This window comes from Chenopodium album, chromosome 25, assembly GCF_948465745.1.
Source record: "Chenopodium album chromosome 25, dcCheAlbu1.1, whole genome shotgun sequence".
Taxonomy (NCBI): Eukaryota; Viridiplantae; Streptophyta; class Magnoliopsida; order Caryophyllales; family Amaranthaceae; genus Chenopodium; species Chenopodium album.
Genome location: NC_137858.1, coordinates 35,039,963 through 35,112,051, shown reverse-complemented (window position 1 = coordinate 35,112,051; position 72,089 = coordinate 35,039,963). Strand labels below are relative to the sequence as shown.

Genomic DNA, 72,089 nt, shown 5'->3' with positions numbered 1-72,089 from the left:
GTAAGTACTCTGACTCATTCCAATGATCCTTTTTTATCTATCCCTATAGATCTTGATGCCTAATATGTACTGAGCCTCTCCCAAGTCTTTCATTGAAAAACATTTCCCTAGCCAAGCCTTTACAGACTCTAGCAGTGGAACACTATTTCCAATGAGCAAAATGTCATCGACATATAAGACTAGGAAGGCGATGTCACTCCTACTGACCTTCTTGTAGACACAAGACTCATCTGGATTCTTGATAAAACCAAACTTACTGATGGCTTCATCAAATCGCAGATTCCAACTTCTTCTTGCTTGCTTTAATCCATAAATGGACTTCTTAAGCTTGCATGCCTTCTTAGGATTATTCTGGTCGACAAAACCTTCAGGTTGTGTCATATACACAGTTTCTTCCAAAATCCCATTATTGAGGAAGGCGGTTTTGACGTCCATCTGCCATATTTCATAATTGTAATATGCAGCAATCGCTAGAAGAATCCGAACAGACTTAAGCATAGCAACTGGAGAAAAGGTTTCATCATAATCAACACCGTGAATTTGCCTGTAACCTTTTGCTACCAGCCTTGCTTTGTAAATAAATACATTTCTATCTTTGTCGGTTTTCATCTTGAAAATCCATTTACATCCGATAGGTGTGTAACCTGCGAGTAAATCAACCAAGTCCCATACTTGATTTTCAAACATGGAGTCCATTTCGGATTTCATGGCCTCTTGCCATTTTGCAGAGTCGGGGCTCGTCATAGCTTGCTTGTAGGTTACCGGCTCATCTCCATCCACTACTAGGATGTCCTGATCTTCGGTTAATACAACACCGAGATATCTGTCAAGTTGAGATCTTGGCCGAGTTGACCTACGTAGGGTAATGGACTAAGCATTTGCATTGTCGGTTTGATTTGCATATTTTGACTTTGACCAACGTCAACAGCTGCTTGGTAAGCACTTTGATTGTCAACTTGTCCTTGTTGCTCGTCCTCTCGAACTTCGTCGAGTTCGATTTTCCTCCCACTTGTCATTTTGGAGAGATGCTCCTTCTCCAAAAAGACACCATCACGAGCAACAAACACTTTGTTCTCGGATTTGTTGTAGAAGTAATACCCTTTGGTTTCTTTTGGATAACCCACAAAGTAAATCTTGTCAGATTTCGGATGAAGTTTGTCAGAAATGAGTTTCTTGACATATGCTTCGCATCCCCAAATTTTGAGAAAAGACAACCTTGGCGGTTTATTAGTCCATAATTCAAATGGAGTCTTTTCCACTGCTTTTGACGGAGCACGATTCAGTGTGAGTGCCGCAGTTAAAAGTGCATGTCCCCAGAAAGAGATTGGAAGTTCACTAAGACCCATAGTCGATCGGAGCATGTCTAACAGGGTTTGATTCCTCCTTTCAGATACTCCATTCCACCACTACTAAAATTCGGTCAAATTGCGACCGTTTTTTTACGACCGTCATTTAAACGGTCGCAAAATATAATATTTGCGACTGTTTTTAAGGCGGTCGCAGATTTGCGACCATTTTTAAGGCGGTCGCAAATTTGCGACCGTTTTTAGGCTATTTAACAGTCGCAAAGGTATTTAAAAATTTCTTAAAAATAATATACATGTTAAAAATAATTCTAAATTAAAAACAATTCTGTTGCGACTGCCAAAAACGGTCGCAAATTGCGACAATTACGACCGTTATAGAAACGGTCGCAACAGGGTTAATATTTTTTTCTTAAAAAATGGTATAAAAGGAGTACTAAACCAACCCTAGGCTCCCAAACCCCAACCCACACGCCGCTCATCATCCCTCTTCTTTCATTTCTCTCGCTCTCCTCTCTCTTTCTACTATACTTCATCAAATTCTTCCATGGCTTCATCTCCTTCTCTTTCCTACTCCTCTTTCCTTCCTCCTTCTCTTTCGTTTCTCATAATTCTCACTTCTCTGTTTGCATCTCACGCCTCTCCATTTTAGTTATCTTTTTTTCTTCATTATTTCCAGATCTAACGTTTTGGTGTTCGTATTTTTATCAATAAACAAGGTATGGTGTTCGGATCTTCTTCAACAAAAGACTTATAGTTTTCATGGTCAAATTCGACCTTCAAAATTCTAGATCTTGAATTTTTATGGTCGATATCGACCATATAAACCCAAAGAGGAAGAAATTTTGGGAAAGGTATGTTGATTATTTTCTGAAATATTTGTTTATCGTTGTTTATTTTCTATTTTTGTGGTTTAGTTTCGTTGTTTTTAATTCGTTTTTTGTGATTTTTGTTTGAGTTATTGTTGAATTTCGTTGATTTTAATTTTTTTGTTGAATTCGTTCGAATTTTCATTAATATTGTTCATATTTTGTTTGTATTTCGTTGATTTTGGGTTTGATTTTCAGTTTTCGTTGACGTTTGAATTTTGTTGATGTTGTTCGAATGTTGTTGATTTTGGTTTTTGTTGATTTTGTTTGAAATTTGTATAATTTATTCTTGTTTGATTTTTTTCTTAAATTTTCGTTAGTTTACTTTGATTTAATAAATTTTTTGGTGTTTGATAAATCTGTGGGATATTTTGTGGTTAAGGGTTTTTTTGGGTAGGTGGTGGACGGCGGCGGTGGTGTTGGTGGGTGGAGGTCGCTTGATTGGGAACTGGCGGTGGTGGTGGTAGGTGGAGTTTGCTTGGGTGGGAATGGTGGTGAGGCTGCTGCCTGAGAGTACATGCAGTGCTCGATTTTTTTTTTGTTTTTTTTAATTCTTTTAGCGACCGCCCTTAGCCGTCGCAAATACCCGTTTTTGCGACTGCTGCTTTACCGGTCGCAATTTTTTATATTTACGACCGTCTTAGTACTTGTCGTTGAAATTTTAAAAAACGGTCGCAATTATTATGCGACCGTCTACTGGTCGCAATTTTGTTTTTTTGCGACCATGGAAATAACGACCAGCTCTTTACGACCGTTGACGGTCGCAATTGCTTTTTGCGACCGTTTTTGCTATTTTTGCGACCGTTTTTGGCGGTCGCAAAAACCTGAATTTTTAGTAGTGCACTGAGGAGTTCCCGGAGGTGTCAATACTGAAAGTATTCCATGTTCTTTCAGATGGTCATCAAACTCTTGGCTCAAATATTCGCCACCTCGATCCGATCCAAGTGCTTTGATTTTCTTGCCGAGTTGGTTTTCAACTTCTTTATGAAATTCTTTGAATTTATCAAACGATTCAGATTTGTGCGACATTAGATAGACATAACCATATCTACTAAAGTCGTCGCGTGAAGGTTATGAAATACCGATAACCACTTCTTGCGGGTGTACTCATTGGTCCACATACATCGGTGTGTATAAGTCCCAACAAGTCACCGGCCCTTTCTCCTAACTTGGAGAATGGTTGCTTTATCATCTTGCCTAATAAACATCCTTCGCAATTCTCAAAGGATTCTAAATCAAATGAGTCAAGAATACCTTCTTGTACAAGTTTCTTGATGCGTTTGATGTTAATGTGGCCAAGGCGACAATGCCACAAGTAAGTTTGACTAGACTGTGTAGTCTTAGCTTTCTTTGCAGGATTATTAACGTTATAAATTTCTTTGTCTAGAGATAACACATAAAGACCATTTTCAGAATGTGCCCTACCATATAAAACATTATCGAGATAAAATGAACATGTTTGGTCTTTAACTCGAAATTCAAAACCTTTGGCGTCCAACGCCGAAATTGAAATGATGTTTTTGGTAATGTTGGGAACACAACAAACATTGTCAAGTTCCAAAACTAGCCCCGTGGGCAAAGACAAACTAAGATATCCTACAGAAATAGCACCAATCCTTGCTCCATTTCCTACCCGGAGCTCGATCTCTCCCTTCGCTAGCCTCCTAGTGTTCCTTAGTGCTTGTGAATTGGAACAAAGGTGTGAGCCACATCCGATATCTAATATCCATGAAGCCGAGCTAGTGAAGTTAAAGTCTATAACGTAAATACCTGATGTAGAAGCAACGGTTCCGTTCTTCTTATCTTCCTTGAATTTGAGGCAGTCTCTCTTCCAATGTCCCTTCTTCTTGCAATAGAAGCATTCGGAATCAGACTTAGAAGATGCTACCTTTTTCTCCTTGTTGTCTTTGGTAGCTTTCGGCTTAGGCGGAAGGTTCTTCTTCCCTTTCCCCTTGAAGCCCTTCTTCTTTTTGCCCGCCCTTTTGAACGGCTTACCCTTCTTAATCATTAGCATATCATGCTTTCCCTCATCCTTGAGCGTCTACTCAGCTTGCTTCAACATCCCATGAAGCTCGGTGAGGGTTTTCTCCATGCTATGCATGTTGTAGTTCATCTTGAACTGGTCATAGCCTTTGTGAAGGGAATGGAGAATGATGTCAATAGCCATTTCGGTTGAATACCCCGCATCAAGCCTTCCCATGTTCTCAAATAATCCGATCATTTTGAGCACATGTGGGCTGACTGGCTCTCCTTTCTTGAGCTTAGTCTCAAGGATCTGCCTGTGGGTTTCAAACCTTTCAGTTCGAGCCTGTTCTTGAAACATATTCTGTAACTCAGAAATGATCTCATAGGCCGATTCCTTCTTGAAGAAGGTTTTCTGAAGTTCAGGAGACATAGTGGCTAGCATTACGCACTTGACATCCCGATCGGCCACTTGCCATCGGTTAAGGGCCGCTTAAGTTACCTCCTCATTGGGAGCCTCGGGCATTTCCTCATCAAGGACATACTCTTTCTGTTCTTGCATAAGAACGATGCGCAAATTCCTTTGCCAATCAAGGAAATTGGTACCACTTAACTTCTCCTTGTCGAGAATTGAGCGTAATGAAAACTGGTTGTTTGAGGTTGAAGACATGATTCTACAATTGAAAGAATTTTAATGAAAAACCATTCATAAAAAATATTTAAATAAGATCGAATTTTATTCATGCAAATTTTCAATACTTATTTAACGTCTTATTTACACGTAAAAATTGTCCCTACTATGTGAAAATAAGGCGATTCCAAGATCCGAAGAAACAAAGAGTGGTTAAGCATGCTTTGGCTTGTCTTAAACACTCAATATTCTAGGGTAAGCATTGCCTTGATTATGGCTCTAAGCCACTCTTGGTTAGACAATCGTCGCATCTAATGCATCTTTGACGATGTATCTCTTTTGCCACGGTATGTGAGGACTCCTCACTCATACCGATGAGTTTAACCAAAACCAACGTGCACACCCGGTGTGCCTTATGCCCCTTAGATAAGTGATGGCACCTCGCCTTGGTGTAGCCTACCATCACCATCGTCCGGTTAGTAAGTGTTGTTTTGAAAAGACAAGTTTGACTCAATATTATTAGGGACCTAGGATTTCTATGTTGGTTGATTTAAGTGAACTTAACTAATCATCGCAACATCAAGAAAACCTAAACATGCATCTAACGAATAATTTACACACATATATATAAGCATAAAATATAAAGCGAAATTATAAATGCATATTGGCAACTAGCATGACCCCTTGAAATCTTCATATCTTCAAAAGGTCTTCATTTGCAATTCAAGGCTTTGTCTTCCAAGATACGCCGTCTTCAAGACTTAACCAAACTATGCAAAAACTAGTGTCTACAACTAGGAATAATCTAAATATTAAAGTACAAAAATACTTAACGGTGCGTAGACCGTATGTAGATTTACAAAAATACATAACGGCACGTAGTCCGTATTTTTTATCCTAGTCGGGTCCCACTAGTTTCCATTTCATAAAACTTGTGAGAGAGAGAATATATATATTCCATTCATCCATTCACTATTTGTGAATGGCCCATGCAATTTACAAAATTAAAACAAGTAAAATGCATTTAAACAACGCGCGCACTAGTAACTAATCTAGGTGGATAATCCGATTAACACGCCTAATTAAAACTAGTCAAAGTTGTTTAACTGATTATATAATTTACGTCATTAATAATTGAAGCTCCCACTAAATTCCGCATTTCCTTAATTAATCTAATTAATTAAGTCGGTAGCACCCAAACTTGTCAAAATGAAATTTTGCCAATGCCGCTCAAAACCGAGGTCTAGCCTCCCAAAATTTTAATTAAAATAAACAAAATTAATTAAAATAAATAAAACGGCAAAATAACATTAAGCCTACTACGGCTAGTCACCTCACCGCACCAAGCATACGCACACGCCAAAACCACGAACACACGGCCTACGGCACATGGCCGCAAGCTGCTGCCACGGCACAGCCGCGCGTGGCTGCTGCAGCCCGTGTGCTGCTGCCGTGCGTGTGCTGTTGCTGTGCGTGGCTGCAAGCGAGGCGGCGCAACCACCTTGGCAGCCACATACGGGCTGCTGTGCAGCCCGGCTCGCCATGGTGGTGCATTGCCTCGTTTTGCGTGCCACAACCTTGGGATTTGATACCTTTTTCGCGAGACAAAAATATTTAATTCTAAATTAATTTTAGAACTAATTTAGTGAGCAAAATAAAATTTTAAACAAGTCTAACTTAATAAAATTTTCAAAGTGCAATAACCAAAATAATTCCAAGAACCATCTCTAATTAAATTGGTTTAGCTTGGTGCAAAATAAAATTGAGGCAATTTCTCACTTTCAATTTAATCAATTTAAATTAAACTTGTGAATTTGACAAAGTAAAGGGAAGTTGAAAAATATGAACTTTAATGTTCAAATAGAAATTCCAACATCTAAATTTTGTGAATCCTTGAAAATTATATCTTCCAACATGAAGATAACCAAATTTCTATCACAAAAATCGAAACTTTATGTTTCCAATCAACTCAAAATGATTAAAACAACAAAGTTCAACTCAAAATAACATGGAATTTAGTGGTTTTTAAAGTTTCAATCACTTATCACAAATAAAGATCGAATCTTTAACACTTAGGAAGCCTCAAAAATAAAATTTTCACACTAAAAAGCAATTATTTTGCAATTATGTGAAAATAAATCAACCTTTAAGCATCAAATACTACCAAGTAAGTGTGCTTTAAGGGGACATAAAAATGCAGAAAATAATGCAAATAATCAACCATATAATCAACAATTTATGCCATTAATTTCAAGGTTAGAAAAGACTTAAAAATTTTCGTCAAAAACGAAAAACCCCTCGAAAAAGGCATTTTTGGTCAGAATTTGACTAAAATCACAGTCCCTATAGGATAAAATCCTTTCCAGAACACGTTTTCCACCCAAAATTCACTAGTCTTGGGCGAAAATCTGGGTTCTGGGCCAAACTCGACATTAAAAACGGGATTAAATAATAAAACCGAGCTACTAATCTAATTAGCAATATAAACCAGAAAAATAAGCCAAAATAAACCTTGAAAAAACATGATTATAAAAATAAACGAGCGGGGCTCCGATACCGCTGTTGGGGGTTGGTGAGTCCGACTCACCACGGAAACAACCCCACCCGAGGAACCACTCGCAATAATTAAAATCATAAAGCATAAATAAATAATCACAAAGAAAAGATAACGAATCTTACCCTTGAAGCGAGCTTCGCCCAAAACCCGGGGCTCTTACTTGAAAGCTACGAGCACGTCAAGCGTCGCGCCTCCGACGGTAACCACCCACAAAAAGGCGAACACAACTTTAAGGTCTACTATCTTGGGGTTAGCAAGGTCCGACCAAAATCCGAGTGTTATGTGAGTTTAAGAGTTTTCCCAAAAATTATGGAATGCTCTTTTTAACTCCCACTCAAGCACTTTACTCCAAATCCCAAGGTTGGTATTTATAGAGGAAAGTATGAGTGGGAATTTCTATCCCATCAATGTGGGATCATGAAATTCCTCAAATTAATTTAAAGCTAAATTAAATTAAAATTGCAAACTAATAATAAATCTACAAGTGGCATTACCATGTGAGATGGGTTGGTGAGGACCACTTGGAGAGTAGGGGACCATACTTGCTCCCCACTCAATACTCTCCTTGTGCCACATGTCCTCACTCACTTACTCCCATTTTCCATACTTCCCCTTAACCCACGGCCCTATGGCCTGAGCCAAGCCCGAGCCCAGCCCGTACCCAGCCCGCACCTACCCCGCACCCAGCTGCTGCTGTGGCACGGTGCGGCTACGGCTGTGGCGCGGTGCGGCTGCTGTTGTGCCTAGCCGCGGCTGGCCGTGGCTGCTAGCACGGTGCGCTAGCTCGCACCAGCCAGCCATGGCTCGGCTCGGTGCTTGCTAGCCACCTTTGCTAGGACATTTTGCCCCTAGCATTCGGATGCTCGGGGCACTCCGATGCTAGGGGTATTTTTGGGAATATGGTCGATTTATTATTATTTTGCGCGTCTCGTCTTTTATTATTTTGACTCGACTTCCGACGATCGGTTTCGACGCTCTAAGCTCGAATTACCGACGTTTAAATATTTAACACTCGGGCGACGAATTAATTTCTACCGAATTAATTCGTCGAGTTGGTTCGCATATATTTGCTTGGGTGTGACCCGAAAGGTTCAGTCAAGATTCAGCTGTAATATTAATTATATTAATATTACTGATCGGAAGCGGCCTCCACCCAGGCATTCCGATCACTTGACCTTACTGAATATATTAGCTTTCTAATAATTCTGAACCCGCTATCAGAATAATACACTTGTTCGAAGGACACCATTCCTTTCAATATGTATATATATATGTATATACTTGTATATATAAATGTCAAATAAATCATTATTTCTTCATTTTATAATATTTTTAATAATAATTTTTTTTTTAAAACGAGTGGAATCAATTGACCGCATTAGTTTCAACTTTATTAAACATTTTTACCATAGAACATTTTTTATCAAATATTTCTAATATAGATCATATAAGAAATTTTACATAAATAAAGAATCAAGTAAGATAGGGTTGTCTTGTTTGTTATTTTTTTTTATATCAACGTAAGTTGCTGCCACTATCGAGATGTTGGACCGTGTCTTACCAGATACCCCGAGAGGACGTTGGCCTTAGCTACTCGGAATCAAATCAGGTCCAACTTGGAGAAGACTAAGAAGATCAACCGTACTTGCCGCTCCTTTGATGACCGTCCTGCCACCCAGCGCTATTCTGCTACCTCTGTCACCTAACGCAACGGCAACTTCGGCAACAACAGCTTTGACGGCTTCGACTTTTGGGGATGTGAGCTTGGTGACCATAAAATGATAATGTTAATAGTGTGATAAAAATTGTTGTTAAATATCTAACGACAAATCAAATGGCCTAATCAGAGAGACAAATATCACAATTGGATTATCTTCTCATCAAAAATGTATTGTAGCATATTTTAACTAGATTTGTTTGATGAAGTTTTTTTCCCTTTGATTTTCAAATTAATTTAGTATTTGAATCTTGCGAAATTTATATTATGGAAAATGAGGTTTGTTCTTTTAAACTTATTTTGTACTTACCTGAACTTATTTTAGTTTATTTTGAGAGGAAAAAAATAAGCTTATTTTTTTCAATTTATTTAAACTGATACATTATTTGTTCAATCAATGTTAAAATTAAGTTGAAGATAATAGGGCCTTTATTAACATTGATTGACTTAAGTTTGTATGATGGGACAATTGACACCAGACCTCATTTAATTATGACGATTGCTACATATTATATAGGCTTTAATTAGGAGTTATTGTTGTAACCCGAATGGGCTGATATGATATCTAAAGGCCATGTAGCCCAAATGCAAACTAAGGAGTAATAAGATGTACCGTGAGCGTTCTAGCCCTCTATTTCAAAATTATTTTGCCTTACCTACCTATAACTTTTGACAAAGCACAATAATTAACATAAATCTATATCTATACTATATACTAAAGTAGTCACCAAAAATATCCCAGAATTACACATGTCAACTTCTTATAAAATATTTTCCCGCCCAAAAACTTAGGAATTTTTTGTTTTTTGTTTTTTTTTTTGATAATTTTATTTTATTTAAAAAAAAACTTGAATTTATTCTTATCTCATTATTTATCCCATATTCAATTTTGAATTTTTGACTGAATAAAAAAACAAAAGGTGTGTCGATTCTGATACTTATTAAATGATGCATCATACATCATACATCTTTAAAAAAAAATCATCAAACAAAATTAATTTTCTATATTATGCATAAAGATAATTCTGCCATATATCAAATGAAAAATCCGAGCATGGCTCGGGCATTAACTAGTTTCTATACTAAAGTAGTTCTCAACATTATTCCCGAGGTACACATGTCATTACGTCATAAAAAAATTTCCCTCTATTTTTTTTTATTTTTTAATTTTTTTTTATAAAATGAAGTTTGTTAACCTTTACCCTTATATTTAGGAAGGAAATGATACACAACCATAATAATCTAAATAGAATTAAAAAGTATAGTACAATACTATAATAAAAAAATATATATATTATTACTCCGTATGCCATTTTCACATTACTTGTACTATAAAATATCACAATATAATGTTTATTACACATTTCTTTTTATGTTTTTTTACTAAAATGGTTTCATTTTACGCATTTTTTGATAAACGAATAATGAATGTATTATTATACTTTAAAACTGTGTATAGCACGGGTTCTAAACTAGTATGTTATATGTTAATGAAAATGATGGAGTGAATGATTAAGAATTTAAGATTATCAATTTTCATATTATCACTAAGATCAACCATATACTATTGTTAAAACTATACTTGGGTTTAACCTTATTTACCTTTAACTGTCATTTTTCTATAGGAATAATCTTTGAAATTTGACATTAATTTTCTTTTTAGGGCATTCATTTGATTTTTGAAATTCATTTTGGGTCCGACTAACTTATATTTAAACCCGGTTCGACTTCAATTCACTAAGTAGCGTTTTAACTTATTTACACCTCTAAACACTACCTTAAAATGCTACGACGAACACGCCGGACACGTATCATTCAGTTTTAACGTTAGTGAGTGCAAATTTTATGTCATTCGTGTCATAACTTATATTTGGCAAATGGTTTGAAAATTGAGTGATCAATGGCTGTGTGTATGCATGCCTTACAAGTTACAACATTAATTAACATTGCTCATTTAATCTTGTCAGCCTTTTATATTTTTTATTTTACAATGTTTGCAATTTTTTTTAATTATTATTAGTATTTTCGTAGCCTATCCCATGCCGAAAATGTGACAGTACCAATAAATTTTATTTTATATATTTAAATTATTTATTGCCCTATTTTTTAAAAAAAAAATCTAATTGAACGAATTTCACTAATAAATCACTTTAGCGGTTATGCAGTTGACGAATGCAAGCATAATGGAACTATGGAAGTCCTACATGTGACAGATACTGTTCATCGCACCTGAACGCATTATGCCTTGCACTATTTTTTTAGTACTGCCGGCTAGTGCTGTCAAATTTCAAACCGAAACCGTTTAACTGCCCGAAATGAACCAACTCAAATGAGAACCGAACCGATTAAAAACAGTTTTTTTAAAACCGAAAACCGACCCGAACCATATGTGAATGAATCCGAAACCGAACCGATCCGAATAACGTTACACCGTATAAGAACCGAACCCATTAATGAACCGAACCAATTCTAAACCGAACTGAAATCAAATCGAACCGAAAAAGAACCGAACTGTTTCTAACCCGAAACCGTTTGAACCGAAATAAAAACCGTTTACACCGAACCGTTAACAATCCGTAACCCGTTTGCACCGAACTATATATAAACCGAACCGCTTGCAAACCAAATCGTTTATGAACCGGATTGCTTATAAACGAATCGGCTACAAACTGCTTACTATAAAGAGAATATTAAAATCAAGTAAAAAGGTGGGTTTAAAATGAAATTTAATTATGCACACATGTTTACTACCGATCGAGCATTAAAGAACTAACCAAACTAGTTATAAAGTGAACCGAAAAAGAACCGAACTAGTTATAAACTGAACCGAAAAAGAACCGAACTGTTTCTAACCCGAAACCGTTTGAACCGGGATAAAAACCGTTTACACTAAACAGATAATAAACCGCAACCCGTCTGCACCGAACCATTTACAACCCAAACTGTTTACAACCCGAATCGAATTAAAACCGTTCAAGAATAAACCAAAACCGAATCGAACCGATAACTATTTAAACCGAACTGAAACCGATTTCAAACCGACCCGATTTAGTACCGAACCGATTTCAAACCGAACCGAACCCGAACTGTCAAACCGTTTTGACAGTGCTACTGCCGGCCTATTAGGTTCTAGAATTTAGCTCCAACTAAATTCAGATTATTCGATTAGAGTTTTAAAATTAGGTTATAGTAAGCGAGTCTTCCAATAAGAGTTTTTACATGCGATCAAACTGAACCTCGAGACATCCTTTAAGTAACATCAATTAAATGCTTACCACTTGAGTCAAGTCCCCAACTCACAAACTCTTCTTGTTGCCTTTGCACTCGTCTTTGGCGCATATCCTAACTGAAAGACAGATGTTAACACATAAAAAGGGGGAAATTAATTAGGTACATACTACAAAACAGCAAAACTATGTTCTCTTTTTCAGAAACATACAACAAAACTATATTCCCCTCTTAAATGAAACAACTATATTACTACTAAGACAAATCAGAAACAGATCCTCTCTCTAGAATTCTCTCCTGAGTTTTACTCTTGCAAAACTCCCTAAGAATCCTTACTACTGCCTTTTGGTCATCGGAGATCAACCTTCACGCCTGGGCGTGTGGGGCTCCAGGAATTAACTAGTAGTGTAGGACTCTTCTCCCTCCATCATGGAGGAAGGCTCCCCTAATAGTGAGCCTGCCTTAGTTGTGTCCTTGGTAACTCAGCAACTAAAAGATACCGAGATGCATGATTCTATGGTTGTTAATGATAACAATCATGTCACACCTAAACCTACTCCATCCTTTCGGGAGGTGGTAGCAAACTCTTCACATGGTTTGATAACGCAAGGAAAATCATGATGAATTCTATGGAATGGGATGATCCGGAAATCAACCCACCAAGCGGCCAACTTGTGGTGCAATTCCCTAAGGAAACCTTAGAGAAACTTCATAACCCTTGGAAACTAACCCTAATGGGTAAATGCATGGGACTAAATGTTTGACCATCATTTGTGACTCAACATGGTAAAGCTATGTGGAAACCTAAGGGTACTCTTGAGGTCATTGATATTGGAAAAGGCGTCTATCTTTTTCGATTATCCCTCCAAGATGACTATGACAAGGCCCTGTATGAGGGTCCTTGGTTCATTCAAGATCATTACCTAATGATAACTAAGTGGATACCTAACTTTAAGCCATCCATGAATCCCTTTGATTTGATTACGATGTGGATTTGTTTTCCTGAGCTACCAGTGGAATACTATGATAAGGATGCTCTTTTCCAAATTGCTAAAGCGGTAGGGGAACCGATTCGTCTTGATTTTGCTACTAATCAAATTACAAGGGCTAAATATGCATGAGTTTGTGTAGAACTGAATGCTAAATCACCCCTAATCTCTAAGGTTTGGGTTGGTAATCAATGGAAAATTATTGAATATGAAAATATTCACACCATTTGCTTCGCTTGTGGGAGTATTGGCCATGCAAAAGCAAATTGCAGACCATGTGTCGAACTCTTCTCCTATGGACTCCAACAAGCCCATAAGTTAACCCACCACACCTAATATTCAGAAAGTAGTGGGTATGGTAGAAGGAAGCAGCAATGTGGATAAGCAAAATGAAGTTCAAGACCAGACGAAAGTTGGGCCATGGTCCATTGTTGTGAATAAAAAAAGCCCAGCTAAGAAAGTCCAACACACCACAAAAAATGGGAATCAAGGAGCTACCCAACAAAATATGGAAAACGCTTATAATAAGCAAAAACAAAATAAATACTCCGCTGTCAATTCCCAAGGTAATAAGTGGATGGTCTTATTACAAGAAAACAAAGAAATTGAAATATTAGAGAAACGAAGCGTCACTACAAAATTTGAAAGTGGGGAAGCAATCATGAAACTACCCCTGCAAGCGCGCAACCTCTCCCGGCCCATAACCATTGACACTCAATAGCCATGCAACCAATGGTGAGCGACACTTAAACACTACTCTAAATCCGCAAGCAAGAAAACCCATGACAGTACTTATATCCAGGAAACCCCTTCAACTTCTTGTCATTCTTTAACAGAGAAAAATTTATCTGTCATCAATGGAAGATAAAAGAACACAAGAACCGTCAACCACCCTTTCAATGTCGATAACACCGGTGTCACCACCATCACCAGCCTAGATGGAGCTGGTGAAGGAATTATGTCTTCGATAAGTGCAATTACTAGATATATCAAGGATCACTATTATGGAGATAATAAGTTCATTCTATTGGGGCGTCATCCTCTGTTGCTAGACTATGAGAGATGATCTTTGGGCTAGTCAAATGGTCCAAAGCCCTTTAGAATGGATCCTATATTGGTCACACACAAGGGTATTGGGTTAAGCAAGTAAGAGGCCCATTAATGGGCCTCATGAGCAATTAACTAATCATGAATTGGATTGGGCTAGCATGGTTAGATTGGAATTAGGTTTTGGGCTTTTGACATGGGCTCTTATTTAGAGATGAGATCTATAAATAAGATCCATGCCTAGGGTTTGTATTAAGCAGTCATAATTCACACACTGTGAATTTTGACATAATGCAACCAATCCCAAAACCCTAATCCTCTCTCCAACTCACGGCCCTCATCCTCCCCTCACGTCCGTACGGCCGGCCACCCCTTAGTGGCGCGTGTGGTGGTTATCGTGGTGGTTCTTGGTTAGTATGTCTCTCCTCTCCGTTGAAGGTTGATTGAAGCGTTCAATCACGACTAACTAGCATTAAGGTTCTTGGTTAGTATGTCTCTCCTCTCCGTTGAAGGTTGATTGAAGCGTTCAATCACGACTAACTAGCATTAGTGGAGGTCTTAATCTGTGCCCGTGGACCAAGTAGAGGAATCACGCTTGGGGTTCTTTATCTCCCTTTGTTCTTGCTCGATCGCACGTGGAATCACGCTTCAAAGGTACAATTATATGTTCTTTATGTGTTATGCAATGATCCTTGGATTAGGTACTGTATGAATATGATTCATGTTTATTTCCGCTGCGTAGTACCTATAAACTCCTACAGTGGTATCAGTTAGCCTATTGCATTTACGCATATTGCCAATAATTCTTTGATAATCCACAATTTTAATTCAATTAGGAGGGAGAATAATTAATTATGGTTCAATCTTTATATTAAATGGAGATTTAATTTTTGGAATATGATTAAATATGATTTAATTGCTCAATTGTTCTAGCAAAATCCGAATTAAGCCCTAGTATTTTCGAAAATTTTAATTGAAATAAAGCCCTAAAAATTTTGATTTTTGTGCTTAATTTTGATGAATTTCGAAAATTTTATGCTTCATAAATTTAATTGAATTGATTTTATACATAAAATATGATTTTTGTATAATCAGTATTTTAATTTAAAAGTTAAATTAAATTTTAATTAATTTTGTGAAGAACCCTAGAATTGAAATTAGATTGTGAATTTAATTTCAAAATTGAATTGGGCATAAATGTTGTGTTTTAATTCAATAGACCCAATCTAATTTAATTGTACAAATGTTGTATAATTTAATTAAAACTCTCAAATAAAAAAAAAAATTAAATCTTGGGAGGGGGCAGCCGTGGCTGGGTGGTCGAACCACCGTTAGGTGGGCCACGGCGGCTGCCCAGGAGGTCGGAAAGGGTGCCGGAAGTGAGGGCGGCAGCAGGCGGTGCAACTGTTGCACTGCCGCAAGCTGCAACCCGTGTTCAGCTGGTGGCTGGGCTTCGGCCTGGCTGCCATAGCAGCCCTCGGATGACGACGAAAGTTCAGGCAAGGAACAAGGTGGCTCCAGCGATTGGAGCCCACTGAGAATCGACGGCAACTTCCGGTCAGGCTACTTATGCGGTTGTGCCGTGGCTGGGATTTGCTCCTGGCTGCGGTTGCGGTTTTGCGGGAAGCAGCTGCTTCGTTGGTTGGGGATTACTCCCTGGCTGATGTGGCAGCAGCAATAATAAAAAAAATGTTTTATTTAAATTATTTTGTTTTAAATATATTTCAAGATAAAATCTGATTTTATTTTGGATAAAATCAAATTTCAAAAGTTGTTTTTTGATAATTATCCTTAATTAAGGTTGTTAATTTTGGATAGGATTTGTTAGAATATTCCGAGCATATTCCAAAAAGATAAAGATTGATTTAAATAATGTGATTATCCCATAATTATTTTTGGATATAATTGATTTAAAATATTGTGATTGGCTAGTAATTAGGATAGAATTTCCTAACTTTGTTAGGATAATCTTTGAGGATAAATATGATTTATCTTTTAGGATTAAAATAAGATTTGATTCTATCTCATGACTAATTTAGAATATATGATATTTTATTGATGATCATGAATAATATATGATATTATCTAATTACATTACTTAAAATATGAGATATATTAGATGCCATGTTTCCTTAATTGTGAACATTCGATGTTGTAGTTTAGGAAAGCATGATGAGTGATTTATTATGTGGCAATTTTATAATATATGATGTTGTTTATTGCTATATAATGACTCGTATGGCCCAGTAGATTGCTAAATACGATCTGCACATCGTGATGTATTTTTGTAATCTTAGTACGGTCTACGTACCGATAAAGTATTTTGTAATTTTATTTTGTTTTATTTAAATAGTAGATAGAATAGAGTAGAATTACAGGTTGCAGTTAATCCAAGAAGCCCATGAAGTGAAGGCCCAAAGGAGCAAGGTGGATGCGATCCATGATGATTCAAGTGGGAGCATTTACTTTATTAGTTTTCTTAGGATTAGGGGCCATGCTATGTCTTATTTATGCATTCAATATTTTATGCATGTTAGATTTTATTGATGTTTTGTGATGATGCGCTAGAGTTCACTATTTAGTCACAACATAATAAATCTAGATCCCAGTAATATTGATGCAGCTTTTCCAATTAAAAACCCGATGAAAACCTTGATCGTTTGTGATGGGTCAGCTCTCAGCAGAGCATCATAATATATCTTGGGGAAGTGGGGGTAGGACCGCATATCTACACTTTTAATTGGTTATATTCAACAAGGTTACCTAAAGCGTTTAGAACCTTGAAGCTAAGAGTAATAATTAAACATGCGATGGTTAATTATTCAACCAAGAATTACAAGAGTTGTAATCAGTAAAGAGTTTACTCACCTTGAAAATGTAATGGTTGATTGCAGAGCCTCACTCTGGTTAATTATTGCACAAATAAAGGATCTTGGAATCACTTAATTCAAGTTGGGATCACTTAAATTGAATAGAGTGTTTTAAAGTTACCAATTTAATTCGCTTATGGTACTTTAAATTTTAATAAACATAATTGAATTTTGCGTTTACTTGTAAGTAACATATCGTTCTAATTTTATTTTTATATATAATCTCCTCGATTGAAAATAAAGTTGAGAAACGTTCTCAAAAAGTTTAAAAGATAATCCATAAACCTATATTCTAATTTTGCTAAGATTGTTCTAAAAGGTAAGTTTTAGAAATCCATGTTACATGTCTAAGGTTGGTTTTATTCAAAATGTTTGAGTAAAATGCCAGCACATCTTCATTTTGAAAAGTATTTCAAGGGATATAATGAGATGAGAGGTACAAACCCTCCAAAAGACAAGTATAAAAGTCCAATAAAATCTCTTATCTTCAATATGATTGAATATAAGAAAGTGATTGGAAATCTCAATGATCAAAAGTTGATCAAATGACAGTATTCTTCATCTACTTTATATAGAGTTTAATGCTTGATTAAACTCAAATATAAATAATGATAGAATAGACTTAGCAGAATCATGAAAAGTGCTTAAAGTAGTTGAGTAAGGTATCATTTTGAACCTAAGAGAAATGTTCTAGGTGGCTCAAACGGGAAAGGTTTAGGAATATATGAGGATTGCATTAAGAAGTTATAGGCCAAGAAATGCAAACAAGTTGCTACTTCTCAAACCTAGAGCTACTTACATGCTAAAAGTTGTTATGAACAACAAATGTTTCAAATTAAATGGATCAATTCCAATTGATTAGAAACTACCTCATATAGTTGGAAGGTAAAAGAATGGAAATGTTCCAATTTAAGAATTATATTATAGAAATTGATTTAGCATATTGCTACTTCTTGGACATATGATGTCTTGTTTAGATCACTCATTGCACAATTTGGTCGAACTAAAGGAAGAAATTAGCTAAAGGAGGAATAAATCTACAAGTTTAGAAGCAAATGTTGCAACTTCACAAGTAGAATCTACAAGTTTGGAAGCAAAAGTTGCAACTTTATAAGTAGAACCTATATTTCACCTTACCTTGGTATTGACTAGAATTTAATAAATGTTATTCATTCTTGCCATTATCAAAACACCATTCAATGATAGTAATGACTAAACATCGAAGATTCAAAAACGTGGAATAAATGTTATTCTATGCTTCTTTGAGTCATAATGTGTTTTGAATTGCTAAATAGGTTTAAAGTTTTATATGATAGAAATAGTTAAACCATTTCTATATATATATATATATATATATATATATAAGTTGTCTTTAAAATGTCAATTAATTCGAATAAAAATGAAAATTGCATGCGGAAGATCCAAAGGGATGGACTTTCAATATCATTGAATTATGAATCCATTGATATATGTAATTATCATTCTAATTTGAAACTTTGACAAAGTCACCATTTAGAAAAATGATGATGCGAACTCAAGGTCGAATACATATCGATGTAAGAAAACCAAAGGTTCAAAGGCTAGAGACAGACAATGAAACTTCATTTGTGATACGATCACTATTTATGCTTAGTTGAAGCATGGAAGTGAAAATTTTGAAAAGTTCAAAATGTTCAGTATGAAGTTCAGTATCAACTTGACAAGATAATGATTACACTACAATATGATTGTAATTGTGAAAATTTAAGTCGAGACATGTACTTGGCAACACATTCAAAGTATTGCGATATGATCGTAATAATGATAATTTAAGCCAAGACCTTGATAAACATCCAAGAGTTGTGAAAACGTTTTACAACAAACTCCAAAAGCAAACCTTGTGAAGTGTTTATGGAGGAAGCTATCAATCTATATGAGATATATTTTGATAATGGATGTAAATTACCTATCTTCCAACCATTGTTCAAGGGATATACTTTTAAGATAAGCTACAAAACTAAACAAAAATTACATAAGTCAAATCAGAATGTAGCAAAGGCTTCATATGTGATATGGATAAGAAAAGTTCTTATATAGTCTTTCTACAAAGTAAGGAATAAAATTTGTATTAAAACGTTTAATGCACACTCGATTCCTATATACAGCAAGGGGTACTACTACACAAACCATACTTAGCACAAAATGTTTGTTGCTCAAGTAGGTGCCCTTATGGAAATTGTTCCAAAAGGTCAAGTGGGAGTAGTTTAAATCTCAAAAGAGTTCGAGAAAAGCAACAAACAAACATGGTTCAAAATCTTGGTTGGTTCACCCTATGCTAAATATGCCTCCTCAAAAGGCAAGTGGGAGTATAAGAATCTCGAAAAGTTCGAGAGCCTTGAAAGAGTTCAAGAAAAGTGATTTCGAAAATCCTGAAGAAATTCGAGAAGTTATCGAATAAAAGCAACAATATGAGCATGATTCACCTCATGTTACAAATGACAACGCGTGGTCTCATTATGTGTAATGGGATTAATAACCATGTGTCGAAGGTAGTGCATTCCAAGTGCACATCCTCTATTGTCGTTTCTCATTGAAAACTAAACAAAGTTGTTGTATGAGTTTCAATTGTTGCGTAAAACCCACAAGGATGACTAGCATATGTAAAACTTAGTCAAAGAAATATGATTTCATATTGACTAAGAGTTCTAAAATATTTATTTTGGAACATGATGATTATGCAAGTAATAAAGATGATTTGACAAGTTATGACTCCAAGTGGTTTTAAAACCATGAAATCTAAAATAGATTCTAAGTCTGTAAGCAAGTGTATGACACTTGAATAATTTGCCTAAATTGGGTGAAACCCATTGTAAGCAAAGCAGACAAGAAAGAAAAATGTTTTCTAACTAAAGCAAAGACTTGTTAAAGGATTCAACTAATTCATAGTATGACTATGATTACGATGAAACCTTTACATGTTGCAAAGATCTATTAAAGATATTTAGTGATTTCTACCTTATAAGATTTGGTAGATGGATTTCAAAACACTTTCTTGAAATTGTTCATGAAATAAGATTTGTATATGATACAATCAAAAGTTTGGAGATCCAATAATCCTAGGGATGCATAAAAGATCCATAATGGATTGAAGTTAGCATCAGGGAGTTAATGTTCTTAATTTTGTGAGTTAATCAAATCGTTTGATGTTCTCGTAAAATAAAGAAAAGATCTTGTATGTACAAGGTGTTTAGTGGGAGCTATGAAGTCTTCTTGGTCTAGTACATAATGCAATTATTGAAGGATCAAGTAATGGCTAATGCATTTTATATGAAAACCTTGAAGAAGAAGATGAGTACATTTGGGATTCAAGATCTATAGAGATAAGTCTCGAACGATGTTTGGTTTTTGGTTAAGAAGCTTATATTGATAAGATTCTTATAAGGTTCAACATTATATTGAAAAGAGTTTCAATCCCATGTGACATGGCACGTTGCTTAATGATTCAATACCTTGAGAAAGGTTGATGAAATTAAGACTTTGAGTGATGATCCTTATGCAATTCGCAAAAGATGCATCATGCACATGCACATGCCATGGACTATACTCGTCTATTTGATTCGCGTGTTTTAAAGAACAAGTGATGATAGATTTCAATCGAAATCCAATGTAACGTTGGAATACAAATTAGAATTTCCTAAGTTCATTCCTTGCGAAAGGGCGAAGGAAAATTCTTAGTGTATGGAGATGAAAATGATTATAAGATTTAGAAATTGCAAAGTTCGTGTCTATGAGAATGTCTCATGAACTCTACTTACTGAACCCCTTCCATGACCAAGGTATGAGAGTCATATTAAGGTTTTTTGGATTGAAGCAAGTTATGTAATTTTAGTTGTGTATGTTTTGAGAAAGCATATTACAAAAGTAAATACATTAGCTTGCAGAATTATGTTTATCAATTGAAAAAAAGTTTCAATTTTATTTAATCGTGATTTCAAGATTAAATAAAATGTCCAAAATAATTATGAATTGATGGGCTCACTAGGTTGATGACCTTTTGAATGAAACCCCACAGGTGAACTAAATTCATATATTATTTAAGTTCCTAGTTCGGAATCATTAAACTGGACATAAATGATTTCCAATAATGGACTAGCATGTTAAGATTGATTGGATAGCGCAGTTTCATGGGCTATAGGAGCGTAGTGATGCTCGGTCAATCACATGGATATGCATGAATGATGCATGATCGAACTATAGACCTACTTTGAAGTTCAAGTATAGAGCTTCCGGATATATTAGTGGATTCCTTTGACATGAGTGGAACACTGATTCCATTCAATGATTGATTTAACTGTGGTACATTCAAACGTCTAGCCGTAACTGGAGATTATAAAGGATGTTTCCCGGTTACTTCACGAGTTGAGTGGGAGCTTTGGTTGCCATAAGGTTGGATTGAGTCTACCTATTTAATTAGGAATGTGTCTTGGCCCCTTGAAGAGGGAGAATTCAGAAAATGCATGGCCGTGCTCAAATGGATTACATTGTAACCATTTGTTTTGTAATTCTAACTCAGATTTCAAGAAAGATTTGTAGATTAATATGATCACGACATAAGATGCAATCATATTATCAAATCGACACACATTGACTTAAGGAATTTGAATATTGCGCACTTGTCTCAGACAAGTGGGAGATTGAAGGAATTATGTCTTCGATAAGTGCAATTACTAGATATATCAAGGATCACTATTATGGAGATAATAAGTTCATTCTATTGGGGCGTCATCCTCTGTTGCTAGACTATGAGAGATGATCTTTGGGCTAGTCAAATGGTCCAAAGCCCTTTAGAATGGATCCTATATTTGTCACACACAAGGGTATTGGGTTAAGCAAGTAAGAGGCCCATTAATGGGCCTCATGAGCAATTAACTAATCATGAATTGGATTGGGCTAGCATGGTTAGATTGGAATTAGGTTTTGGGCTTTTGACATGGGCTCTTATTTAGAGATGAGATCTATAAATAAGATCCATGCCTAGGGTTTGTAGTAAGCAGTCATAATTCACACACTTTGAATTTTGACATCAATGCAACCAATCCCAAAACCTTAATCCTCTCTCCAACTCACGGCCCTCATCCTCCCCTCACGTCCGTACGGCCGGCCGCCCCTTGGTGGCGCGTGTGGTGGTTATCGTGGTGGTTCTTGGTTAGTATGTCTCTCCTCTCCGTTGAAGGTTGATTGAAGCGTTCAATCACGACTAACTAGCATTAGTGGAGGTCTTAATCTGTGCCCGTGGACCAAGTAGAGGAATCACGCTTGGGGTTCTTTATCTCCCTTTGTTCTTGCTCGATCGCACGTGGAATCACGCTTCAAAGGTACAATTATATGTTCTTTATGTGTTATGCAATGATCCTTGGATTAGGTACTGTATGAATATGATTCATGTTTATTTCCGCTGCGTAGTACCTATAAACTCCTACAGCTGGACCCAGCCAACCAGGATCCAATTTTATCGCCAAAAAACCCAAAAACAACACCTTCACTAACCCTAACCCTAACAACATCAGCGACAATTCCACCACCCATCTCGCAAGCTCAGACCTATCTGAGGAGAAATTCGATCAATCATCGCTTGTTAATCAGCCAGAGGATGCCTTTCTCACCATTCCCGAAACCTCCGGCTTCGACTCCAATCCCTGGAGTACCGAAAAACCAACCCAAAAAGTCACAAATCTTACCATCAACAACTCGAACTCTATTCAGGCCAACCCCGACGAGATGGAGCTCTGCAATTCCATCTCCACCGAATGCGGTGAGAGTTCAACCTCGGCAAGTAACCATGCAGGAGATATCCAACCAAAACCAATTGATTTTGAATCAATTGGTGGGAAGAGTTCCAGAGTGGGATTACCCTCACCTAATCCCTCCTCAACGAAACCTTCCTTAATTCCCTTTATACTTCGAAAGTCGAGGGGTAGACATGGGAGCTCTGGAAAACCGTATGAAGATATTCAATATCCAAAGAGAAGTAGTAGGAGTACAATTTCAAGCTCGTTACTCGCGCAAAATCCCGCATGAGAAGGAAATTCATGCACTAATGATGCCACTGAAGTTGGAAGACATATGGATGATGGGAAACTGCAGCAATTGGGAGGAGTTCTAACCTCCGATGACATATAGGGGGAAAAATATCGTAGGTGTGAACCACAGTGAACTCATGCCAAACTTAGATATGAATATTGTGCTTTGGAATATTCGTGGTGCTTGTTTGAAGATTTTGTGCCTCTTGCAATGCATGTGTTGCGTGATCACAAACCTAAAATTGTGATTCTTCTGGAAACAAAGGTGTGTGAAGATCGTGCTAAGGAGGTGTCTCGGTTTCTTGGTTTTGATGAGCATATCACGGTTGAACCTAGTGAAAAACGAGGAGGAATATGGATGTTCTGGAAGAAAGGAATCGATCTTATAAGTTGCACTAAGAGAGCTCCCCACTATTTCCACCCTCTCTATCACTTCAGCCCCCAACAGCCAGAGGTGCTTCTCACTGGGGTTTACGCTCCTAGCAGGGCTAAGGAGCGCCATGTTATGTGGATGGAGTGGCCTAGTAGAAAAACTATCCACCTAGCAATGTCCCTTGGATGGTAACTGAAGACCTTATTGAAGTTACTAACCAATCAAAAAAAGGGGTGGAAGGATTTTCAGACCTGGGCAATGTACTGACTTGAACAACTGGATGGACAGTGCTAGAATGGCTGACTTAGGGTTAAAAGACAACCCCTACACTTGGACAAACGCGAGAGAAGGCCTTGATCTCATTAGGCAGCGGCTTGATCACTTTGTTGCTAACCCTTCTTGGCTCATCGTGTTTCCAAACACTAAGGTAATCCATTTACCTCGTTCTTACTCAAATCATTGCCCCTTGTCAATTTCTTTGAATGATTGTTGTAAAGGGGGTCCTTTTCCCTTTCGTTGCAAGGAGTCGTGGTTATTGCACCCTTAATTCCAGAATCTTTTCACTTCCAATTGGATATATTCAGATTTTATTCAGGGGAGAAAATCCTTTTTAGATAAAATTATAACACTACTGTAGGGAATATTTCAAGCATTATGACCCCAAACTTGAACCCCACTGTGATCATACACTAAAGTACGGTGGCGTTCCAAAGGGAAAGAAAAAGAGCAAAAAGAGTCGCCAACAAGTTTTAGGAACTTGTAAACCCAAAAGACAATCCAAAAGGACCATCAACTACTCCATAAGGTCTTGAACCAAACATGGTTCGGGGATGAGGGTACGAATCCAATCTACAAAAGAAAGGACCCGCCCTATAAAATAGACCTCTACTTTGTTCTGCTTGTATTCATGTGCGCTTTTCGAATAACATACAAACATTATATTAAACCTACCCTGTTTATCTATGTTGGTTGAATATTAATGCACAAATAAGACTATTATTGGCGATCACTTGAGTTAAAATCACATTAGCCTAAACCAATTTAATAATTATCTTATTAAGCGTGATTTCAAGTACAAATTCCCTTTAACAATCATAAAAGGTGTGATCAAGCAATAACAATAATATAATCAAGCAACATAAGGATAAAGAATAATAATAAATAATAACGATGATAATAGCATGATAAGGCATAATAAAGCTTAATAATAAGTAAATTTTGTCAATAACTACCAATTAAAGCTTGAGTTTTGAAAACAATTACCTATTAAATTTTTTTTTTAAAAGAACTACCACAAAGATGTAAAAAGTTTAACTAGCACTACCACTTTAACAATTTTGGCTAAAATCTCCGGTATTTGGGTCTCACTTTTTATCACTTTTTACCTTTATGAAGAGTAATTTAGTCAATTTAGATGATGATTTTATGAGGTAAAGGTAAAAAGTAGAACCTACATGCCGAATATTCTAGTTGAAATTATTAAAGTGGTAGTGCTACTTAAACTTTATACAACTTTGTGGTAGTTCTTTTAAAAAAAAAAATTAATAGGTAGTTGTTTTCAAAACACGCACTTTAATTGGTAGTTTTTTACAAAATTTCCTAATAATAATAGCAAGATCCTAGGCATGATACTAACAATATTAATAACAAATCCTAGCATGTCACTAAACAATAAAGATCAAAGCTTTAAACCTAACATGGTACTAACATGATAACATGATATTAGAAATAAGTAAAGGCACCCTAAACATGATACTAGAAAGCATTAAATAACATCCTAACATGATACTAGAAAGCATTAAAAGCATCCTAACATGATACTAGGAATTAAACATTAATAATCATGCAATCTACATTATTAATAAAATAGGGAGTAAGCTAATCTACTTACTTTGAAGCCTCGTACCTCTTTCTAATAACAAAATACACAAGTTAGTAAACTTCAATGAAAATCAATAAAGAATAATTAAAGAATTAAATAAAGTTTTGACTAGTTTTGGACCAAACCCTCAGAAATTATCAAACCTTGCACGTCTAGGGCGAAGGCAACTTCGAACTTGGCTAAGAGACTCTAAGTCTTGTGAATGCGGAATATTGTGTGTAAAAAGCTAGTTTAGAAAGAGAGGGAGAAAGAATAAGCTATTTTGCTTAGAGAGAGAATAGAGAGAATTAAGGAAGAATTGATGAGAATTGATGATTCTGAAAACAGGGATTCGGACCCTATTTATAATGAAAACAGTCAGGAAAAACATAGAATTTGATAAGGAATAAAACTACACGCTGTCGCCAGGAATCGACTCTGTCGCGACGCGACAAGGTCTGTACGCGAGAGGAGAGAGAAGGGGAAGCGAGAAACTGAATGAAAAGGGGAGGAGTTGCGGCTGAATGAAATAAAAGAGGGTTGGAATGTTAGGGTTTCGGTGTAATAAAAAAAGAAAAAAAAATTCCGACGGAATATTCCGTCGGAAATTTCCGACGGATTTTAATTCCGTCGAAAAGTTTAATTTTCGACGGAATTTTCCGTCGAAAGGCCTATATATTCCGACGGATTTATATTCCGTCGGAAATTTCCGACGGATTTTCAAAATCCGTCGGAAATTTCCAACGGATTTTCAAAATCCGTCGGAAATTTCCAACGGATTTTTTTCCCGTCGTAAATTCCTATTTTTGCGACGGATTTACGCGTCCGTCGGAACCAGTCTGTCGTAAATTCCTATTTTTGGTAATTTGACTTATCGTAAAAAAGGATAAGGGCTAGACTTGATGGGATTCAAAATTTTCTAGCAAATCGATCTTCTAGATTTCTTTCACATTAGAGATTGATCTTAATGTTGAATTAAATCAAATTCACCACACTGAGAAAGTGATTTGGGCACAAAAGGCAGGGATAGATTGGTGAAAATATGGAGACTATGACACAAAAAAATTTCATATTTTAGCTAAAGCAAAAAAAAATCTCGAGGGAAAATCACTACCTTAAAAAATGATGATGATGTTTGGGTTTTTGATCAAAAATTGCTAAAACTCATGGCTTGGGATTACTTTAGGGAGATTCTCTTTCAAACATTCGAGCAGCCACATAACATCCACCTTCTCTAGCCCAGTTTGTCTGTCTTTGGCCTAGTCTCTTGGTGACCCAATCTTTAACCAAGAACTAAAATCTATCTTGAATTGTATTGCCCCCTTGAAGAGCCTTGGGCCTGATGGAATTCAGCCCATTTTCTACAAAAGTTTTCGGGATGACTTGTGTAGACCTATAACCGATTTCATCACTTCTTGTTTTGATAAAGGTAATATTCTAGCTGATATTAATCTCTCTTATCTCTGCTTAATCCCAAAAGTTGATACACCCATGACCCTCATAGACTTTCGTCCTATAGGGCTTTGCAACAAAATCTACATGCTTATCACTAAAATCGTTACTCATAGAGTGAGGCCTTTTTTAGCTAATCTTGTCAACCCTCTTCAATCCAGCTTTGTCAAGAATCGAACCATTGATGAAAACATCATTATCATCAAGGAAATGGCTCATTACTTTAACAAAGCAAAAAAGGAAGAAACATCATGGCTCTTAAAATCGACCTCACTAAAGCCTTTGACAGTATTGAATGGAATTTTACTAGAGAAACTCTTCATGGTTTTAACTTCCGTGAGAATCTCACTAATCTGATTCTCTCTTGCATTTGCTCTAATTCCATCTCAGTGCTCTTTCTCCTTATATTTTTGTGTTACGTATGGAAAGGTTGTCCCAAATGATTGAGGAGGAGGTAAAACAAAAAAAAAAATGGGACCCTGTCAAAATTACCAAGGATGTGGGCATTTCGTATTTGTTTTATGCAGACGATGTGTTCTTGTTTGGCAAGGCTAATTCCAAAAACATAAACACTATGAAGCGCACGCTTGGTGATTTTGGTAAAGCTTCGGGCCTTAGCATTAACCTTTCCAAATTCACCATCAAATTTCCCTCTAGAATATCACAATGTATTAGGAATTATATCTCCAATTTGGCTGGAATCAAAAGCACCTCTTCCTTTGGTAAGTACCTAGGATTTCCCAAGGTTATCCCCGTGCAATGCACAGTTTTAACAAAAAACATTTCATGAACTCATTGGAATTTACAATTAATCTTATAGTGTAGCACTTGTATATATATAATTAATCTTTTCAATTTTGATATAAACTTATTAGAAGGAGATTTCTTGAAATGAATATACACCTATACATAGTAGTTTAAATATTTCATGAATTTTATGGACGTTTGAATATTAGTGATAAGGAATTGAGGAGAGGAAATCATACAGAGTAGATCTTTAAATCAAAAGAAAGGTATAAAGTTGTTATTCAATTTACTATACTCCGATTTTCTAGATTAAAGTTGTTGAAATATATATATATATATATATATATATATATATATATATATATATATATATATATATATATATATATATATATATATATATATATATATATATATATATATTTAAGAAGTTGTTGAAAGCATTTACTTAGCTTGTTTATGAAATATCACCAAAAAAAAAACGAAACAAAAAAATCAAAATTATAAGTATCACAATTAAATAATGACATCATTAATGGTTTTAGGCGAGAAAATATTTCATAAGAAAGCGACACGCATGCAGTTTTGAGGAGAAATGATGTCGGCGATGTTTTGTTTTAGTATTAGTTAATAGATTTGTGTAGTTAGCCCTACCAAACATAAGTTTGGATGATTTTCGTTTAAAAGCAGTGCCAAAATATTAGGTAATTAAAATAACTGATTTGGATCAATTATAATTTTCTTTTCTAAATACGATCTAAATTTGCCTTGACCAATGAACGTGTAATAAAGCTAAGCTATTGTGGATCATCGCGGAAGGTTCCAATGGATACAGCCATTGATTCCTCATCCACACGAATGGATTATTAAAGAAAAAAAATTGAACGAATTGCACGAGCAACATGCAGGATAATGGCTATCACAACAACAATTCAAATAAAGACGAGCATTGAAATACCCACTTGAGCTCATACTAAGTTGCAGATCATGTGCTTTGCAGTCAGGAAACAGGATAGCACCTCAACAACATACATTTTAATATAGTGTAGGAGTGTTATCTAAGTGTATTCACTCACAAAACGCAACAATAATGTGGAAGGTCATGCTCATGCATAAGATAATACAAGGTTCTCTGACAGTATGTATTGTGTAAAGAAACTGCCTGGCTTCTGATCAAGTGCACGTAAACTCGAATGGTCCCCAAAACTCATTGGAGTTTGAAAATTTTTTGGTGGTACTTAACATATGACAAGTACTCCAAAGCTATAATTGAGATGGACCAAGGACACTACGAAAGGCCATTAGATGACTATAGAATGGCATTGACAGATATCGGTACACATGGAGATCCACAAAACTGCATCGAAAAAACAGAATAGTCCGTGTGCTACCTTTTACAATTTGCACGCCTGCTTACTGCAAGAGACAACATGAAATCAATCATGCTTGAACTCACATATCAGCATCTCTTGCGTGCTTTGTTCTTATATCCGCCCCCTCTCCCTGAAGGTGTTGAGAGCTGGGGAAAAAATGTTGTATAGTATACAAGCAGTATTAGAAAATAGCAACAGTCTTATAAAAATCATGCATCAGTTACAGACTTACTGGTTTATAAACATTAGGAATCAAAACAGAAAATGTGCACCAGGCAACTGTTATTCTCCAAATATAATGTCTCAAGTTGCATCGGTTTTTGACCTTTACTCTAACTCATTAAATCTTGATGCAGCTCAAACATAATATCATTGTAAGTAAGTGCGTATATATTTTTATCCTAATCAATGAATACACTGATGCTCATGGGGAATGGCATTTATCGTTAATTATAGAAAACAGAGAAAATTGGTGTAAATCGAGGAATCTGTAATCTCTATTTCATAAAGATAAGATTGTTTAAAGATCTTAATTATGTAGTCTTTCTGTTAATGGAATCTCAAGATTCTTAACAGCTCACTGTTTAGTGATATACTGTATGATTGAGTTTATCAAGGAAGGCTTACATTATTGTTACATGTAAATGGAGTAATAATGTGAATAACTAAAGCCTTATGTATTACACCACATAATGCAGGATAAGAAGACGGATGAGTTTCATTCCCGAGATGGAAATAAAGATCGAGCTTGAATGACAGTTAGACAATGATAGCATAAGCAACATACAATAGTTGGCCTTGTAGACATCCGTGTAGTTCACATAGGTGAGGCCGATAATTAATGAATATAGAGATGGCAACTGGATACTTAAGAAGGGTTTGGTTAAAGTTGATCAAATTGTAATGGATCATCTATGATACTGTAAACTTCCTCTAAGTCATGAGTCATCTGGTTCAATATCGGTTTTGGACCTAGTCATAATCAGGTCTGTTATTTTTCTGTATCATAATTACAGAACAATTATAATCATATTGATTTTAGGATTGGATTAGTTGGTTTAGTTAGAGTTTAGTACGAACCTCAGTCCAGCAACTTTAGGTTGGGTGATTCGATTTTGGCTAATTTTGTCCAACTTTAGTACTTAACAAGGAGGTATAAAAAAATTTAGTAATTTTTGCTAAAGGATCATCTCACCGGTGGATTTAATATCTAACCCACCGGTAGGGGGGAAATTTTTTATGAACGGTCCCAAGATTTAACCTGGCTCTGATACCATGACAAATTAATAGAGACGAGTGAATAGAATGGCTTTTGTATTGCTTGATTATTATTCATCAATAGGTAGAGTATTTATACAAAATCTAAGAACATAAGATAGGAAACAATCTTCCTAAAAGATATACTTAAATAATATCTTAACATATAATAAACCTAAATATATTATTCTCCTAATAAGATCAATACGGAAAATATATCACACATATATTTTCCGATATTATCTCTAACACCCTCCCGCAATCGTAACGGCAGTAACACGAACGTTGCGATTGAAAATTCTTCAAATTGTTGAAGCCGAGATGCACACTCTTGTGATGTCGCCTTCAATTTTTTTTCTTCTTCAATGATGAGAACGTTCATCTTTTCGAACTCATCTGTCATCAATCAAATAGGAACGTCATTCTTTTCGAACCTGCAAATATAACAATTTTTGGTTTTTCCAGAGCAAAACCGAGCTCCAATCAAATATTGGTTTTTCAAAGTAAACCACACTCAAATTTCTTATTGGTCTTTTAGAGTAAACCACACTCAAATTCTTATTGGTTTTTCAGAGTAAACCACACTCAAATTTCTTATTGGTCTTTAAGAGTAAACCACAATCAAATCTCTTATTGGTTTTTTAGAGTAAAACCAAACTCATATCCAAAGGAGCAAAATATCCAAAGGAGCAAAATCATGCTCGAATGAACTCACAAAAAAGAAAAAAAAAAATTGCACAGCAGAATTTTTGGGTAAAATTTATGAATCCCGCCGGTGAGTTTAATTTTCTAACCCACCGGCAGGGGGGAAATTTTTGTGAATGGCCCCAAGATTTAACCTGCTCTTGATACCATGACAAATTAGGGAGAAGAGAGAATAGAATGACTTGATTATTATTCATCAATAGGTAGAGTATTTATACAAAATCTAAGAACATAAGATAGGAAACAATCTTCCTAAAAGATATACTTAAATAATATCTTAACATATAATAAACCTAAATATATTATTCTCCTAATAAGATCAATACGGAAAATATATCACACATATATTTTCCGATATTATCTCTAACAGTTTAAAAGTATACACAATATAATTATGCTGCAAGAGATATGTGCCTTAACAAAAGTATTATGTATTAATGATCAATGAATGCTACAAAATGTCCGTATCTTTACAAAACTTGCTGCCTAAACAATATAATTATTGGTTGAGTAAATTGAGAAGGGAAACCCTTGTTTTAATAAAGCATCTTGAGACAGACTGCATGGAGTTCTCGAGTTCTTGAACGATTGTTTCTAACGTATCTAATTTGTTCATCACATCCTTTGTTTCAGCAGCTGAGTACTTATCAGACAGAGAACACAGGGCATGATCAATGTACTCTACTTCTGAAAGATTGTCAGCATCAGTAGATGCAGTTTTGGATTTAACAAGTTTCGCAACCAAGGACCAACCGCGTGTTTGAGAGATTTTCTTCCCCATTATGTATGGAAGAAGAGACTTTAAAGTTGTTAGACAGATAGTTTCAGTCTCTTTTAGAGTTCTTACAATGGCACAGGCATTTTCTGACTGCGCTATGGCACGGCTTTTCTCTGATTTCTTCAATGTCAGAAGACACTTAGAAAGCACCTTGTTAATTTTATTTCTTGAGACTACATATGAATGAACACCTACATCAACTGTTCCTCTACGAAGAGCTGATTTAAGGTCTAGTATGGATTGATTCATTTGAGACAATGCATCGAGTGCAGAGCTAGATGCGTCTAGCAATGCAAGAGATCCATCTAGAACCTCTTCAACCTCAACCCTATAGTGTTTATGGGAAAGGATTTGTTCGTTGTGTGGTAAACGAATCAACTCGTTCATTTGCTCATGCAAATCCTTCACACTGCACAAGCTTTTGCATAAAGTAGACGAAGATGAAGGTGCCTCTTGTGAGGCCTTAAGTCCGCGGAGGTGATTCTCAATGTTTGCATCAAGTGGGTTAGATGTGGATGGTAGACTAGCTGAACGGTTGTGCAAAGAAGTTTTTGGAATTGCCATTTTTCTTAACTAAAAAAGAAAAAGCCTTTAAGCCTTTACTAAAAACTAAAGAATAGAAGAGATGTTGTTTAGTTACTACAAAAAGCCTTGGCCAACCTCTATATTTATATACAACGGGGCAAAGAAGCTAGAGTGTGACAACGCGGAGGGATCCCATAGATGCCGCCTTTGAATCCTCATTGATCTACACCATCTGGATATTATAAAAAAAACCGAAGTACACGAGTGGCATGCAGGAGATTGGAAGACACAAAAAGGACAAGCATTTAGTTTCTCACATGAGCTCTATTATTCAATTGCACACAGATCAAGTGGTGTGCAGACTTGTATGTATTTGATATAGGCGTGTAAGCTTAAAAATATACTCATCAATAATATAACTTGATTCTGAATATAATTAGTGATAAATTACTACTCTTGGCTTTTGGGGATCAAGTATAATAGAATGCTCCTTCGAACAGAAAAGGGTAAAAGGTTAATTTGATATAATCGTATACTCGTATCATTCAATGACTGTGAAGGTCATAGATAAATGAGAAGTGGAGGATAGGGAGAATCACCAGTTGGCACGCTTTAAACTCCTACAGACTACAGACATGCTTAACAGAGAAGCAGAGTACCTATGATAGTTTGGTTAGTGAAAACATCTAATCAAAGATGCTGATTTTTCTTACTAGTTTTAAGTTTTTATATATAATTCAGAAATTTTAAAGCAGAAAACAGAGTTTTTCCTGTTAAAAGTTCAGGAAAAAAAAATTAAATAAATGCAGCAGAATCAATTCTAATAAATTTCTGCAATGCAAGGATGTAAGAACGTATAGCTAGCAAAGGAGATTATAACTTATAACAGTAAAATGTAAGGGGAGGAATAGAAACTGTTGATGTAACATGGACAATTCGCGTGTTCAAGATGTAACGTCAAATAGAACATGTCTCAAGTGTCTTAACACAATTGTTTTCTCTAATGCAACATCTCTATACGCTTGTGTTCAGAAACTGCTTGCTACAAGTCTATGAAGTGTTAACTGAGAAACTGAGAAGTTGTACTCATGGGACGCGGATAAACAACCAAATGAAGCGAGAGAACATACACGTGGGTGGAACCTCTTTCCAAAGTTTATCTGATAGTGCTAATTAAAACATTAAGTATAGTTAAGGAAAACTACAAGTGGTTTAAGATAAACATGAAAAACATTAACAAGTACATGTTGAAGGAAATATTATATTACTCATCTTAAGCATGCAGTGTGATGCTCTAGTAGCTCAAAATAAAACTGTTGTAGATCTCAATACCATTGACTCTTAAACATGACAGCATGTCAGATCAGCACATAGCTCAAAGATAGGTAGTTGGAATTTGCACGTGGAAACAACGCGAACCAGATTTCATGGCTGCTATTATCTGAGTAAATTAATACTCCAATATCAAATGTTGATTCATTTTTCTTACCTAAAACTGCAAACAGAAATTTTATGAAAACGTGCTGTATCGGATTTGTATATAGATCTCAAAAATATGGGCTGCCTTGGAAAATCATTTGAAATCTCAATAGCTCTGAGTTTAGTTATGATTCTTATGAAATTAAAGTCTATGACAGGACATGGCTGTAATAATCACCAGTTTGGGTTTACAGGAAAATGGAGCAACCATGAACCATGTGAGTAACAAGCCGAAAATTGATTATGATAACATGGCCTAAGGAAATTTAGATGTTCATAGTACATATTCAAGGCTTGTTTACTCCATTGATTCTATTGAACTGAATATTTTATCTAGTTAAAGTGAATTAACTGATTAAAACAGAAATTTTCTAGGTGAACATACATTATTGTTGATTCTTTGATTCTTTTGTGTATTTTTCATAAGCAGTTACTGTTTTATCTACATATGAAACTGAATTACTGCTCAAAACTAAATTTTACTGATCTAAAGTGATTTTCTGTAGCTTAGGAAGAATAATCAGATTACGAAAATAAGGAAATTAAACTAGACAACATAGAACATACACAATAGAAGAGTCAGAGATTAAGGGATAGATAACTCAAGCTAAGTGGTTAGAGCTTTCCTCTCGATTCCAGGAGGATTCTCAAAAAATTTATAACACAAAAAATAATTTGACCTAGGAATTTCGCAACCTACTTGATCACATAGACATGCATGCAAAGTATTAAAGTGCAAAACATAGAACTAACTACTAACACACAAGAAAACCATGTTGCAAGAGAGAATCGATTTGTATAATTCAAGTTTTTTAATTTAAAATACTACAAAACTTTCTGATCTATGTACAAATTTGGTAGCCTGAATAACTACTACAGATTCCTAGTTGTATACATTGAGAAGGGAAACTCTTGTCTTAACAAAACATCTAGAGATAGACTCCAATCCATCTTCGAGGTCAAGGATGACCTTTTCTAACAGCTCTAATTGCCTTAGTACAACCTTAGTTTCATCACTTGAATGGTTGTCTGAAAGAGTGCTCAGGGCATTATCTATGCAGGCTACTTCAGTAACATTTTCTGCATCGCGAGATGCATGCTTAGACTTCACAAGTTTTGCAACTAAGGACCAACCGCGTGTCTGATGAGAAGCTGTCTTATTCCCCATCAGAAATGAGAAAAGAGACTTCAGCATTGATAGTGTGATTGTCTCAGCCTCTTTTAGCAATCTCACAGTAATGCAGGCACCTTCAGGTTGTGTTAAGGCAGAGTTCTTCTTGGCTTTCTTTAGATTTGCAAGGCTCTTGGAGAGCACCTTGCAGACCTTCTTTCTCGACACCTCAAATACATGGATTCCTTCATCATTGATACCCCTGCGAAGAGCTGATTCAATCTCTAGAATAGAATCTTTCATTTGGGATAGTGCATCAAGTCCAGAGCTAGAGGCGTCTAACAAAGAAAGAGATCCCTCGAGAACCCCTTCAACCTCTTTCTTGTGATGCTCATTAGAAAGAACTTGTTGGTTTTGTGACAAATGAATCATATCATTCATCTGCTCATACAAGTATTTTATGTTGTACAAGTTTTGGCATATCGATGAAGAAGAGGGTCTTGCTTGAGTCACCGCCCTCAACTTACATAACTGATTCTCAATGCTTGCATTGAGTGGATGTGAAGTGGATGGGAAACTATTTGAACGGGTATGGGAAGAAGTTCTTAGAGTTTCCATATTTGAACTTTTCGAGAAATACATGTATTATGTAATATCTTTTTATAGATTTGGAATGTGAGTTATATTTGTTTCTAATTCTAAAGCATTTGCCACACCTATTTATATAACATAACAAAGAGCCTAGAAAAGAACTAATCTAGGAAAAGGATTCCCATGGATTCCGCCTCTGATTCCTCAGCTACACTATTACAGCACACGAAAATCAATGTACGCAAGTGACAAACAGGATAGCAGTAGACATAAGAAAGACAAGCACTTGATACCTGTTTATGCTAATTTTTGTTAAGTGGGATTGAATATCAAAATCTAGGCTACGAATCAACTAAATAAAATCGAAAGCAAATAATAACGAAAGCAATAAAACGACACAAGGAATTGTTGACGCGGAAAACCCAATGAAGGTAAAAACCGCGGGTAGAATGAGGATCTACCAAACTTTCACTATGGCAAAAAATGTAGAAAAGATGCGTACAATAGGTGTTTTTAGCTTATGAGTTACTAGGTTGCAATGTGTCAATGTTCGTAGGTGTCTCCCCTTATATACAAACGTTCCCATATTGAATTATAGCCGTTGCTTGGAGATAGAGTTCCAATCCTTGATTCTCGGAATTCAGTTGGTGAAGTATCTTTTCTGTTTTGATCTTCAACGGACTAGAGAAGGCTGGGTTAGACCAAGTCTTCTAGCTGATCTTCTTGCGGAGAAGTAGGGAACTGGTTAACTGACTTCGTCCTTCGTCCATGACGAAGAGTCGTCGTCACTTGACTTTACTTTGACTGACGTTGACTTACATCTATGAATTTTTACCCATAACAATTTGCCCCTAATTGCTAAATGTGGATTGCCACATACACGTTTGGCAATTAAAAAATAAACAAACAATAAAAAACAAAAAAGAAACAAGGAAAATCAAAAAATATAAACAAACGTGGGTTTACTTGGGGGTGTTTCCGTCATTTCGTGTGGAAGCACGTTCTCCTATGAGCAGTTACTCCATTCTCCACTTTCTCACTCTAACCGTCACTTCTCTGCCTTAATTACTGCAGCACGCTTCCTCCTTCCCCAAATTTCTACACCACTTCTTCTTCTTTCTTTGCTTTTTCTTTCTCTTTGGCACAGATTTTTTCCCGGTGGTAGCGTGCGGCGGCGATTCAGAGCTTCAGGTGTCTTCGTTTGCCAGGTAATTTCTTCAATTCACTTTCTTTGTTTGTTAATTTCTTAGGCGAAATGTCGAGCAAAATTCCCAAAACTAGAACTAGGTTTTCCCTTCGTATTGTTGAAAAAAGAGAGACGGTTCCTCCGCAGACAAAACCAATGACCCAATCAAGATCATCCATGGCGCCGGAGATGAGAAACGACTTTATCAAGATGGCGGGTTTTCCCGACACAACCTTTGCGCACATTCTGGGCCCCGGTCAGACAGTGAAGGACTGCCCGGAAGGTTTCGTAGTGTTCTATAGGTATCCATTCGCAGAGACGGGGATTACATACCCTTTCCCGCCTTTAGTGAGGTCATTTTTGGAAGTTTTAGGTATCAGCCCTGGTCAGTTAATGCCTTCGGGTTGGAGAATTCTTTCTCTGATCGCAGAAAAGACCAAAGACTGGGAGGAACCTTTTACATTGTATGACTTAGCTGTAAGATATGGGATGAAAATGGGGGAAGATGGGTTCGTCAGCTTGACCAAGAAAGGAAGTAGGTTAGTTTTGAACACGGACGTGAATGATAGGGGATGGAAGAAATGGTTTCTTTTTGTAAAGAGAGTGTCTCTGGGTGTCGAAGGCTCATGGTTGACGGAAGGTTGGCCGTTGAAAGGTAAGTGTTTATTTTTCAATCGTCGTTTGTTAAATTCGAATTGGCTAAATGGGTTGATCCTGGCTTTACTTTTGCAGAATTGGATCTTGGATTTTCGGAATCGTCGGAGACATCATCGGCGAACGTGAAGAAATTCCTCTCCCTCAGTCCTTCAGCCAGGACCTTCGTGAGGAAGAAGAAGACGACGGCTACACCGCCAGTGCAAGAACAGGGGACGCCGACGAATACTTCTTAGCAAGTCGAAGACTCAGAAGAGACAATGTCAACTCGTAAGCTTTGCGTTTGTCTTTTGGCTTTTGCTTTGTGTTTTTCATATCTTAGCTCGTGCGTTCATTTTCTGTGTTTCACGTTTTTGGCAGAATCTGCTGCCCCAGGTGCTCGTCGAGGACGAAGCTTGTCCCAGCAAGAGGCTGACCTACGCATGAGAAGGAAGCGGGGCCTTCCTCTTCCAGATCAGCAGCCGATGCCCGCGCCTGAGAAGGTGGAGACGGTGTCGACTCCAGTCCCTCAGAGGACTGTCGACGACCAGGGGACCATAACTTTGTCGCTGTCTCCCCCTCCTAAACACCAAAATACTGACGACGAGCCTTCAGTACCAGACATCATGGCGCGTTTTCCTGACAACTTTCTGGAGATGCGGAAGGGCGATCAACACTCTCTCTTCCCTGCCTTGAATCAGCTGCTATTTCCTAAGTCTAGGGAGCTTTTGGCTGGGACTTCTGCACTGGACCTAGCTTCTGAAGCAGCGTCGGCTCATCTCTACGTAAGTTCATTGTACGGCTTTGTTTTGTTTGGTTTATTGAATCAAAGTTTTTTCTAGTTTATGACTTGGGATGTATTTGGACAGTGCTTGCAAAATTCACTGGTGTTAAGGGACAGGGTGATTGGCTTGGCTAAGGAGATGAAGAGGTTAGACAGTGCTGCTAAGAATGCTGAAGATCAACGTAGGACTGCTGTCAATGCTTTTCAGATGACGAAAAGGGAGCTGGACGACGCTAACAAGAAGGTGGACACTTTGGAGAGTCAAGTGTCAAACCTACAAAAGAAGGCTGAGGAGGAAGCTAGTCAGTTGAGGGAGCAGTTGAAGGAGCAGGCCAAGAGCTTGGAGGATAAGGTCGGGGTCATCGCTCCTAAGGAGGAGGCTCTGACGAAGGTGAATGGGGATCTGACGACCGTTCAGAAGGAGTTGGAGGACGCCTTGGACGACTATGCTGAGCTGGAGATCAAGCTGAAGGCGAAGCTTATGAAGCAATTTCTAGATGGGAAGGCTTCAGAGTGGCGTCCCCAGGAGGTGATCGACCGTTTTCTAGCTAACGGTGGGGATCTCAAGGAGTTAGAGGAGGATGCGGCAGTGGCGTCGACTGCTGACTCAGGCCCAGGGCCTTCCATCATCGTTCCTCCACTAGCTGTCGTGGACGAGGTTCAGCTTCCCGTCGTCGAAGATCAACCTGCTACTGACGTGGGTCAGCCTTTGGAGGGTGCAGAGGAGTTGCAGGTCGAAGGTGTCGACGACAATGCTTCGATTGATTATATCGTCAAGGAGGTCGTCAGTGACCTTCCCGTCGACGGAGCTGATGCTTGAAGGCCATCGTCTGTGATGGTTTTATTTTCTGCTTTGTATGGATTTCTATTTCTGTTTCGCAAACAATGCTTCTTTGTTGTGTTTTGTTCCACTTGAGGGCAAGTGGTTTTTGGATTTTCTTGTGTGCAAGACACTTGGTACATTTTGCTTTTGTATGCTGAATGTTTCTTTGTTTTCTGTGACTTTGTTTTTCGTTCGTCTCGCCTTCTGTAAAACAGGATGCTTTGGCCAACAGTTTTTCAAAACATAAGTATGTAAAAAAGACGTTTAAAATACTGACATGTCAGGAATTTGAAAAACTTTGGAAAAATTCAACTTTTATTAATCTTATGATAACATTTTGAACAAGTTAAAATACTGAAATTTAAGAAACATTTTACAACTGTTGGTCGTGCTTTGTCGAGAGCATTGTATAATTCAGGCCTTTCGTTGCGATGTTTGCCAATGCCCCTTGCGTCCCAGTGTCGACGCTGAACACTGAAGTCTAGTTCGTTTGTTCAGGTGTCGGGTGTTTGGCGTCGGACGCTATGGTCAGATTTGTCCCGGGTTCTCGTTGTTTTACGATTGTCGTCGGAACGGTAGTTTTCTTTATTGCAGTCGTCGTCCGTTGCTTTGCTTTTGCTTTACTTCGTTGTTACTCTGCAAAACCAACATAGTTAGAGTACCGTTGGCCGTTGGCGTGGCCAACGGCCCTCCGATGCTTAAGTCAGTATACTTAATCATAGAAAATTCGAATGAACAAAATGAATTTGGAGATCTTATTAGAGCGTTACCTCTTCGTCGACGAAATATTTTGTCGACCACTAAAAGTAATACTTCCTGAGATGGGTTGCGTTCCAACTTCTTGGAATGGGGTTACCTAGTTGGTCCGTCAGTCGATAAGCACCGTTGCCGACGACCTGTGTGATTTCATATGGCCCTTCCCATGGAGGGGCTAACTTACCATCTGCTGGGTTCTTTGTGTTCTGGAACGCTTTCCTGAGTACCCAGTCACCTAGCTGGAACGTCTTGGCTTTGACATTTTTGTTGAAGCTTCTTGCGACGATCTGTTGTTGCGCTGCCATCCTGATTAGGGCTGTTTCTCTTAATTCTTCGGTTGCGTCCAGGCTGTCTTCCATTTCTTCCTGGTTTCTTTCTTCCGTCATGAGGCCGAACCTTGACGTTGGGAATTCAGCTTCTACTGGGAGGACGGCTTCGCATCCATAGACGAGGGAAAAGGGTGTTTGCCCCGTTACCTCTCTTGGCGTCGTTCGATTGGCCCACAGGACCGCTGGGAGTTCGTCGGCCCACTTGCCTTTAGCTGCTTTTAGTCTTTTCTTGATGGCTTCCATGACGACTTTGTTGCTAGACTCAGCTTGTCCATTGGCTTGCGGGTACCTAGGTGTGGATGTTCTTAGCTCTATGCGGAACTTCAGCAAAAAAGAACGAGTTTTGTCGCTAATAAATTACGACCCGTTATCACAGACGATTACTGACGGGATCCCAAACCTGCAGATAATGTTAGTCCATATGAACGTAATAACTTCCTTGTCTGTCACCTGTTTCAAAGCAACTGCTTCAATCCATTTAGAAAAATAATCAGTTAGTGCTAACATATAGACTCTTTGTCCTGGTGCTGCAGGGAGCTTCCCGACGATGTCCATTCCCCATCTCATGAAAGGCCATGGCGTCAACGTTTGATGCAGTGGTTCTGAAGGCTTGTGAATGGTGTTGGCGAACCGCTGGCAGCTGTCGCACTTGGTTACGTATTGCATTGCGTCTTCGTGGAGCGTCGGCCAGAAGTATCCTTGTCTTTTTGCAATTTTGGCTAGTCTCCTTCCCCCGACATGGCTACTGCATACTCCGTCGTGCAAATGGCTGAGGATGGGTTGTTGTTCATGTTTTTGGATACATCTTTGGGATAGTCCTGACGCGGATTTGTGGAATAGGACTCCGTCGACCATGTGGTATCTAGAGGCTTTGTATTTAAGCTTTCGGGATTCTGTTTTGTCATTGGGAAGGATATCTTTGGTTAAGTAGTCTATGATGGGTTTGGTCCAGTCGTCGTCTTGGGTGATGGCGTCGACGGGTAAGATTTCTTTGGTTGTGACGGAGGGTTTTTGTAGGTGGACTAAGGGAATGTTTGTGAAGGTAGTCTTTTTGAGGGCGGAGGCTAGGTTTGCAAGTGCGTCTGCTTGGGCGTTTTGGTCTCTTGGGACTTGTGAGATGGTGAATGGATCGAAGTGTTTGGCTTTTTCTTTGGCTATTTCGAGGTATGCCGTCATTTTGGAATCTTTTGCTGCGAAGTCACCTGTCATCTGGCTGACGATTAGAAGGGAATCACTGTATACGTCCAAGGCTATTGCTCCTAGGTCCTTGGCGACAATCATTCCTGCAATCAAAGCTTCGTATTCTGCCTCATTGTTAGTTGCCTTAAAATCACAAGATATAGACCTTACTATCATGTCCCCTTGTGGCGACTTTAGCACCAATCCCAGGCCAGCTCCTCGTTGGTTGGACGAACCGTCGACGAATAGGATCCATTTGCTATTTCTTTGGACGTTGTTGATTTCTTCTACCTCCTTGTCGGCGACGGCCTGTAAGCCGGGGCTAAAGTCAGCCACAAAATCTGCTAGGGCCTGCGACTTTATCGCTTTTCTAGGTTGGTATTCGATGTCCATTGTGCTCAGGTTGATGCTCCATTTGCCTAGTCGACCTGTCAAATCTGGCTTTCTCAAAACAAACTTAAGTGGGTAGTTAGTCATCACCACTACGTGGTGGGTTTCAAAATAATGCCTGAGTTTTTTAACGGCAGTAATTAGAGCAACAGCCAATTTCTCTAGGGATGTGTATCTTACCTCGGCTGGGAGCAGTGTCTTACTTACGTAATAAACTGGGAGCTGCCCAGCCTCGTCTTCTTCCCTCGTTAGAACTGCGCTGACGGCTACAGCGCTGACGGCAATATAAAGCTGCAAGGTTTCGTTAGTTTTTGGTTTCGACAGGAGAGGTGGCGTCATTAAGTATTTCTTTAGTTCCGTACTTACGCAATACCTCAAAGGTTTGACGAAGATGCCCGACGTGATCTTCTGACTTCTTAGACTTCACCAGCATGTCGTCGATGTATACTTCCATCGTGTCCCCGAGTTGGTCCTTGAACATTCTGTTTACTAGCCTCTGGTATGTCGAACCTGCATTTTTTAGTCCAAAAGGCATAACTTTATTACAATATATACCTTTTTCAGTCATGAAGGCCGTCTTCTCTTGATCGTCTGGGTGCATTAAGATTTGATTGTATCCGGAGTAGGCGTCCATGAATGTTAGGAGTTCGTGACCAGCTGTGGCGTCGACTAGGGCGTCGATATGCGGGAGTGGGAACAGATCTTTAGGGCACGCCTTGTTCAAGTCGGTGAAGTCGATGCATACTCTCCACTTGCCGTTCTTTTTGCTGACGACTACCACATTTGCGAGCCAGTCTGGATATTTGACCTCTCTGATTTTTCCGGTGTCGATCAGCTGTTGTACTTCGTCGTTGATGATTTTGTTTCGTTCTGGAGCGAATTTTCGACGCTTCTGCTTGACAGGCTTGTGATTCGGATCGACGTTTAGCTTGTGCGAGATGATACTTGGGTCTATTCCAGTCATATCTTCATGAGACCAGGCGAAACAATCCTTATTCTCTCGGAGAAAGGCTAGGAGGGTTTGCTTTAGTTCAGGTGTTAGGTTGGCTCCAACACGGACGGTTTGTTCTGGTTTTTCAGGGTCTAATGGTATTTCGTCAATTTCGAGGTCGTTGGGATTGTCTGGTGTCGGGCCATGCTGTAATTGCTATGCAGTTCTCATGGTAGGTTTTAGGGTTGTTTTGTAGCAGTGTTTGGCTTCACGGGGTTCTCCTTTTATTTCTTGGATTCCCCACGGGGTTGGGAATTTGATTGACTGGTGGTAAGTTGAGGGGATGGCTTTTAGTCGATGGATCCATGGTCTGCCCATTATGGCATTGTAGGCTGAGGCACAGTCGATGATGTTGAATTTTGTTTGAGGGTTTAGGCCTCCTGCATAGGTTGGTAAGGTTATGTCTCCGAGAGTCGACATGCTTTCGCCGCTGAAACCGACCAGAGTTGTTGACCTTCTGGTGATGTCGCTATCTTTCAGCCCCATAACTTCCATAGTGCTCCGGAACAGGACATTTGCGGAGCTGCCTCCGTCGACCAGCACCCTTCGAAGCAGACAATTCCCGACGATAAGCGAAATTACCAAAGAGTCTTCATGTTCTCGGTTGATGTTGTTGATGTCGTCATCATCGAATGTAATTGCCATTGCTTCCAACTCTTTTTCCTGGGGATCTCTGATTTCTTCCGGGACATCTGCATTATCTATGGTAGACTTTGCGATCCTTTTGGCTACAGAATAGGTTAGTCCACAAATATCCGAACCACCAGTAATAACATTAACTGTTACCTTGGTTTCGGGTGGTTTTGGAGGACCATTCGTCGCATTTTCTGGCTTGGGGCGTCCTGCGTCGGCGCTCTTTTTCCTTCCCAGCAAATGCTTGAGGTTACCTCTCTTCAGCTGGAAGACGACTTCTCTACGCAGGGCATAGAAATCCTCCGTCTTATGGCCATGGTCACTGTGGAATTCGCACCACTTGCTCATATCCTTCTCCGATTCGGGCTTGTTGCTCTTCATCGGCCAGCGCACTTTGTTGCCTAAGGGCTCCAGCTCTTTGACCACCGCCACGATGTTGACGTCGAATCCAAACTCCGATATTTCGGGGTATTGAGGGGCGTCGAGGACCTGTTTTATCTGCACAACATTAACAGAGTGTGATCTACCTGATGCCTCGTAGGGCTGGTGTCGCCATGATCCTCTCGGGTTGCTTGGAGCTTTGCGGTCGGACGGGCCTCTGGCATTCGGATAGGAGTTGCGGTTGGCGATATCTTCGTCGAAGCGCATCTGGGCCACAGCTCTTGTCCTGACTTCTTCAAAAGTTGAGCAGGGGTACTTGACCATATCTTTGTACAGATCTGAATCTGTATGCAATCCTTGGAGGAAGGCTTCGATGGCAGTCCTGTTGTCGACGTTCTTGATCGACACCTTCTCTTTGTTGAATCTGGACCAATAGGTTCTGACGCTCTCTCTAGGCCCTTGGACGATCCGGTACAGATCACTGGTTTGCTTGTCGAACTGCCTGCTGCTTTCAAAATGGGAATAAAACTTGTTAACTAACATAGCAAAACTGGTTATACTACCTGGTTCGAGTTTGCCGAGCCATTTGAGGGCGGGACCGGTCAGCGTTGCGCCGAATGATTTGCACATGCATGCTTCCCAGCAATCGAACGGAATCGAGGCCTGCCACATCCGCTGCTTGTAATATTCTACATGCTGCTCTGGACACGTCGTCCCATCATAAAGCGACGTAAACGTCGGGAGCGACACTCTTCTTGGAATCCGGGCCATGGCCAGCTCGTCACAGAATGGTGTTGCAGCGAATCCATCGGGAGCTTCTCTTTGAACTGGGATCGGGACACCTGGCATCCTTTTCATCATCGATAACACCCTGGAATTCTGCTTTTCCAATGCGACCAACCTCTGGAGCAGGATCTCTGTTTGATTTGGCGGCTGGTTGTCTTGATCGTTCCTTGGCGTCTGAAAGCTTCCTTGCCCGACGTTCCTGATTGGGGGGTTCCGATCTATCTCTCCGTCGCTGGACTCGGTATCGGTATCATGCGGAGATTCAAGGATGTCTAACGGCGGCATTCTAGGGACCATATCCAACTGCCTTGGCTGGCGGCGACGAGTGCTGTTGGCTGACTCCAACTGCTGGCGGAGTTTAGCTGCGTCAGTCTCTGACGCCTCCTTTTCCTTGCCGAGGCGCTCATTAGATTCCCTGGCTGCTTCGAGGTCCGCCTGGGCTTTCTCATAGGCCTCCCTAAGTTGTTCTGGGGTCATTTCGCTGGCTGACATTCTGAGGTTGAAATAGGGTTTTTCTGGATCTTATCTAGTTGTAGCCCCACGGTGGGCGCCAAATTATTTATGCTAATTTTTGTTAAGTGGGATTGAATATCAAAATCTAGGCTACGAATCAACTAAATAAAATCGAAAGCAAATAATAACGAAAGCAATAAAACGACACAAGGAATTGTTGACGCGGAAAACCCAATGAAGGTAAAAACCGCGGGTAGAATGAGGATCTACCAAACTTTCACTATGGCAAAAAATGTAGAAAAGATGCGTACAATAGGTGTTTTTAGCTTATGAGTTACTAGGTTGCAATGTGTCAATGTTCGTAGGTGTCTCCCCTTATATACAAACGTTCCCATATTGAATTATAGCCGTTGCTTGGAGATAGAGTTCCAATCCTTGATTCCCGGAATTCAGTTGGTGAAGTATCTTTTCTGTTTTGATCTTCAACGGACTAGAGAAGGCTGGGTTAGACCAAGTCTTCTAGCTGATCTTCTTGCGGAGAAGTAGGGAACTGGTTAACTGACTTCGTCCTTCGTCCATGACGAAGAGTCGTCGTCACTTGACTTTACTTTGACTGACGTTGACTTACATCTATGAATTTTTACCCATAACAATACCCACATGAGCTCTATCACTCATTTGCAGATCTTGTACTGTGGTTCGCCGTCAGGTAGCAAATATAATATGGGCAGCTTTAAGTCTACGTTAAAAATTGGTGTACATGTGTTTGCGTTGTTGTATTGTCCACAGTAATATAATCCTGTTTCAGCATTATATTATGAGAGGGTTATGTTAAAGATGGGAAAATACCAGTTAATCTTCATGATCAACAAAAATTGTCAATCATAAGGGCATAAATGAAATTTCCATCATTAAATTAGGGATGGTATGGTAAATTTGTTATTGACAGTTGGCATTCTTGCCATATCACTACTCCAGCTCACAGTCACACAATTCACACCGTTAACACAACATTTTCCATCAACTTTCTCTCTCCTCACTCTTCTCAATCTCTCAACAATGGAGGTAACTTCCAAGAGAAGAGCTCACCCAATCGGCGATCGATGTCAAACGTGAAAGCACTGCACCACCATCACAACCACAACCATCATCACAACCACCGTCATGTATATTTCATCTCCTCTCTTTGCCGTCGACGACCTCACTTCTACCATTAACGACCCATCTTCGAAAATCAAGCTCAATGGAAGGAGCTTGAATGGAGGACATGGTCAACCTTACCCTTAGGGGTTGACCATGCCATTAATTTCACCCTTTATTCATAGGGTTTTCGTTTAAGATTGGGGAAGGTGGGTGGATTTTGGGGATTCATCAATGGTGGTGTCGGGAAAGCTTCAAAGGTTGTGGAGATGGGGAAGCTAGCTTCAATGGTGGAATGGAGGTTGATGAAGCTTTAATGGAGCAAGAAAGAGTACGAAGCTTTTCAATGGTCAACCCAATTGCGGTTACGGCGTCAAATAAAATGATGTTTCATCTTGCTGATTCATCAAGTGGGGGTCACAAAAGCTGAGGTGGAGATTATGATTGACAAATTTTGTGAGGAAGTATAAATCAAGGGTTGTGAGACAAATGGAAGTGTCTCACAACTATTAAAATAACATAAAAGTAAAAGGAAGAGAGAGAAAGGAGGAGAGAGATAGGAAGAGTGAAAAAGGTGGTGTGGGCCCCATTAAAACTTTTCAGACATGTATCACGTGCAAAAACGGACAAAAATTTTTGGGGACCACTACCACTAAGTTTATATTTTGTTCCACTAAAACTCCAGTGGAACTTTTTGAAGTACCACTAAGACTATATTTCGTACAACTGAGAATGTATTTTGTACCACTGAGCTCTAATGGTATTATTTGATAGCCTAATAAGACATTTGAACCTTTTTTTAAATACCACTGAAATTATATTTTGAACCACTAAGAGTGTATTTTGTACCACTGAATCTAAAATGACAAAATTTAAATCCCGCATGAAATGACCATCTTACCCCTGCGAGACACTTCTAAATTTCTCTCAACCCTCCGTTTATATAACCTCAAATTTTGTCAATCATGAAGATTAACTGGGCAAGCCCCGTTAAAGATAAGGAAAAGGGCCAAAAGGCATAAGTTGGAAATATTGGTCACTTCAACTTCCTATAGAGTTAGTCCATTTTAAAATTAAGGGTCAGCAAGATAAGCAGCAAGACTATTGGTAGACAATGACTGAAATGGTTGATGAGCACATGTGCAGAAATTTAAGTACACCACGGCAAAGACGCTAAGAAGTTGGCATATTATTCACATCCTCCGAGCAAGCATAAGGAAAAACTCCTTCAATAAATTTCACATCACGAGATACAAAGAAAACCTTTGACTCAAGATCATACAACTTTCATCCTTTCTTCCCAAAGGGATACCCCATAAAAACACACTTTTTAGTACGACTTGCAAATTTGTCTCCATATGTTTTCTAATTATGTGCAAAACATAAACATCCAAAAGTGCGAATTGCATCAAAAGACAGGATTTAATTGAATAGGATTTCAATGGGAGTTTTATTTTGGAGCAAGGGTATGGGTGTACGATTAATTAAATGAATGGCGACAAGGACACACTCACCCCAAAAAATAAAAAGGCAATTTAGCTTGAAATCTCAAAGCCCTCCCAACATTAAGAATGTGCTTATGTTTTCGCTCAGCCCTCCCATTTTGTTGAGGAGTACCAACACAAGAGGTTTGGAAAAGAATATCCGTAGCAACAAAATAATCATGCAAACAATCAAACTCAGTGCCATTGTCACTTTGAACAATTTTAATGGTTTGTGAAAATTGTCTATCAACCATTGCAACAAACGCCAAAAAAACTTCAGTTTTATCAACCAGTGAATAAATCCAAACTGCTCTATAGAATAATCATCCACAATAGTAAAAAAATAACGAGCTCCACACGACGAGACTTGTCAATACGGACCCCACAAATCACAATGTATATTCTCAAAAATCCTAGAAGCTATACCATCACTCAAAGGAAATTTATCTTTAGAATGTTTAGCACGCATACATACCTCACACCCTTTAGCAAGACTACATTTGTAACACCCCAATAATTCTCTCTTTAAACCTGTGAATACCCTGAACAAAATCCAAGAGAATTACTGGCGTGCTACTGCCACGTGTTCAAACGTTAAGGCTTTATCAGAAATAGCAGCGGAAAAACTAAATGAATTTTAGATAAGTTTCACAACCAATAACCAAAACCAAATTAAATCTTACAACTTGGACCCCTTAAGGCCCTTATTCAAACTCAAACCAATAGAAGTAGTACGAAAATATAATTGAGGTTTAAATAACTTCAGAAGTAAATAACAATAAAAATAAGAAAAGCATCCAACACTCCACTCAAGATCCCACCACCTAGATGCGAATGTTGAATGTGTAAGAACCTGTGGTTAATCTGCTCCCCAATATTACAAGTGTAAAAATTGGATCGTCACAGGGTCATTGAAAGGCGAAGGCCATGACCAAAGAAAGACACACACAAAAGCACGCAATCAACAAAGCTGAATACATACAAGCTGCAAAATAAAATAAGAAATCCCTAACATGCAATGCTACTAATAATCAAGCAGAAGCATCATTAAAATACAGACTCAACACATGGCTCAATTATCAAATTTATTAAGACCTCACTAGTTGATATTAACTAACTCATTTATTTAATTCGTTGGATTTAGCAATAGACAAGGTTGTCCAACCCATGTCCCATTTGGAACATCAATAAAAGAAAAACCCCATGCCTCCTTTCTGAAACATCAATAAACATCCAACGACCACGAACGCGACTCCGTGACCGTAGTTAGTATGAGATCTCACCTAACTCCTAGTTTAAAAAAATAATATTTGAAATAGGAGACTGGTAGATCAGACGGCCTCAATAACAGTACACGGCTAATACCCCATGTACCCCAACCCCTGATTGTCATTACTCCAGATGTGCACCAATCCAGAGTTTTATTGCTCATCCATCTTGCACTTTACGTGATTTACAGGTTTAGACTTGGTGATGACTCATATACATTACAATACAAACATTCCAAACACAATTCAATCAAACAAGGCAAATTCCCAATTTAAATTCTTGATTTATTAGTGACAAACAATATTTATTATTTATTCCTTTACTACCTCGGTGTATAAACACCTTGAGTGCATAAGGCACCCCAAAACCTTAACCTCGTCTTATAAGACTTGAATTCTTCCTTTACTCATCCTGTTTGCATAATCATGAATGTGTAATAAATTAATCTTTACACCAATCACATACCTTTGCCTCTAAGCGCACCTTGCATAATTAGAGCACAAATAATACTTGCAATATAAAATAGTGCACATCATTTGAAATTCACAATGTATAACCAAACAATTTAGCCCAGTCAACCCTATACATGATACTAAGTTCTCGATCCGTCCTTAAACATGCACCTATAAGCAAGGTTTCGTAACTTGTACGTACCTTGAGAAATGAATTGGTATGCCACTTTACTATCTAGAAATCACCTTCAATAAACTCCTCTCCTAAACCAAACAATAACATCTCAATCAATACCCAATCAATCAAATTTACAGCAATACTAACTTACTTTAAAACCTTCAAAATCTAATCAAACAACACTTTAAAACCTTCCCTTTAGTTAAAATTAAAGGCTTATATATAGTTCTTTAAATTCATAAAAACCTTAAAATACACTCTTATACATGAAATTACAGTAATTTTAAATTTTAATAAAAATCTGAAAATTATTTAAAAACCCCTAATAATCTCCCTTTTTTAATGGATGATTAAACCCTCTTTATAAAACATCAAAAATAGTACTTAGAAACTATTTCCAGCACTTAAAACTTCAATTAAAAACATATATTTATGCTTAATTAACTTTAAACATAATTAATTTTATTAATCAAGCTCAAGGATAATATTTTAAGTATAAAAAAAACTTCGTTAAAATCAAAAACTGCCCAAAAATCCTATTTAGAGGATGAATTTGGCCACGAGAGGGTGGTGCTCACTACCAATAGTAGTGAGTTTTTCTTAAAACGTTGTTTCCACATGGAAAACACTACTTTTTTTTATCAAAATCGAATGAGTTCAGAACCTGATCGGGATTAATATTAACGAACGAAAATCTAAAAATTAAAACACGAATTTAAGTGTTCAAAATAATCTGGAATTAAGTTAAACTAATCAGTAGTTATAATCACCAAAATTTCAAAACATCATTACTATAAAAGCCCTAAATCAATTGCTCATAAAAACCCTAAAATCATGATTTTCAATAATTAAAAACCCCAGGTTATAAAATTTACAAAATCTGAAAATTATGACACTTATAAAATCTGAAATTATAAAGTTTAATCATCAAAATACAATTTGATACTAATTAAATTAATTTCAAACAATAAAATCAAAACCCATAAATCAATAATTATAATTACACAAATTAATAAAACAAAGGAGAAAGAAAATAAGACTAACCTTTTTGTGTGGGAAAATTTTTGGGTATTCATGAGGTATTTATAGGAAAGAATTGTAGGGTAAATAGGAAGATTGAGCCTCATAAAAATAATGGGTCAATTAAGTAAACAAATGGGTTAGGCTTGTTTGATTGGACATAAATTGTAGAATAAAGATGCATAAAATAATTTGTTCACAAAATTTTCCACCCAGATTAATAATTTGAAACTTTTGAAATTAAATTTTGGAAAATAACAAATAAATATTATAAATAAAATAAAATTTCATTTATAAAATATTTAAAAAATACGGGGGATTACAACATTTATTGCTACTGACATGAGGGAGTAATTTAACCACTTTTTCGGAGGGATAACCCATTCGACGATGCTACAACTCCAAGGTCGAGGTTGCTTCACCAACACGAACATGATTCACTAAATTTGAATTGATAAAATAGTAAAGTCCGTCTCTCCTAGCTAGCTCCCATTCTAATCAACTCCTTCGTTTGATCCTGTACAACACACATATAAGGGTTAAAGTAGTGGACATTACAATTAAGCTCATCGGTAATTTGTGACACAGAAAGCAAATTGCAACTCAAATTAGGAACATAAAGAGCTCCGTTTTGGATGAGCTTGTCCGACAAACGAACAGAGCCAATTAAAAAAGCCAATACTGTGTCACCATTGGGAAGACCAACAAGACACTCAAAACTCTGGGTATCAATCAACCAAGATTTGTCTCCGGTTACATGATGAGTTGCTCCTGTGTCAATAATCCAAGAGGTAACATTAAATTTTCCATTCAAACAATTTTCGGGAATATTAACATTACCAAACAATCCCGTAATTGTATTAGAAAACAAGCCGTCGGATGGAGCACTCGAAACAACATTAACCGAATACTTAATTTTGGTGATAGGGGATGACGAAATTTAACTCGGCTCTGATACCATGCTAAGGTGAATAAACTCAATTGATCAAATTGCGTTAGTGATGGCCATAGACAATATATAATAAAAGAACACCCTAGAAAGATAGAATTAGGAAACTAATCAAAGATACCCCAAAAGATACTCTAGCCATAAAATATGGTCACAAAATATATCCCATGATTTCCTAAATATATCAAATATGTTCTCAATAACTATATTTACATGTATAAATAAGCATAGGGTATATAATACGGAGTATGTTGCCTTATGATTTTGATGATGACCTAGCCTACCTACATTCTTATAGGTGTTTGATTGTTTAAATGTGTGATTAGAAACTTTGACTAAGAGAATGTGAAGCCTTATAAAGATAGCATGAGGAACAAGGGAACACATGACAAAGTAATCCAAAGATCGAGAAGGGTTCCCTCATAGGAACTGGTGCTTTAGAGTTGAAGCTTGAGAAGAGAATTTCATTCCTTTAATGAAGACAGTAGTATCTTTAATCTATGTTCATATGTTCAAATTTTAGTTAACTTCTTTCTTGTATATTAAACTCCTTCAAGTAGTATGATGAATTAACTAATTTTTTTGTTACGTTAGAGAAGTTATATATCAAGGTATAGTAATAGTAATGACATCCCTTTAATATATATCCTAGAATAATATAGGTTATTTGAATTTGGGTGAAGCACATAATTTGTCCCAACAATAACATATATAAGATGATTTTGAATTTTTAACTGTATAAATTAATCGATTGATTGAAATTTAGAAGTACGTATTAAATGTATAGATATAAATAAATAATGCAAATGATTTATTTTGGACTTATTTCAAGGAATAAATTTTATTTTATGTATTTTATTTTTGTTGTTGTAAGATTATGCAATTCTTTGTTGATTGATATATAAAATCTCATGGCCTTTTTCTTTGCCAACTGATTAATCTTTTTTTTTTTTTTTGTTGATGATAAACTATATCTATACTATATATTAACAGGCGTTCCTAAATCAATATACGTGACACATGTCACTCTCCTCATCTTGATTTTTAGTTATTTGTGACATGTTTCACTCTCCTTATTTTGATTCTCATTTCATGCATGTTATGCACTTATATTAAAAAAAGTTACTCATACAAGATTTGAATATGTGACCTCCAATTCAAACACTTAATGTATGATCACCAAGTTAAGTCATATTTTATGTTCATTTGTGATCACCACAGTATATTATCATTTAGTGAAAGACAATATAAATAATAATTTTAATTACAAGAATTGATAATTGAGTCATAATTTAAATGTAAATTAATTGTTAGCCATGTGTGATGACCCGAGGCATTCCCCGGGCCCAAAAACTATTTGTCTTTTAAAATTATCTTTATTCCAAGTTTAAATGAAAAAGGGTGATGTGGTTTTTAAATATAAAAAAAATTAAAAAAAAAATTAAAAAAAAAAAAGCAAAAACGGTGATGTGTTCTATTTAGGTGGACAAAATAAATAAAAAAGAAGTATGACATAGAAAATTGTAGTGTGAACAAAATAAATAAACCAAATCTTGTTATAAGGAGAAGATATAGTGGGTCAAAAAGAAGGTATCAAATATTTTTTTAAAAGGAAAACTAGTTATTGACTCGCACAATTACCCGATACATCGTAAATTTGTAGCTTGATTAAAATTAATATAAAGGGTTAATATTGATCAATATTCATATAATTTAATGGAAAATATAATAATCTATATTATCTTTCATTAATATATATAAAATACGTCGAATTTAAATATGGAGGCTATACATATAAAGAGTTTTTCAAGTTAATTAAACATTATTATAGATAGAAAATTAAAGTTATGGTAGTGAAGAGTTTTTCGTTAAAATAACTACACATTACTATAATTCAATGCAGTGAGAGAAGGATGATATCACATATGGTACACACATAGCACATATGTGGCACTATATTATAAGTAAGGGTGACACATGGCGTTCGTCTGTTGTCTCTTTGAGTTTTAACTAGCCTTTTGGGCCGTGCAATGCACGGCTTGTTCATAGAAAATTGCATTGAGAGATGAGTGAGGAAGTACCAATAAATAATTATGAGTGTAATATGTAATTGAAAACATAAATAAAGAAATAAAAATTTTGAGACTTTAATTTGAAATGAGACTTAATAGAAAGAAGATGGAGGGACTAAAATTAAAGAGAGAAAATAAGAAGGTTGAATTAAAGAGGGGAGATGAAGATAAGTGTTTAATGAAAGAGTTAAGAAGAATTGTATAATTAAAAATAAAAAATATATGACGACATGTGGCACATTGAGTTGAAGAAGATGATAGGGAAGTGTAATAGAATGATGACATATGTCTTTTTTGGTTTGCTTTTTTAAATACTAAGTATAGATATGGAGTAATAAATATGGATATCAAGAGGGTAATAAATGTCATTGAAATGATTGAAAATCAAGAAAAAAAAGGTAACAACAATCAATAATTGTTTGTCAAAATTAATTGAATCATATGATGAGACTTACCTTCAAATGTGAGGTAGGTAATTGCTATATATAAGACTAATGATTTTGCATTAGTTTGATTGAATTCTCAAATTAGAGTTGCAACAAATAACTTTGAGAAAACATGTCAACCTATAAGATCAATAAGTCTTCTAATACTCCTTATCTCTCTATTGCATTAGTAGTTTGTTTGGCTTTTTAAGCCAAAATTTTGTTAATTGTAATGTTGAAGTGTTATACACAGTTCATATAGTAAATGAATAACTTCCCAACAATGGGCCCCTTACCATCCACTGTCAATCAAAGGATGATGACCTTGGATGGCATACTTTCGGAGTTGGTAGTGAATTTCATTGGAATTTTAGAATAAATTTTTGGTTGACTACTCTTTATGCTTGCGATGTGCAGTTTAGTCAAGGTCATGTTCATTACAATGCGTTTGTTTGTGATGTTAATTTGTGGAGGAAGTGTGACTTCAAAGATTGTAGTTGGCATGCTCGAAGTGATGGAATTTACTTGTATAATGTTCCTAGTAAATCATATGAATTAAATTATCCATGGGTGAAGTAAGTTGGCTAGTCATGAATAGTGTTAATGCCCAATGATGGAGCTTGTTGTAATGTTATGTGTTCTTAATAAATAAATGAAATAATTTGGTACTAAAGAATAGAAATCGATTCAAAATTGTCATTTAATTCTTGTTGCAAGAATATAATGTATGTGTCCATCCTTCAATAATTGCTCCATTTCTTGATTTCTCAAATTTTAGATGTGAAAGTCAGTTAGCTGTTCTAACATCTAAACTTATTTATGAGAAAAATACAAGTTTATCTCCTTGATACATATGTAAACACGTCAACAAATTTTTGTCATGTATGGGTCCTATAGTTTTTGATTTATTTATCAAGATGCCATGATGACTAAACAAAATGGCCAAAATGTAAATAAATAAACAACTTTTTTTTGTCATATATAGATCTCACCGTTTTTGTTTTATTTACCAAAATGTCACGTTGACAAGACAAAATTGGTGATTTATTTACGATTTTGCCGATTTGTTTATCAAGGAGATAAAATGGAACTTCCTCCTTATTTATATTCTCGTATTAAAAAATATTCCTAAAACATTTATGTGTTACATAAATCTGCACTAATATTGTACCATGTCACCAGAAGCATTACAACAATTATTCCATATCAATATATCATTTACTAGTTTCGAACACTAAAACTCATGGATATATTTAGGAAAAATTGGTCTCAACAACACCAACTATCACTAGTAGAAAAATGCAAAGAGGCTAGGCACCGCTCTATGGCCACCGATTTTCAAAAACCGGTGGCTTAAAAAATGGGCGGGATAGTCTAATTTAAATTGCCACCGGTTCAAACCGAACCGGTGGCAAAAATGGTAAAGGCCACCGGTTTGAACCCGTGGCAATAATCAATTAAAAAAAAAAACCGCCCCCATTATAAACCCCGAACCCTACTCATTCAATTCCTCACAGCCGCTCATCCTCTTTCTCTCTCCTGCTCTCCCCTCTCCTCTTTCTCTCTCCTGCTCTCCCCTCTCTTCTTTCTCTTTCAATTCGTCCTCCTTCTTCTTCGATCTCCTTCTTCTTCTATCTCCTCCTTCTCTTTCTCTTTCTCATCTCCTTCTTCGATCTCCTCCTTCTCTTTCTCATCTCCTTCTCTTGCTCGAAATCTTGAGAAAAAAAGTCTGAAAATCACCACCACCGCAGCAACTGATGTTTCTCGCTCATCTCGATCTCCACCACCACCACCAATTTTTCCACCACTCCCGCAACAATAACACCATCGCCGCTACAATACCACCACGAACACATGCATGAGCAACACCGACTTTAATCGAGGTTAGGGTTTGATTTTAATCGATTTTTTTTATTTTAATTCGGTTTTACTCGATTTTAATTCGAACTTTATTTGATTTTAATCTATTTTATTCGATTTCTTCTTGGTTTTTCTGGGTTTTTAAATCCAATTTATCTGGGTTTTTAAATCGAATTTTTCTGGGCTTTTTAATTCGATTTTTCTGAGTTTTAAAATCGGCTTTAATTCGATTTTTATTTGATTTTATTTGATTTCTTCTGGGGTTTTTTGGGTTTTGAAATCGATTTTTTCTGGGTTTTCAATCGAATTTTTCTGGGTTTTTTAAATCGAATTTTCTGAGTTTTAAAATCGATTTTTATTTGATTTTAATTCGATTTTAATTATGGGTTTTTTTTTCTGGGTTTTTTTGAATGATTGTAATCGATTATGCATAGTGTTCTGAGTTTTTTTTTTTTTTGTTTTAATTGATGCAGGTATATTGATTTAGATCTTCAATCGAAGAATCAAGATTTAGGATTATTGATTTAGATGTTGTATGGGTTTTTTTTTTATTTTGATGTTGTAATTTTTTTTTTTTGATTTATATTGTATTTTTTTTTTTTTGATTTATATGTTGTAATGGGTAGATATTGTAAATTTTTTTTTGATTATATGTTGTAAGTTTGCGATTATATTGAATGATAAAATTGATAATATGATATTGGGAATTTTTTTGTTGGTTTAATTGTTTGATATTGGGAATTTTTTTTGTTGGTCTAATTGTTTGATATTGCGATTATATTTATATTTTGATATTGGGAATTTTTTTTGTTGGTTTAATTGTTTGGTATTTCAAGTGAATAAAAAAAAAATTATATGGGACAATTGCCACCGGTTAACCGGTGGCATAAAATTTAATATCAAAAAAAAAAAAAAGTGGGAAGTGACTATTGCCACCGGTTAACCGGTGGCAATAATGATTGCCACCGGTTAACCGGTGGCAATAATGATTGCCACCGGTTTTGAACCGGTGGCTTTTTAAAGGAGCTATTGCCACCCCACAAATGACCACCGGTTCAAAACCGGTGGCATTGGGGGGTTTTGAACCGGTGGCCAATTCATATTTTCGCCTAGTGTATTACAAAGGTGCGTGTAGCAGCACAATCTTTTAAGGGTGTGTTCTACATCATATACTATGCTCTTGGGTGCACATAACAACATAAATGAAAACTAAAAACTAACATTCTGCCGGAAAACTACTTATTCACCGGGAAACTGGAATTTTTTTATATTTTAATATTTTGGAAGATTTTAAAAATTTTCACGTGATTATTTATTACTCTGCTTCACCCCTCCACATTCTCCCTATATATTCTCAATTCCCATCACTCTCTACCTCCACTAGTATTGTGATTCCTTTACAAAGTTTACATATAGCTTCTTTGATAATTGTGGGTTTAAGGGCAACGTATGGTAATTTCTCACATAATTGCACATGGTAAGTTTTTGTTGTTATTCTCCTTCATTGTCAATATATAGTGTATATTAGGGTTCTTAATTGAATGCTATTAGTGTTGTTGGTAATCATTAAAGTAGGTGTTTGATTGACTTTTGTTTTTTGCACGCATATTCTATTTGAATTTTTATGTGATTGCGTAAAATTAGGTAATGATCTGATGATGTGGGTATTTTGTGTATTAGGTAATGGAAGACAAATTTACTACTCCCTCCGTTCCCTAATATTTTTTACGTTTGGAATTATGCGCGGTAATTAAGAAATTGTGTAAAGTTGAGGTATATTGGAATATTTCAATGATTGAAAGTACAAATTTATTGAAAAATACAATGTTGAGCATGTGGGGTGGAGAAATTAGAGGAGAGAGGAGAGAGAAAGTAATAATAAGTGTTGAAAAACTATTAAAATAGTGCAAAAAGTACAATAGCACATGGAAAAGTAAGGACTTTTGAGTAAAAAAATTGTAAAACAAGGGTAATTTAGTCCAAAATTTATGACCAAAATAGGAAAGATACTAAATGTAAAGAATAAAAAGGAACACCCTAAATGGAAACGTAAAAACAATTTAGGAACGGAGGGAATATAAAATTGCATCATGGGGGAACATTAAATTCAAATTGGGAGTATGTAGGGGGTCTTGTTCATTACTGGAATAATGTTGACCCAGATTTCATGAGTTATTTTGAGTTCTTAGATATGTTAAAGGAAGGTGAAGGGATTGTGTATGACTCCAATTGTGCCTTTTATTATCTTTTACCGGGATCTCCTTTGAATACTGGGTTAATTAGGGTATTTAAAGATACGGAAATGTTGGATATGTGCAAAGTCGGGGGTGAGCATGGGATTGTTGAAGTGTTTTTGATTCATGGAGTTAATGAGCCGAAAATAATAGAGCAACTCGAAATGCCATTGATTGATCCACAATAGCAACAAAACCTCTCAAGTGAGCCACGAAATACATTACTTGAGCCACTTTCTAAGTCACAAAGTGATGTACATAGCAGTTTCTTTGATCCACATAACACAAATCTAAAGAGACCATTGAAATTAACTCCTAGGAAGAAGATGGTGGCGAAAAAGAAGGTAGTCAAGCCTATGACAACCATGCAATTAATTGAACCAGTAAATGAGTATATTCCAGCGAAAGAGTGGTGTGCAAATATAGAAGAGAGTTATGAATCTGAAATGGATGTTGATTATGTGGACAGTGAGGAAATTGATGATTTGAACATAGATGATTGTGAAGAGGAGGAAGATGGTGGTAGTTCTACTGATGAGGAACTCTTAGATTCTAGGAGGAGACTAAAAGATAGCAATAAGGGAAAATGTCATATACTAGACGAAGGTGCCTCTAACCAAGAACATGACCTTAACATACCATCGATGAGTGGGTGGGAAAGTGAGTATGAAAATGATGATGATGTGGTGTATGACTCTGATTTAAATAGTGAGAATAATGAGATGCCTAAGAAGAGGAACAAGGTAATGTCTGTTGACAAGGACACCGACTTCAAGCAGCTAGTTTGGAAAGTAGGCATGAAATTTCCATCACCTGAATTGTTTCAGGATATGGTAAGAAGATATGCTGTGATTGCTGGATATTGTATAAAATTCACTAGGTGTGAAAATAAAAAAAAAAGATAGAGGCGAAGTGCAAGGAAGGGTGTGAATGGAAGATTTATGCATCTTGGGATGGCCAAAAAAAGTCTTTTATGGTAAAATCCGTGCAACCCATTCATAACTGTAATAGGGCAGCTTATCAAAATGTACAGGCAAAGGCAAAGTGGTTTGCAAGGGAATTTTTACAGAAGTTCAAAGATGACCCAAATTTCTCAAGGAAACAACTAGAGACAGAAGTTATGTATAAATTTGGTGTGAAACTTACTAAGTGGAATTGTTACAGAGTGAAATCAATTGCACATCAAATGTTGCATGGGAGTTTAATGTTATACTAATAAGCAATAAACCAGAAATAACTTATCTCTTGATGCGTGAACCAAACTGACAATAGCCGCGTCGTGGAGAACCACTGACCTAAAAGACGATTCCGCGCTACCTCCCGGTGCAGTAGACAATTGCGGTCGCCCTCCAGGATAAGCACGGCGCCGGAGTTTATGTGCACTCACAAACCCGACTGGAACTCAGAATACTTGCCCAGAAAACAGAACAGAAAGAACATGTATTTAGATAAGTTTAGAGAAAAGAGAAGACTGATTGTGTTGTGTGTATTGGCTAAGAAAACCACCGAATATTTATAGGGTGAAGAGGAAAAACGGAAAGCATGAAAGGTGGGAAGAATCTGGCCAAGAAAACGACCAGATTAATCTGGTCAGTCAACAACTGAGGCAAGAAACAAGGAATTAATCAGTCAGCTACAATCAAGGAATTAATGGCTGATTAAAACCCAACAGACAAAAAAGGAATATTCTGTTTGACAAAGAAAAGGGAAATAAAATTTCTCCAAAAAGATAACAAGGACCCACGCCCGCGCATCGCATTCCCCAAGACCCAAGACCCAAGTCCCGAGCCCGACCCGACCCGGCTCGGCTCGGCGCGCGCGCGCGCGTGTGTGTGTGTGGAGTAACACACACCTCCAACTCACTCAACTAAGTAGTGCTAAAGCAATACATTATAAAAACAAGGAAAAACCTTCCTCCCCAATCAATGTGGGACTTTTCCCCTTCCATTTATTTCTCTCTCTCTTTCTCTCTTATTTTTCCCAACACTCTTGTTTTATATCAAGAACTTCCAACAATCCCCCACAGGTTCGAAGATATGAAAAAGAAAGAAAGGAAAAATGAATTCTGGGCAAAACAAAACAATTGCATAAGTGTCAATGTCTCGCGACTTGAATTAACACATAGTGGACATCAAGCTATGATCCCTCACCTAACAAGTGACCTTCGTCTTGAACTCAATAGGGAGTTAGGGACCCGTCACTTTGAGCCACACAATTGAACATGTATAATATTCTGAAATTCCGCGAATAAAGATGACGCATTATACTGGCCATACGTCCAGCCTGGATGCTCATAGGTGCTCTAGAGTATAAGCCCACGAAATACTCATAGGAAGCGGCCACACTTCCACACCTAAGTAGGTGAACTCCATCAAGTGTGAGCTACAACACACCTCCAAAAATATGGATATGGGTTCATTAAGAGCCGTATGCTCAACCTCCTTCTCATATGTAGCTAAGCACAAAACAAACATCTAGAGATGGACAAATAAAATGAAAATGTGCTTCCGAATTATTACATAACGTTCCCCTTTGAACTCATAGTGAGTAGGAGTTCATTATTTCACAATTCATACAACGGGCTTTAGCCCCATCTCTTCCGATGTTTCCAAAACTAGTTTTTTACATAGGCCTTTAGTTAACGGACCCGCAATGTTCTTTTCGGACTTAACATAGTCCAGTGATATCACCCCTTCAGACAACAAATTTCTGACGGCTTTATGCCTCAGACGGATGTGTCTCTTCTTCCCATTATAGGCATGGTTGTGTGCAACAGCAATAGCAGCTTGCGAATCACAATGAAGTGCAACTGAAGGAGCTGGCTTCCCCCACAGTGGAATATCTGCAAGCATGTTCCTCAACCATTCTGCCTCATGACCTGCCAATTCAAGAGCAATAAACTCAGATTCCATAGTAGACATAGCAGTACAAGATTGCTTACAAGATTTCCAGGATACGGCTCCACCCCCAAGGGTGAAGACATAGCCACTAGTGGAGTTAACTTCATCATTATCGGATACCCAGTTGGCATCACAAAAACCCTCCAAAACTCCAGGAAATTTGGAGTAATGCAAACCCCAATCCATAGTACCCTTAAGGTACCTAAGCAACCTCCTTAGAGCAATCCAATGATCACTGCTTGGATTATGAGTGTACCTGCTCAACCTACTAACAGAATAAGCAATGTCAGGTCTAGTGTAGTTCATAAGAAACATAACACTACCAATAATTCTAGCATATTCAGACTGATTAACTGGATTACCATTATTTTTCCTTAAGTGGAAACTTGGGTCATAGGGAGTCTTAACTGGATCGACATTAAATGAGTCAAACTTTTTAAGAAGTTTTTCAACATAGTGTGACTGATTAAGACAGATGCCATTTGGAGTCCTCTTGATTTTTACTCCCAAAATCACATCTGCCTCACCCATGTCTTTCATTTCAAAATTCGAACTCAAAAACTGTTTTGTCTCATTTACACGATCCAAGTTAGTCCCAAAAATCAACATATCATCCACATAAAGACAAATAATTACACACCCATGACTATCATGCTTAAAATAAACACAAGAGTCACCTTCATTAACATGAAAACCATTACCAGTCATAGTCTTATCGAATTTGTCATGCCATTGCTTTGGAGCTTGTTTAAGCCCATACAATGACTTGACTAACTTACAAACCTTCTCCTCTTGTCCTGGAACAACGAACCCTTCAGGTTGGACCATGTAAATCTCCTCATCCAAGTCACCATTCAAAAATGCAGTTTTGACATCCATTTGATGAACAACAAGACCAAAAATGCAAGCAAGAGCAATTAAAGTCCTAATGGTTGCAATTTTAGTAACAGGGGAGTAAGTATCAAAATAATCAATGCCAAACTTTTGAGTAAAACCCCTTACCACTATCCTTGCCTTATACTTGTCTATGGATCCATCGGCCTTTAATTTTTTCCGAAAGATCCATTTACAAGTAATGGGCTTACAACCTCTAGGAAGTTCAACCAATTCCCAAGTGTTATTATTGAGAATTGATTGTAATTCACTATCAATTGCTTCTTTCCAAAATACAGCATCAACTGACCTCATTGCCTCATCATAGGTTCTTGGATCATCTTCCAAAACAAAAATATGCACAAAATCATCATCAATTAAGGAAGATTCAGATAAATAAGAAGTAATAAAATCAGGACCAAAACTATTTTCCTTTCTTGCCCTTTTGCTTCTCCTTGGCTCCAAAACAGAATCATCGTTAGTAATAGGAGCATTAGCAATAGGTAAACTAACAGAACTACTAGCATGCAATTCACTATCATTAGAAGGAGACATTTTCAAAGGAAAAATGTTCTCAAAGAACTCAGCATCTCTTGCTTCAATGATATGACCACCTGCATAAGAATTGTTAGCACCTTTAACAAAGAAACGATAAGCTGCACTTTGATAAGCATAGCCAATAAAAATAGCATCAACAGTTTTGGGACCAATCTTATCCCTCTTGAAGCTAGGTATGCCTACTTTTGCTAGGCACCCCCACACTTTCAAGTATTTTAGGTTTGGCGCTCGACCTTTCCATATTTCGTATGGAGTCTTGTCAAGCTTCTTGTGAGGAACCCTGTTCAAAACATGACAAGCAGAAAGAATAGCCTCCCCCCACATGTTATTAGGAAGCCCAGAACTAATAAGCATAGAATTCATCATATTCTTTAAAGTTCTATTTTTCCTTTCAGCTATACCGTTTTGTTCGGGTGAATAGGGAGTCGTCGTCTCATGAACAATGCCAAGTTGCTCACAAAATGCCTTAAGAGTGTCAGGGCTGTACTCACCACCCCTGTCACTCCTAACCCTCTTGATCTTTTTGTCTAACTGGTTTTCTACCTCAGCTTTATATTTGAGGAACATTTCCTCAGCTTCGTCCTTAGACCTGAGAAGATAAACCATGCAAAAACGTGAACAATCATCAACAAAAGTAATATAATACTTTTTACCCCCTCTACTTTCGTGATTATTAAAATCACCTAAGTCACTATGAACAAGTTCTAGTACTTCAGTCTGTCTATCTACTGATTTAAATGGCTTCTTAGTAAATTTGGCTTCAACACAAACTTGACATTTCGAAAAATCAGTTTTAGAAAAACTTGGAATCAAATTTAAGTGTTTAAGCCTTTTAACAGAATCAAAATTAACGTGACCTAATCTAGCATGCCATAAATCAATAGACTCAGCAATATAAGCAGAAGAAGTACTAGCATTCTTATTCATAGTGTCAATTTTAACATCAAGAGTAAAAAGCCCCCCATTACAAAAGCCCTTCCCCACAAATTCCCCATTGCGAGTAAGAACTAATCTATCAGAATCAAAGGAGAGCTTCAGTCCAGCTTTCATGAGCAAACTGCCAGAAATTAAATTCCTGCGCATTTCTGGAACATGCAAAACATTAGTGAGAGTAAGCAATTTTCCAGAAGTGAGAGCGAGAACGATCTTCCCTTTGCCTTGGATAGAAGCAGAAGCTGAGTTGCCCATGAAGACATTTTCACCTTCAACCTTGTCATAGGTAGTGAACATGTCCTTGTTGGCGCAGATGTGCCTGGTAGCTCCAGTGTCAACAATCCACTCAGCAGCATTACCTGTAAAGTTAGCTTCTAAAACAACAGCAACAATAACGTCAGAATCCTCAATAAGATTTGCTTGACTTTGCCCATTCTTCTTCTTGACCCTGCAATCTCTAGCCCTGTGACCAGTCAAACCACACTCATAACAGATTCCCTTAAACTTGTACTTCTGAATTTTCCCATTAGGCTTAAGGTTACTGTTTTTGGCTTTGGACTGGTTGTTTGATTTGGGTTCAACAAGGTTGGCTTTGGCAGAAGAAGAGGAAGGGAAAACAGAAGGGGTTTTGTCTTTGATACGGTTTTCCTCCTCAATTTTGAGGTGGGCAGCAAGTTCCTCTAAGGTTAGGTCTTTCTTTTTGTGCATGAGTTGGTTACGAAAATCCTTCCAAGAGGGAGGGAGTTTCTCAATAAGAACAATAGCAAGGGTAGTATCACAAATAGACAGACCTTCAGCAGCCATATTAATACAAATACTCTCATAAGCATGAATCTGATCAATAATAGGCTTATCATCAACAACTTGAAAACTTAACCACTTACTAACACAATAACGTTTAGTACCAGCATCATCAGTTCCATATTTTTTCTCTAAAGCATCCCAAATATCCTTAGCATGATAAAAACCCATATAAATATCCAACAGACTATTCGACATATAATGCAACAACATGCCCTTACAAGTTCTATCATCCTTAGAAAACTTAATCTCAGATTCAGACAAATCATCTTTATCAACAGGTTCAACAATATCATCAAGAACATATGCAACATCAATCTGCTCCAAATAAAAATGCATCCTAACAGCCCAACGTTTATAATTCTTTCCATCAAGAGGTTCTAGTTTAGACATATCAGGAACAAGGAATTTGGAAGCCATAATCGTCTTTTAGATTGTTATACTAATAAGCAATAAAACAGAAATAACTTATCTCTTGATGCGTGAACCAAACTGACAATAGCCGCGTCGTGGAGAACCACTGACCTAAAAGACGATTCCGCGCTACCTCCCGGTGCAGTAGACAATTGCGGTCGCCCTCCAGGATAAGCACGGCGCCGGAGTTTATGTGCACTCACAAACCCGACTGGAACTCAGAATACTTGCCCAGAAAACAGAACAGAAAGAACATGTATTTAGATAAGTTTAGAGAAGAGAGAAGACTGATTGTGTTGTGTGTTTTGGCTAAGAAAACCACCGAATATTTATAGGGTGAAGAGGAAAAACTGAAAGCATGAAAGGTGGGAAGAATCTGGCCAAGAAAACGACCAGATTAATCTGGTCAGTCAACAACTGAGGCTCGGCTCGGCGCGCGCGCGCGCGTGTGTGTGTGTGGAGTAACACACACCTCCAACTCACTCAACTAAGTAGTGCTAAAGCAATACATTATAAAAACAAGGAAAAACCTTCCTCCCCAATCAATGTGGGACTTTTCCCCTTCCATTTATTTCTCTCTCTCTTTCTCTCTTATTTTTCCCAACACTCTTGTTTTATATCAAGAACTTCCAACATTTAACAGACCATTATGCAAAGCTTGCAACATATCTTAAGTTGAGATTTGCGTACCTTAAGTTGCCTTCTACTCCAAAAAGACTTTTTCCTCAATATTGACTAAGAGTTAGAGCTCACAATCACTCGATTCAGACAACTATTTCATAGTTAGATTTGGGAAGATATGGCAAATTGATTTTTAGACTTGTGAAGGAATTACAGTAATGGTGGAGGTTGCGAATGAAAGGAATAAAAAAAAGTAGAAAATAAATGGAGTGTAGAGGAGTGTAATAAGTCAGTCCCACGTGAGGATTAAAAAAAACTGATAAAATATAAAAAAAAATTCCAGTTTTCCGGTGAATAATTAGTTTTCCGGCAGAATCTCAGTTTTTTTCATTTTTGTTGTTATGTGCACCCAAGAGCATAGTATATGATGTAGAACACACCCTTATAAGATTGTGCTGCTACACGCACCTTTGTAATAGTTGGTGTTGTTGCGGCCAATTTTTCCTTAAGTTTTTATACCTCTAATTGATAATGTTTTATAGTTAATTTGAAATTTGATCAATTGTTTGATTAACCTTGTTAATAAAAGTTTGAATTGAAAACTGTACTTTTAGAGACTTGTACCTAAAATTAACAATTCTATTATGTTAAATTGAGAGTGTCAAGAATCAATTGTACACTTAGCAATTGCTCTAGATAATTGATTATTTAATTTATTGTTAATGATATTATGATAAATTTGGAACAATATATATAGGGGGTGTTAAACAACAACGCCAACAATTTTTATCAAAACTCCCAACATTTAAGATAAATGGACATCAATACCCTTATTATACCCGCACCCATCTTCCTCTTTTATTTTTTTCCTTTCTCATTACCCATAAGGGCCACAAACACCACTTTCCAACCACAATCAACACAACAGTGGCTGTATAAGCCGCAACAGTACGTCGGAGGTGGTAATACAGCGGCGACAATACGTCGGAGGTGGAAGGGCAACGACGACGATGATCGGAGGTGATGAACTGTCGTCACCTTCAAATTTTTCTAAATCTCCGACACCACGGTAACCGGTTTTGGACACTGGTTAACGGTGGTCAATTGGCGTGAAAACCGGTCACCTAGGATAATAACCGATTTTGGATGCCGGTTATCGAGGTTAACCGATACTAGAAACCGATTATCGTCCAGGGTAACTGGTTTGCGCGCCGATTGTGCTGGTTGTCAATTGTCAGTAATAAAAAAAATTAATTAAACCACCTTCCCGCGAGGAATGTGGGGGATCGTCGTTTTTCTAATGGATCTTGACAAAGACTTGCTGTTGGTGGTTTGGCAACACAAAAAAAAATATGTTAGCTCTTGCCCTCTTGGTGGTTGTGGGCAGTGATAGTGTAGAGGGCGGTGGTAGTGCAGTGGGTGATGGTGGTGGTTGTGGTCGCATGGGTGGTGGTGGCAATGGTGGTTGCTTTTCTGATGGTTGATGGTTGAGTTTATTGAGGCTTGATGGACTTAGGAGAGAGAAAGCAAAAAGGGGATGAGTAAGGTTAATTTTGTCCCTTTATTCTTTTTGTTGGCGGCTTGATAAAAAAAAGGTTGTCGGTATTTAGCAATTCACTATATATGATGAATAACAACCCAAAGCCTATTTATTAATTTTAATTCGGATTATTAGACTAAGTTCATTCCGAAAATTATATTGAAAGGGACGGGCAAAAAAAACTAAAATTTTGGACCGTGGTCGGGCTTGACCTATCTTTGGATCGAAAAAGTGCCAAACCGACCGGTTTGGGCTCATGTTGATGGGGCTGCTTTAAGCGAGGTTAGAACTTAGAAGTGGAACCTCACTGGCCTCCGCGACCCCCCAACCCCACTTAGAAGTAACTTCTGGATTTCCTTTCCCTTATTCATTTTGTTTGTCGGTACTTGGTATTATTAACGAATACAGAACAAAGTTAAAACACTAATGGAAGAAAATAATCCTGTATAAAAATAAAATAAAAAAGCCTAAAGGAAGAAAATTAAAACACTAAAGAAAGAAAGTCAAAACATTACTAAAGAAAGAGGATAGCGTATGTAAGAGGTAGGCATACGCTTTATAGTGTTTGGTTACCTTTGTTTACCAAGGGTAAGTTACTGGTTAACTATTGAAATCAACTTATATATTATCCTTAAATTAAAGGTTCAAGGTTGTATTCCAAAATTATACTCTCAAGTCTTAATGACAATTACAGGGCACAATAAAGGGTCTAGATGAATATGAAGGATATAAACTTGAATTCTCTGACTCTCTTGATAAATTAATCACGCACTGACAAACGGACAAATGCCTACTTATAACTTCTAAGTAAATTTACACTTTCATTTTTCACATCTACTAGACTATTATATGATTTTTTTTTTTTAAAGAAAGACTACTATATGATATTGTGTTCATTTCACGCAGCACTCTAAAAATTAAATATACTCCAAATGTATATGGAGTTAGTTTTTAAGATATGCGTACATGCCAACATGTCTATGAATATTATACAAAATCACAATTTACAAGTGTATGGTATCCTATTAAACTACTTGATCATCGAGAAGACTTTGATTAGGCTCTTCATTACTTTTGCCCCATATAACTAAGTACACACCACTCACTATTACTATAGCTCCCAGGATGCTGCAATATAAATAATTTAGATAGTTTAGTAATTTATACAACGCATAAGATAATTACAACTAACAAATCAGAAAATAGTATGTGCATACCATCCAATATATAGTTTCTCGTCTAGAATAAGAGGGCTAGAAAAAGCCACGGCAAAAAGAGAGACTGGACCAAAAATGGAAACAAAAAATGGTCCTTTCTTTTTCATGCACCAAGATGTACGGACTGTTGTAAGTCCCGATCCTAAAACACCCTATATAGTAATATCAAGAATTATCAAAAATATAATTGATGAATTGGAAATAAAAAAATATATAATTGATAATCAATAGGGAAAAGTTGCTTCATAATTTAGCTAAGTAAAATTGATGACTTGATATGTAGAAATTGGAAATTATTTCTTACCGCAAAAAGTATAATTGCAATGTTAACGTTTAAGCGAAAGACCCACAAATCTGGTAATTTGTGGTCTCTGACAACCATCACAAGCAGGCATTGTATGGCACTATTTGCTATTATGAGTGCGCTGGTGCTCAATTGGTCCGGAAATAGCACCATAATTTTTGCCTTATTATTTACCCAAAAAAACAAGTCATTGCATGTTTTTATCAATTAAACTTAACCTGGTATCCACTACTAGTCTACTACCGAGTATATACTATTTAGATAGGTAAGTAAAGTACGTAGACTATAATTTTAATACTATAGTTATAATCATTAATACCTGGATGTAGGCCTGTTCACGGATCGGATATCCGATCCGAAATGTGATTTCGGATCGGATATCCGAAGACTCGGATATCAAAAATTGATATCCAAATCCGATTTGAAAAATTCGGATATCCGATATTCGGATATCCAAAATTTTCGGATCGGATGCTTCGGATATCCATTATCCAATATTAAGTAAAATTGTTATGATTATTTTCTAAATTTCACTAATGTTACCATTTTTTTATCTCTAAGTTGTACAAAATATTTTAACAAAAATAGTAGTCCTTTTGCAATTAATATTATCATCAAATATATTAAGAATATTACAATAAGTTAATAATACAGGGTTAGTTTTATATGAACAATTTAAAAATTATATTATTTTAGGCTTTATATTTCGGATATTTTTCGGATATCGGATATCCGAAATTCTGAAAATTAATATCCAAATCCGCATCCGATATCCGCTTTTTCGGATCGGATATACGATCCGAAATGAAAACTCGGATCGGATATCCAAAAATTCGGATCGGTTGCGGGTCGGATTATCGGATTTTCGGATTCTCGGATAGTTTTGTACAGGCCTACCTGGATGATACTTGCTGTAGATGCTGTAACACAACTCACTATAGCCAAGCAGAATCCTATAATCTCCCGATGAAGAGTGTTCGGGAGCAGGAGAGTATGATCACTTTCGGCACAATCATTGTGTTGAAACTGAATCGAGGAGTGCCAAATCTGGATCACATGACGACCCTTACAAAAGCTTAGGATCATGGATCCAGATATGGCATCAAAGTCCCAGTTATTTTAAATTTGCCTACCCAAGTTTGAAGCCCTAAGTTCTCTAGCCTATAAGCAACAAATGATGGCAACAAAATCTATTATTCGACATAATATTTACAGAAATAACATCAATTGAATTACAAATTTTAAAGTCATTGCTCATTACTCATTAGTAGGGAAACCACAATAAACAAAAATGATTGAACCCTATTACTAGTTTTTTATGGCTTGATATTGTTAGATATATTGAGATATGATAAATTATTATTACTCACTAAAACATGTTAATAAAATAAACCAACTTTACCCAAATTCTACTATATTCCAACCCATCCAACTCCATTAGGTGAAAGTGTTTGAAAAATGATTAGTATCGTAATATTATATATTTTTACCAGCTCTATATCTAATTTATTTTTTCAAGTAACTTATTAATTTTAGTAGTTAAGTAATGCATGATCGAGTTATTATTATTATTTTTTTTAAAAAAAAAAAGAGATCGAGTTATTATTATTATTATTATTATTATTATTATTATTAGAAATCCATTTAGTGGATTACTAGCATTATGTGCTCCTTATATGTCCCCTTAATATACTTGATTAATTATAACTTGGGTCAAAATGTCAAATATAAAAGTCACACTACGTGGTCTTTTCCCAAACTCAACGAAAAAGGGGATCCAAAGTCAACAAAGGTATTTTTTTGGTGTCTCCCAGATCACGTTCGAAGGCAAATACAGAAATACTTGAACTTTTAAGCTCGTGCTTTTGTGTAAGGGCTTATAAAGCTCACTTTAATGTATGATTATTTATTAGTTATCTATAAAATGCATTTTGCTGTTGCCAAAAAAAAATAAAATTCAACTACTATAAGTAATAGTAAGAAATTGCATATTAATTTAATTTGTCTACATTTAGACAACGGGAATTATTGCAATTTAGAGTATACAGTTAAATATAATAGTACCTGAATAAAATTGCCATTACAAAGGTAATGGCAGGAGACAAGTTTAGTATAGCCATTGCTGTAGTACTGGAAACCATTTTTAAGCTCCCCACAAACGCATTATAACTTATTGTCCCCCTATCAAATTTTACAACATATATATGAATAATATGATCGAGTTAGAAAATTGTTACTCGGTATTTATTTATTTATTAAGAAATATTTCAATAAAAGAAAATTTTGTTGGAGTTGGTAATGCAACCTGAGATATTTGTTCTCATTTGGTTGTAGACTCGTTTCGCAACAATTGATACATGGTCGTGTGTCTAATAGTACACGATCGTGTGATGGCTCTTGCATATGAACCTGACTACACGAGCGTGTGTTCTATCCTACACGACCGTGTGATAGCTCTTACATATAAACCCAACTACACGGCCGTGTGATCTTTCCTACACGACCGTGTACTTTTGCGGACAAGATTTTACCACACGGTCGTGTACCCTCACCTACACAACCGTGTACGGCAGCATCAAAGAGGAAGTTTATATTTATTAGGTTTCATTTGAAGCTAGACCTTATAAATATACTACTACTACTTTTCCTTATTCATATATACGTTAATTTCATTATTGAAATACCAAAAAAAAAAAAAACACATAAACACAAACTACCCTTTGAGATCTAAACAGTTCTTGAGCAATTCCACGCTTCGGGTTCGGGTACACGAATTACGAAGGAGAGTTGCGTTAAACTTGGGGGGCGTGCGTCATCAGGAAACCTGTACCGGTGGTGGCGTAATTCGCTTCTAAGGCAGTGGATTTTGTTCCACGGCGCAACTGTGAGTTTGAGATCTTCGATCAAGTATTTTTCCCTTTCATCTTCTCTATTCTGTCATTGGAATCAACAGGTATTTTACCAACAATTTAGAAGCGAAATAGTATTAATTTATTATACTGTTGATTCCTGGATTATTCAATTATAACTCGTATGATCCGGATGAGAATTACGATTCGGATGATCAATATAAATTCAACGGCCATACTTGACGAATTTCAAGAACCCTATTTTATGGGGATTATTCCTTAATCGACAGAAAGAGGGATTTTCTCTGCGGCTACGAATGAATTATGCTGATATAATTATTATAACCCTTTTGTTATTTACATCATGAGTATGGTTATATGGTAATCATATACTTTGTTTGGATGTGGAATATATCAATTACGATTCTCCACCGTTATTCAAGTCAGACAAGGAAGGAAATTCAAAGTTTGAGATTATGATCATGCTATTCGCATCTGTCATCAAAATCATATACCATGATTGGTAAAGTTGTTGTCAAGTTGGGCCTAATCTCCTCAAGGTTTAATGTCATGATTAATTTGTTGCGGTCAAGTCGGTTATGGGTGATTTATTTGCTACATAAATCTATAATCAAATTGCAACGAAGTGGATTAATTTCAAGATTGTTTGAGATAAAGCCTCGATGACGATTCATCAGTGACGCACCTAGTGGCAAGATATTATGCCATGTGATTATAATCAAGATATCAGATAAGTTATCCTTCTCAATTAATTTAAGTAATTTCTAACTTTACATAATATGTTCATTATATTAGCCCCAAGTATGCATAATTTAATTATTATGTTGTATTGCAATGCAATGTGGGGGTGAGGTGAGTTAGATCTTGAGTCTAACTAGTAAGTTAGTTGTACTCTTGTTGATGAGTGGTATTGAGGAGGAAGGTCTCCGTAAGAGACGTTTATCTATGGCTATTTGCTTGTTGGTTTGCAAGTAATTTATTTCTGCTAATGTATGTTTCGTCCAATGGTAATTTATTTATGTTCATGGATTTTAATGTGTTTTATCCTACTAGATTAGGGATGATATGTGCTCTATCTTACGATAGTGTGTTGTTGACCTTAATCCTAATCATGGAAAATGTTTTGTTGAGCACGGAGTATGTGATTAGCTTGTAAGTGGCCCTTT

General features: G+C 36.9%; 5 protein-coding genes and 1 long non-coding RNA gene across 6 annotated transcripts; 2 read left to right on the top strand and 4 right to left on the bottom strand.

Moving 5' to 3' along the window:
* Positions 1-13,062: 13,062 nt before the first annotated feature.
* LOC145614050 (uncharacterized) lies at positions 13,063-13,389 on the top strand. Its single transcript, XM_081669057.1, has one exon. The coding sequence runs from the start codon at positions 13,063-13,065 to the stop codon at positions 13,387-13,389; it is 327 nt and encodes a 108-aa protein (XP_081525183.1).
* An 18,111-nt stretch (positions 13,390-31,500) lies between these two features.
* LOC145614049 (uncharacterized) lies at positions 31,501-32,343 on the bottom strand. The gene has a single exon (XM_081669056.1). It carries the CDS (start codon positions 32,341-32,343, stop codon positions 31,501-31,503), a length of 843 nt encoding a protein of 280 aa, XP_081525182.1.
* A 2,323-nt stretch (positions 32,344-34,666) lies between these two features.
* LOC145614048 (uncharacterized) lies at positions 34,667-35,512 on the bottom strand. The gene has a single exon (XM_081669055.1). The coding sequence runs from the start codon at positions 35,510-35,512 to the stop codon at positions 34,667-34,669; it is 846 nt and encodes a 281-aa protein (XP_081525181.1).
* A 4,199-nt stretch (positions 35,513-39,711) lies between these two features.
* LOC145614047 (uncharacterized) lies at positions 39,712-40,239 on the bottom strand. The gene has a single exon (XM_081669054.1). The coding sequence runs from the start codon at positions 40,237-40,239 to the stop codon at positions 39,712-39,714; it is 528 nt and encodes a 175-aa protein (XP_081525180.1).
* A 2,473-nt stretch (positions 40,240-42,712) lies between these two features.
* On the bottom strand, positions 42,713-44,833 carry LOC145614046 (uncharacterized). Its single transcript, XM_081669052.1, has one exon. It carries the CDS (start codon positions 44,831-44,833, stop codon positions 42,713-42,715), a length of 2,121 nt encoding a protein of 706 aa, XP_081525178.1.
* A 10,488-nt stretch (positions 44,834-55,321) lies between these two features.
* On the top strand, positions 55,322-56,365 carry LOC145615286 (uncharacterized). Its single transcript, XR_014107257.1, has 2 exons — positions 55,322-55,681; positions 56,132-56,365. It is a non-coding gene; the product is annotated as an uncharacterized LOC145615286 (long non-coding RNA).
* Positions 56,366-72,089: the final 15,724 nt, after the last annotated feature.

Bases quoted from the DNA above. Each gene is read 5' to 3' on its own strand.
- LOC145614050 (XM_081669057.1), top strand. From the start codon at position 13,063: ATGTGGAAACCTAAGGGTACTCTTGAGGTCATTGATATTGGAAAAGGC.
- LOC145614049 (XM_081669056.1), bottom strand. From the start codon at position 32,343: ATGGCAATTCCAAAAACTTCTTTGCACAACCGTTCAGCTAGTCTACCA.
- LOC145614048 (XM_081669055.1), bottom strand. From the start codon at position 35,512: ATGGAAACTCTAAGAACTTCTTCCCATACCCGTTCAAATAGTTTCCCA.
- LOC145614047 (XM_081669054.1), bottom strand. From the start codon at position 40,239: ATGGAAGCCATCAAGAAAAGACTAAAAGCAGCTAAAGGCAAGTGGGCC.
- LOC145614046 (XM_081669052.1), bottom strand. From the start codon at position 44,833: ATGACCCCAGAACAACTTAGGGAGGCCTATGAGAAAGCCCAGGCGGAC.